Genomic DNA, 69,173 nt, shown 5'->3' on the forward strand with positions numbered 1-69,173 from the left:
CTTCCTTGGATCCTGACAAAACCATACAGTTAGAACCCTGGAAGTTTGTGGTGTGAACTCGGTGGAGAGTGGGAATTCCTATTGTATACAGCAACATCTCCCTCCACACTAGTAAAGTGTCTGCTGGAATTTTCCATGGCAGTTAACATTGCAAGGAGCAGTTTTAAGCTTCTGCATTTACTAGGTGCTTGCCTTACATTATCTTTGGGAAGCAAAAGGTGGAAGAATGGTGGAAGAGAAGTAGAGGTCTAAGGACCATGCTACGAGGTCTAAGGGGACTCAGGGAACTAAAGAGTCTTCTGTGACAGTGCTTAGTGAATAATGAACTGTCTCCATGTCTAGACCCATGCCTCCAGCGAGGGAGAATCAGTGCCCCCTTTTGGAATAACCCTTAATTTATTTTGCTTCCTTGTCTCCTGCTCCCTCCTACCCACTTACACACCTTTAGCAATCCTCTCCTTACTAAATTAGAACTGGTTGTTAGAATCATAGAAATGTAGGGCTGGAAGGGACCTTGAGAGGTCATCTAGTCCAGCCTCCTGCACTGAGGCAGGACCAGGTAAACGTGGATCATCCCTGACAGGTGTTTGTCTAACCTATTCTGAAAAACCTGCAATGAAAGGGATTCCACAACCTCCCTGGAAGCCTATATTCTAGTGCTTAACTATGGAAGTTATTCCTAGTATCTACCTAAATCTCTCTTGCTGCAAATTAAGCCCATTACTTCTTTTCTTCCCTTCAGTGGACATAGAGAACAATTGATCACCAGCCTTTTTATAACAGCCTTAACATATTTGAAGACTTATCAAGACCCTACTCAGTCTTCTTTTATAAAGACTAAGCATGCCCAGAGTCTTTCTTCATAGGTCAGGTTTTGTAAACCTTTTGTCATTTTTGTTGCTCTAGTCTGCACTCTCTCCAATTTGTCATCTTTCTTAAAGCATGGCTTCCAAAACTGGACACAATGTTCCAGCTGAGGCCTCACCAGTGTGGAGTGAAGCAGGACAATTACCTCCCATACCTACCTCTGACATACAACATTCCTACGAATGGGCCCCAGAATATTAGCTTTTTTCACAACTATATGACACTGTTGGCTCATATTCAATTTGTAATCCATTATAACCCTGAGATCCTTTTCAGCAGTACTATTGCCTAGCCAATTATTCCCCATTTTGTAGTTGTGCATTTGATTTTTCCTTCCTAAGTGTAGCTTACACTTTATTGAATTTCATCTTGTTGATTTCAGACCAATTCTCTCATTTGTCAGGGAAGAATTGTTGTTCCCTTTGAAGCTTGTGAGTGTTGCCCCAAGTCCTGGACAGGGATGGGGATAGCTTGAGAACAACATGAAACACTTCACAACTCTCTGCTGGCCCAAGTAGTGAGAACCAATCCCTGCAGAGAGACACATCCCAGAAAGGGCTTGTCTTCACTGCTAAAAAAGCAGTTTTTTACCTCGGGGTAAGTGAAGACAAGGCGCTTTCATTTTACCATGAGGTAAACTCACCATGGTCAGTCCTATTCCCCCACCTGGAGTTTCTCTTGGCAAGTTTACCTCATGAAACTAAAATGCTTTGTCTTCTCTGTGTTTTTACTGAAGGATAGCTCACACATGTTAACTATGATTAGGTTCAGGGGCATTATCTCATACATAATTGGAGATAGTTTATACATAAAAGCAACAAAACCACAAGAAAATTCATCAAAAACCAAATGGGAACTAAAAAGACGTGTGCCTAGCGTAATGCTGGTCCCTTTGCCTTTCTGTTGCCATATGTTTGTACTGTATCATGTCTGGCATATTTTGGGCACTGCTGCAAAATAAGGGCAATACCCTTCAAAGACAATTAGTGATTTACTCTTCTTGGTCATTAGATTTTCTTTTCTAACACACTGAGGCTTTCATTTAAATAGCTGACCAACATCACATTAATCTACATATTCAGACATGTAATTAGCTAAATACGAGCCGAATGACATAAGTGAAGTGAATTAGTAAATGATAATGAAGTAATCCAACAGAGTAACATAAAATATACATATTATGCACAACTATTCTGAGCTGCTTTTCAACAATTGTTTGACGGAAGCTTGGAAAATAAATTACTGATGGGTTTATAGAAGGCTGAAATTCCTTAATTAGGTCTGCCTGTGTTGCATTCCATTCAGAATCTTAAATATAGGATAACCTTACAGTTACAGTTCCTCAGGGTTCAACTATAGCATCTGGAGAGTCCTTTACAGAATTGAGCTCAGAAATGCCAGGAAATTTGCACACACACATAATCAGACAGTATTCCTCAAATGTATTTCAAGATCTTGCAAGAGAAGGCTTCACCTGAGCTGGAAACAGAATTATCCACCTGCATTATATTACTAGTGAGAGGAATGCTGCTGCCACGTTCATTTCTATGGAACCGATGCAGCCTCTTCAGAAAAGAAAAGAAAAAGAAAAAAAGCCCATCCTTCCCTGCTTCACCACAAAACTCTCTCTCCCAGAGTTAAAAGAAACACTAAACATTTCCATCCACCTGAGCAACACACATTGTTGTAAACATTGTGTCAAGCAAATAAAAATTCTGAGCCCCACAGACTTATTCATTACACACAAACGACACTCTAATAAGATAAAAAATAGCTGAAGGAAGATTAAATCTTCTTTTGCATGTTTAGAAAACAGGCTGGATTTTGTTAGCTTTGAGCAGCTGAACAATTCCCATGTTCCCTGCCAGAAAGCCCTACGAGTGGCTACTTGCTGTTACTATATCCTTACATTATAATCAGATATCTTTAAAAAATGAAGTAAGCTGCTTTTTAATGCTAGTTTCCTTACAGTTCCTTGACACACTGGCATATTCAGTGTATCTACTGTGTAAGAACTTGGAGCACAGCTAGAAAAATCCAAGACACATTTTTATCTAAGCTAGGACAATCCTTATATGTAATAAGATATCACCAGTTTGGTTTTAAGAATGTCTGTAAATTAAAATGCTAGTGGAGTTATGCTTAGCTCAGGGAAAATGTCATGATTCTGCAGGAAACACTGATTTGTTGAAAATGATGAAGTGACTGTATTAATGGTTGTAACTGGATAAACATAGGAGGATGGGTTTCTGATTTAGTGGTCTAGATTTAATATCCTAAATTAAATGTTACCAACTTAAATTAGAACATAAGAACGGCCATACTGGGTCAGACCAAAGGTCCATCTAGCCCAGTATCTTATCTTCCGACAGTGACCAATGCTAGGTGCCCCAGAGGGAATGAACAGAACAGATAATAATCAAGTGATCCATCCCATTGCCCATTCCCAGCTTCTGGCAAACAGAGAATAGGGACAACATCCCTGCCCATTCTGGCTAATAGCCATTGATGGACCTGTTCTCCATGAATGTATCTAGTTCTTTTTTGAACCCTGTTATGGTCTGAACAAGTAGGGCCATTCTTATGTTCTTAAGAGAGTCTCACAGCCTCTTCAACACAATCCACTTCCTGCTTTCAGTCCATGCTTGTGACTTCACAATGTCTTGTAGCTGGAAACCTTGGGACATGCTCAAGGAAAGTAGAAGCTGGTTGCTGAAGACATATGAATAAATCAAATTGTCTTTCGTGATTTAGTGGGCATGACCAAGCAGACTAAGCAAGCAAATCTATGAATGTACTAGTGCAGTGGTTCACAACTTGTGGTCTGCTAAGCCCTCGGGATCCACGGACTATGTCTATGGGGTCTGTGAAAGACAGACTGAAAACGGACTGAACAGAATTCAACTATATATATAGACAACAGATTTCCAAAGGGGTTCATATCTCCATTTGAAATTTCCAAAAGGGGCTGCACCTCCATTCAATATATTCTCAGAGTCTGCAAATGGAAAAAGGCCGAGAACCACTATACTAGTGTATCTTACTCAGTCTTAGGATGGCAGAGGAAAAAGGTTGTGAATGTTAAAACTGGAATAATTGGTGAACTGATAATTGCAAGAGGAGGGAATTCTGTATAGGTAGATGACTAAAGAAGAGAAAAACCAAGGTGCTGGGTGGCTGATTAGGCCACACTGAAGAGAACCCAGTAGCATTCTGGTGAACTCTGAAATTACCATATTAGATCACACCATCTAAGCCAGTATTCTATAACCAGACTAGACAATAGCAGATAATTCATGACATGCTCATAGAAGTGTTTAAATTGCTAGGCTAGAAACAGGAGTCAGAGGAAGTACAACCCAGCAAATCAGTTCCTTTCAAAAGCGTTCCAAGGACAAAAATACACTATTCAAAATGTTTGTAAAATCAACATTAGTGAAAAGGGACTGCCCAAGATTAAACCAAATCCAAGGGATAACAGTGATGCCAACTATTACAGAAAGTGCCAAGCAAATCTGCCCTGAATCAATTTAGGTCAGTAGGGAATACCCAGGTAATGTCATGTATTGTTTGACTAGTTGCAGCTTGAGAAGAGGCTCTGAACATTAGATATTGATGCATCAGGAGCCATGGGAGCTGATGGAACAGACTCTCGCATATGTGGCAAGCATATGATATGTCTGATTGTTGGGCTCTCTAATATAAATCAGCAAGCCATACACAACTAATTTAAACAAGTATTATATTACTTCTACAGCACCCAGAAGAGGGCCAAAATTTACTTAACAAATAGTGACCTCCTGAAGTCCCTTCCAACCCTGATATTCTATGATTCTATGATTCTAATGGAAGCCAGGCTGCTGGCTGAAACAGCTTCCCGATATGACACAATGAGTGACAGTAAAAAGCAAAGAGACACAACAGGAGAGAGAATGGAGGAAAAAGAACAAAGGTTAAGGAATGCGATCGTGCAGCTATGCAGCTTTAGGCATGTGAATCTCTTGAATGTAAATTATTACTATCATCATAGGAAAAGCAGAGCAGACCATCTTTTCATGGCATCAGTCTGCATTCCAGATATTAAAACATGGTGCACTTGCTGGTGAACTGAAATATACAGTGTGGTCTGTTTGTTTGGGGGATTGTGTGGGTGCTGAGCCTAGTGGCCTGCTAGGCAAGGCTGAAAGCTTCTTAATGAAGCTTTAATCCCTAAGTCTTTAGCATTCATCAACCCTTAATCAGTGGGCGGGGCTACTCAGGAAGACCAGGGCCTTAAAAAGCCCGCTCCTAAGTGCCCAGAGAAGCTAGCCAACAGGAACGGCTAACAGGGGAGTTTTGCAAGGGAGTTCTCCAGGAGGAGGGGAGGTGTTACATACACTTAACGTTCCTTAAACTTCTTTAAACTTAAAGCCAAAAACCACATCCTGAGAAAAAACAAAACATCAACAAAGGAACGAGCTACAGGAGTAAAAAGATAATGCAGGCAGAAGCCCAGCAACAGAATGGGGGCTACCCAGTTTATTGCACCTAATGCAGCATGCATGATTACCTGCCCTATGGGTAGGTGGTGTACGTGTGCATTTGGTGCAAGGAGCTCCTGGCCCTCTGAGACCATGTATGGGCTTTGGAGACCAGAGTGTCTGAACTGAAGGAGCTAAGGGAAACAGAGAGGTACATAGATGAGACTTTCTGGGACACAGTAGAATGGTCCCACCCTCAGTCTGACAGCCTCTGTGCTATTGAGGAGGATGAAAGTCTCAGGGAAGGAGAACATCCAACTGGAGCAGAGGGAAATGATCCCATAGTTAGGACTTTCCTTCCAGATGATGATGTGGTATCCTCTCGCACTGAGGGTACCTCTCCAGGAGAGGGAACTCCAGTTACTAGGAAGAGACAAGTATTAGTAATGGGCAATTTGATCATTAGAAACATGGATAGTTGGGTTTGCAATGACTAAGAGAACTACATGGTGACTTGCCTGCCTGGTGCAAAGGTTGCAGATCTCTTGAGACATCTAGATAGACTTCTGTGTAGTGCTGCTGCTGGGGAGGAGCTGGTGGTTGTGCTACATGTAGGTACCATTGACATAGGGAAGGATAGGAGAGAGTTCCTGGAGGCCATATGTAGGCTGCTGGGTAAGAGATTGAAGTTCAGGTCCTCTATGGTAGCATTCTCTGAAATGCTTCCAGTTCCACATGCAAGGCCAGTTAGGCAGAACTGCAGGGTCTCAATGCATGGATGAGATGATGGAGTAAGGAGGAGTAGTATAGATTTATTAGGAATTGGGGAAACTTTTGGGAAAGGGGGAGCCTATACTGGAAGGATGGACTCCACCTAAACCAAAATGGAACCAGATTGCTGGAGCTTAAAATTAAAAAGGTCGTAGAGCAGTTTTTAAACTAAGGGCTGGTGGAAAGCTGACAGGTGCAGAGGAGCACGTGGTATGGAGATCCCTTAAGGAAGGATCTATAAATGGAGATTTCCTATGTCCTAATAAGGAGGAGAGGATGGAAGATGATAAAATACTGGTAGGATATGATGAGAAACAGTCAAATGAAAAAAAGTCTCATTCGATTACACCATGTAATGGCAGACAGCTAAAGAGTGAGTGACAAGTTTTTAAAATGCTTATATACCAATGCTAGAAGTCTAAATAATAAGATAGGTGAATTAAGAGTGCCTCGTATTAACTGAGGATGTTGATATAATAGGCATTACAGAAACTTGATGGAATGAGGATAATCAATGGGACACAGTAATACCTGGGTACAAAATATATCGGAAGGAGAGAACAGGTCGTGCTGGTGGGGGAGTGGCACTATATGTGAAAGAAAGCGTAGAATCAAATGAAGTAAAAATCTTAAATGAACCAAACTATACCATGGATAGTAATTTTATGCTTGAATAATAAGAATATAGCAGTAGGAATATATTACTGACCACCTGACCAGGATGGTGATAGTGACTGTGAAATGCTCAGGCAGATTAGAGAGGCTACTAAAATTAAAAAAAAAAAAATCAATAATGGGAATTTCAGCTATCCCCATGTTGACTGGGTACATGTCACCTCAGGACGGGATGCAGAGATAAAGTGTCTTAAATGACTGCTTCTTGGAGCAGCTAGTCTGGGAACCCACAAGAGGAAAGGCAATTCTTGATTTAGTCCTAAGTGGAGCATAGGATCAGGTCCAAGAGGTGAATATAGCTGGACCGCTTGGTAATAGTGACAATAATATAATTAAATTTAACATCTCTGTGGCAGGGAAACCACCACAGAGGCCCAACACTGTAGCATTTAATTTCAGGAAAAGGGAACTGCACAAAAATGAGGTTAGTTAAACAGAAATTACATGGTACAGCACCAAAAGTAAAATCCCTGGAAGCTGCATGGAAACTTTTTAAAGACACCATAATAGAGGCTCAACTTAAATGTATACCCCAAATTAAAAAACATAGTAAGAGAACCAAATAAGAGCCACTGTGGCTAAGCAACAAAGTAAAAGAAGCAATGAGAGGCAAAAAGGCATCCTTTAAAAAGTAGAAGTTATATTCTGGTGAGGAAAATAGAAAGGAGGCATTTAAACTCTGGCAAATGAAGTGTAAAAATATAATTAGGAAGGCCAAAAAAGAATTTGAATAAGAACAGCTAGTGAAAGACTCAAAAAGTAATAGCAAAATGTTATTTAAGTGCAACACCTGCTAAACAACCAGTGAGGTCTCTGGACAATTGAGATGCTCAAGGAGCACTCAAGGATGATAAGGCCATTGGAGAGAAACTAAATGAATTTGTTGCATTGGTCTTCACAGTTGAAGATGTGAGGAAGATTCCCAAACTTGAGACATTCTTTTTTGGTGACAAATCTGAGGAACTGTCCCAGATTGAAGTGTCATTAGAGATGATTTTGGAACAAATTGATAAGCTAAACAGTAACAAGTCCCCAGGACCAGATTGCATTCACCCAAGAGTTCTGAAGGAACATAAATATGAAACTGCAGAACTACTAACTGTAGTCTGTAACATAACATTTAAACCAGCTTCTGTACCAAGTAACTGGAGGATAGCTAATGTGATGCCAATTTTTAAAAAGGGCTCTAGAGGTGATCCCGGCAATTACAGGCCAGTAAGCTTGACTTCAGTACCGGGCAAACTGGTTGAAACTATAGCAAAGAACAAAATTGTCAGACACATAGATTAACATATCTTGTTGGGGAAGAATCAACATGGTTTTTGTAAAGGGAAATCATGCCTCACCAATCTACTAGAATTCTTTGAGGGGGAATCCAGTGGATATAGTATACTTAAATTTTCAGAAAGCCTTTGACAAGGTCCCTCAACAAAGGCTCTTAAGCAAAGTAAGCTGTCATGGGATAAGAGGGAAGGCTCTCTCATGGATTGGTAACTGGTTAAAAGATAGGAAACAAAGGGTAAGAATAAATGGTCAGTTTCAGAATGAAGAGAGGTAAATAGTGGTGTCCCCCAGGGTGTGTACTGGGACCAATCCTATTCAACATATTCGTAAACAATCTGGAAAAAGGGGTAAACAGTGAGGTGGCAAAATTTGCAGATGATACAAAACTACTCAAGATAATTAAATCCCAGGCAGACTGCCACGAGCTACAAAACTGAATGACTGGGCAACAAATTGGCAGATGAAATTCAATGTTGATAAATACCAAGAGTATGTCTACACTATGGGATTATTTACAGAATTCAATTTTGGGCAACTGATTGTATAAAGTCGAGTGCACATGGCCACACTAAGCACATTAATTCAGCGGTGTGCGTCCATGCACCGAGGCTAGCATCAACTTCCAGAGCATTGCACTGTGGGTAGCTATCCCATAGTTCCCGCTTCTCCCCCACCCATTGGGATTCTGGGTTGAGATCCGAATGCCTGATGGGGCAAAAAACATTGTCGCAGGTGGTTCTGGGTACAGCCTCACCCCTCCCTCCATGAAAGCAACGGCAGACAACTGTTTTGTGCCTTTTTCCTTGGGTGAACTGTGCAGACGCCATACCACAGCAAGCATGGAGCCCACTCAGCTCAAGACAGCAGTCATGAACATTGTAAACACCTCGTGCATTCTCGTGCAGTCTATGCTGAACCAGAACTTGAAAAACCAGGTGAGGAGGAGGCGGCTATGGCAGCGCGGCGACGAGAATGATGAGGACATGGACAAAGAATTCTCTCAAACTGCGGACCCCGGTGCTTTGGAGATCATGCTGTTAATGGGGCAGGTTCTAGCTGTGAAATGCCGATTTTGGGCCCGGGAAACAAGCACAGACTGGTGGGACCGCATAGTGTTGCAGGTGTGGGACGATTCCCAGTGGCTGTGAAACTTTCGCATGCGTAAGGGCACTTTCATGGAACTTTGTGACTTGCTTTCCCCTGCCCTGAAATACCATAATACCAAGATGAGAGCAGCCCTCACAGTTGAGAAGCGAGTGGAAATAGCCCTCTGGAAGCTTGCAATGCCAGACAGCTACCGGTCAGTCGGGAATCAATTTGGAGTGGGAAAATCTACTGTGGGGGCTGCTGTGATGCAAGTAGCCAAAGCAATCATTGAGCTGCTGCTACCTAAGGTAGTGACTCAGGGAAATGTGCAGGTCATAGTGGATGGCTTTGCTGCAATGGGATTCCCTAACTGTGGTGGGGCGATAGATGTAACCCATATTCCTATCTTGGCACCGGAGCACCAGGGCACCCAGTACATAAACCGCAAGGGGTACTTTTCAATGCTGCAAGCACTGGTGGATCACAAGGGACGTTTCACCAACATCAACATGGGATTGTTGGGAAGGGTTCATGATGCTCGTGTATTCAGGAACACTACTCTGTTTAAACGGCTGCAGCAAGGGAATTACGTCCCAGACCAGAATATAACAGTTGGGGATGTTGAAATGCCTATAGTTATCCTGGGTGACCCAGCCTACCCCTTGATGCCATGGCTTATGAAGCCATACACAGACAGCCTGGACAGTTGTCAGGAGCTGTTCAACTACAGATTGAGCAAGTGCAGAATGGTGGTAGAATGTGCATTTGGACATTTAAAGGGAAGCTGGCGCACGTTACTGACTCACTCAGACCTCAGTCAAACCAATATACCCATTGTTATTGCTGCTTGCTGTGTGCTCCACAATCTCTGTGAGAGTAAGGGGGAGACCTTTATGGCGGGGTGGGAGGCTGAGACAAATCACCTGGCCACTGATTACGCGCAGCCAGACACCAGGGTGATTAGAAGAGCACACCAGGAAGCGCTGGGCATCAGAGAAGCTTTGAAAACCAGTTTCATGACTGGCCAGGCTACAGTGTGAAAGTTTTGTTTGCTTCTCCTTGATGAAAACCTGCTCCCTTGATTGACTCATTCCCTGTAAGCAACCCACTCTCCCCCTTCAATCACAGCTTGCTTTCTAAGGAAATAAAGTCACTATTGTTTAAAAATCATGTATTCTTTATTAACTGATTATAAAAAGTGGGAGAGAACTGACAAGGTAGCCTGGGTGGGGTTTGGGAGGAGGATAGGAGGGAAGGAAAAGGCCACTTCAGAAGTTCAAAATAATGACAGCCTTTTGCTTGGGCTGTCCACTGGGGTGGAGTGGGAGGGTGCACGGAGCCTCCCCTCCCCCCCGCATTCTTACACGTGTGGGTGAGGAGGCTATGGAACTTGGAGAGGTGGGAGGGCAGTTATACAGGGGCTGAGGCGGCACTCTGTGATCCTGCTGCTGTTCCTGAAGCTCCACCAGATGCTGGAGCATGTTAGTTTGATCACGCAACAGCCTCAGCATTGCATCATGCCTCCTCTGATTTTACTGCTGACACCTTTGATCTTCCTGCCGACACCTCTCATCTCGAGCGTCCCGCCTCTCTTCACATTCGTCCCTCCTGTCCTCATGTTCACTGGCATCTTTCCTGTACTTTGATACCGCGTCCTTCCCCTCATTCAGATGAGCTCTTTCATTGTGGGTCATTTCCATGATTTCAGAGAACATTTCATCTCACATCCTTTTTTTCCACTGCCTTATTTGAGATAGTCTTCGAGACAGAACAGGGAGGCTTGAAAAATTTGCAGCTATGGGAGGGAGGGAAAAAAAGGGAGAGAAGTATTTAAAAAGATACATTTTACAGAACAATGCTTATACTCTTTCATGGTGAACAACACTATTCGCATTACATAGCACATGTGATTTCAGTACAAGGTCACATTTTGCATCTTAATATTGAGTGCCTGTGGCTTTGATGTTAGAGATCACGGATGCAGGTCCGGGCAACAGAATTCGGCTTGCATGCGGCCATGGTAAGCCATTGTCTTTCAGCTTCTGCAGCCCTCATAAAACCAGCACCCTCCTTTCCCACATACCAAGCAAAGCCCGTTGAGTGCTGCGGCTTTCCTGTTAACGTAAAGCAGCAGAAACCAAACTAAGCCTCCACCCTATCCAATTCTCTGCAATGATCACTTTACCCCTCCCCCCACCGCGTGGCTGGTATCAGGGAAGATCCCTGCTAGCCAAATGCGAAAAGCTCAGCGCCAACCCCCTCCCCTCCCCTGCTTGGCTAACTGCAGGGAAGGATTTCTTTTCAGCCACATGCAAACAGCCCCGTAGGAATGGCTACCTCTGTCCCCTTAAATTCCCATATTTCAACCAGGTTACCATGAACGATATCACTCCCCTGAGGATAACACAGTGAGATAAAGAACGGATGTTGCTTGATTGCCAGCAATCACTGGGACCATACGCTGCCAGACTTTGTCATGCAGTGATACCAGATTACTTGCTACATGCATGGCGTGGTCAAATGTCCTACCACGGAGGACAGAATAAGGCTGCCCTGCCCAGAAACCTTCTGCAATGGCTTTTGGAGTACCTCCAGGAGAGCTTCATAGAGATGTTCCTAGAGGATTTCCACTCCTTCCCCAGACATGTTAACAGACTTTTCCAGTAGCTGTACTGGCCGCGAATGCATCCCAAGTCCTCAGGGTAAATTAATCATTTTTAAAAGCTTGCTTTTAAACCATGTTTTATATTTACAAAGGTACACTCACCAGATGCCCCTTCCATGGCTTCATGGTCTGGGATAATGGCTTGGGAGGGTTGGGAGGGTATTTCAGTCAGACTGAGAAAAAGCTCCTGGCTGTTGGGGAGAAAGGAGTGCTGTGTGCTCTCCGCAAGCTCCTCCTCCTCCTCTTCCTCATCTTCCCCATTCGCAGAATCCTCAGCCATGGCTGAGATTACCTTGTCCTCTGAATCCACGGACAGGGGTGGGGTAGTGGTGGCGGCCCCCCCCTAGAATTGCATGCAGCTCAGTGTTGAAGCAGCATGTTTGCGGCTCTGCCCCGGACCTTCCATTTGCTTCTTTGGTTTTCTCGTAGGCTTGTCTGAGCTCCTTAACCTTCATGCGGCACTGTACTGAATCCCTATTGTGGCCTATCTCCATCATGCGCCTGGAAATTTTTTCAAATGTTTTGGCATTTCGTCTTTTGGAACAGAGTTCTGCTAGCACGCAATCATCTCCCCATGTAGCAATCAGATCCAGTACCTCCCGTACGGTCCATGCTGGTGCTCTTTTTCGATTCTCAGACTGCATGGTTACCTGTGCTGATGAGCTCTGTGTGGTCACCTGTGTTCTCTACGCGGGGCAAACAGGAAATGAAATTCAAAAGTTCACGGGGCTTTTTCTGTCTACCTGGCCAGTGCATCTGAGTTCAGATTGCTGTCCAGAGCGGTCACAATGGTGCACTGTGGGATAGCTCCCAGAGGCCAATACTGTCTAATTGCAGCCACACTAACCCTAATTCAAAATGGCAATACCAATTTCAGTGCTACTCCCCTCATCGGGGAGGAGTACAGATATCGATATTGAGTCCTTTATATTGAAGAAAAGGGCTTCATTGTGTGGACGGGTGCAGGGTTAATTTGGTTTAACGCTGCTAAATTCAAGATAAACTCGTAGTGTAGACCAGGCCCAAGTAGTGCACATTGGAAAACATAATCCCAACACTACATATAAAATTATGGTATCTAAATTAGCTGATGTTATCACTCAAGAAAGAGATCTTGGAGTCATTGTGAAGAGTTCTTGAAAATATCCACTCAATGTACAGTGACAGTCAAAAAAGCGAACAGAATGTAAGGAATCAATAAGAAAGGGATAAATAATAAGATATAAAATACCATATTGCCGCTATATAAATCCATGGTATGCCCACATCTTGAATACTGCATGCAGATGTGGTTGCCCCATCTCAAAAAAGGTATATTGGAATTGGAAAAAGGTTCAAAAAAGGGCAACAAAAATTATTAGGGTTATGGAACAGCTTCCATTTGAGGAGAGATTAATAAAATTGGGACTTTTCAGCTTGGAAAAGAGATTACTAAGGGGATACAATAGAGGTTTATAAAATCATGACTGGGGTGAAGTAAGTAAATAAGGAAGTGTTATTTACACCTTCTCATAACACAAGAACTAGGGGGTCACCTAATAGGCAGCAGGTTTAAAACAAAAAAAGGAAGTATTTTTTCACACAACACACAGTCTACCTGTGGAATTCTTCGCCAGAGGATGTTGTGAAGGCCAAGACTATAACAGGGTTCAAAAAAGAACTAGATAAGTTCAGGTAGGATAGGTCCATCAATGGCTATTAGCCAGGATGGGGAATGGTATCCTTAACCTCTGTTTGCCAGAAGCTGGGACTGGGCAACAGGGAATGGATCACTTGATGATTACCTGTTCTGTGTATTCCCTCTGGGGCACCTGGCATTTTCCACTGTCGGAAGACAGGACACTGGACTAGATGGAGCAGTATGGCCACTCTATGTTATTAAAAGAATTATTGGGGCAAGGGGAACCACAGAAACCCGATGTTTAGAGCAACTGTATTGTTACAATAATAAGAATAGTCCAATAGTTAGGGTGCTGGCCTGGGAGTAGAATTCAATTCCCTGCTCCATCACTGATTTTCTGTGTGTCTGGACAAGTCACTTTAAGGCTCAGGTTCTCAAAATGTCCTTGGGTTCCTAACTTCTGCTGGTTTCAGCAGAAGTTAGGAGCTGAAATACCTTTGACAACCTGGGCCTTAGCCTCTCTGCGCCTCACTCTGCCATTTGTACATTGGAGATAACACTACTGTACATCACAGGGGTGTTGTGAGAATAAATACATCAAAGATTGTGATGCGCTCAGGCCATAGACAGATAATACATGACAACGCTTATACGTTTATGCAGGGGTATAGGCGGTTAAACAGTGCTAATAAAAATCAACATTTTAAAAGGAAAGAATAGGTTAGAAATTTGGGGGATGTGGAGAGGAGGCGAAGTGATCTCATTAATGAAATTTTAGTTTGAATGTTAAAATACCTGACCCAGCTCCACATTACTGTAATAGTTTCCCCTGAACGCACGCTACAGTTGATTGCCTATATGACCTCAGTGGTTGATACTATCCCAGGCCTCCTAATACCGTTGACGGCTGTGGGGATAACAAGTAGAAACTTAACTAGTTTTCAGCCATTCAGGATGATTTTCCATGAATTTAAGTTAAAAAATAGGCAATGCATTTCTATGGAAACAACAGGCCAATCAACCAAGAAAAGCCATCTGAGAAAGGAAACAAACTAGCTGTTTCAACTTAATTCCAATGGTGTGGGTTCATATACTTGGTGAACAATGTCCTTTGGGAGAAGTGCTACACAGGATTGTTGAGTACTTAGTATATAATTGCATACTATGGACTGTTTCCTGCATTTGCGGCAGAGGATTTACTTAAGGGACAATCCAATGTCAAGCCTGGGAATTTTTATGGATTTTAACGTTTGTTCGTTATTGCAAATGCACCTATTATCAGGAAAAGGCTGATGGTAAAGGGAGTTTTATGCTTTGTTGTGTAGGAGTGCCCTCCAACAGAATTTGCTTCACTATGTAAGAAGTGAAGTCCATTACAGTGAAAAGTTGTGTCACCTCTGATGATGGTTCTTGAAGAAACTTTAAAGAGTTTAGTCTCTGGAGTATTCTATGATCTTCTACAATCGCAGTTGCTAAAAGGAATGTTACAAAAAACACCCAGCTTAGATAGTATGGACAATTTATTTTGCTTTGAATAGGTGTTAAGTCCGAGCATAAAGGTCAGAGTTTATTCAGTCTCTCCTCTGGAGAGGTTGCAATATTTTATAAAGCAAAGTTCAAAAGGACAAATACTGTATAGTGAGACCTAGTACCACAAATATGCATGACACTTGAGAAATAGAAGACATAATTTCCACCCTAAAGAGCTCACATTCTATATTAAGGCTTAACCATGAAAAGCAAAGAGCTGTTATGGGGAAAGAAACGATGAGGATTACATTGATAAGGCCTTATTGTTGCTTTTGTTAGTAATGTACACATCTTGCAGAGTTTCTTCTTTTTTAAAATGTCACTATTTCTTTGTTGGGAGGACTAGGGGTTGTGTGTCAATTTGTGGTGACCTGGCTAGTGTAGTCTAGTCTAGACGAATTGTGTGAAGGGGCAAACCAAGACGAAGGGATCATTTTAAATTTTTAGAACTTTATACAGTAAAACCCCAAAATTGTACCAGAAGCATAAATAATATAGAAATTTACCAAAAGGCTTACCATTTATAGTAATAAACTATAGGTTACAAGCTCATTAATCTTTATGAGCTTTTACATGGTGAACAGTTAGTACCAAATACATTGTTATTAACAAGAACAAAAGAAATTACTCTACAATACACTATGTCACTTCAAACAACCAAGTTTTCCTCTTCTTCGCTGTAAGTCCAACTCCATTTTTGCTATCCTGTTCTTTGCTTCTATTCAGCTTGAAGAGCTCCTTAGATTCAGTGTTCCTGTGGCTGTACCTCTTTTCACTGAGTTTATCCACAAATGGGGTTTCTTCACTTATTGGGTTCTCACTTGTCCATTAGTCACCTTTGAATTGTATTCCATCAACAGATGTTCAGTAATTCTCTGTTCATGTACTTTAGGTACTTTGTGAGGGAGGGGAGGTTCTCCTTATTGCTTCCAGGATGTTTGCATCTAACCCAATTTTTTGACCAATTACCTTTTTCACCAATTCTATTTCCTTTCAGTTTTTTCCCTTGAGGCTCACACTCTGGTAAGTCTTAAGATTTTATTTCCCTCTTCTTCTCTAACAGTGTCCGCTCATGTATCCAGGTCTTTCTTTCTTTTTTTTTTTTGTGGCTTATCCTGACCTGAAATCTTTTCTATTTACCTTCTTTCTTCCTTCTCACTTCCCAGTTCTCTACTTTTATCCTCTTGTTCTTTGTATCCCCTCACCTCCTACCAGGCTCTGGTTCATCTGCTAGCTCAACATCTCAATTCTTCACCTCCTCTAACACCTTTTTCCAACTGCCCCTTCAGGCAAATTCCAAGCCCATGGCCCCAGCTCGAGCTCCCTTCTCATTGGTCATTTCTCTAGCCAGGACAGCACTGTGTGCTGCTGCATTCCTGCTGCAGCCCAGCACAAGTGCCAGGAGGTGAGTTACTACACCTCTCTTCCTATTAGCCACTGATCCCATGACAGTTTCTTCAGGCTTATGTAGCATCTGTTTTTAGCAGACAGAAATATGACTGTTACGCTAAGAAAACAAAGGATATTTATGGAGAAACAATTATAATTGCATTATAGAATTCATGCCCTCGCATACTTCCTACAGATGCTACAGTGGTCACCGTCTCTCAAACTGGTCAATCAAAATAGAAAGCTTCAGTGAAGGCTAACAGAAAAGATTAGAGCCGTGGTTCTCCAACTTTTGAACTGGTGACCCCTTTCACATAGCAAGCCTCTGAATGTGACCCCCTCTTATAAATTAAAAACACTTATAAAAATATTTATTACCATTATACATGCTGGAGGCAAAGCGGGGTTTGGGGAGGAGGCTGACAACTCGCAACCCCCATGTAATAACCTCTCGACCCCCTGACAGGTCCTGACCCCCCAGTTTCAGAACTCCTGGATTAAAGTATTATGAGGGAGGGAAGAGAAGATATGTTCTTACATAAAGAGAGAATAAGAGGAGACATTTGACATTCAAGGCAGCAAGTTTAAGGAAGATTAAAGAGGTTTCATCATCAAAATACATGCTACAACCAGCCTGCGCAATTCAAATAATATTCAGGTGGTTAAGCAAAATAAAGCCCTGATCCTGCAAAGATTTACACCCATTTAGCTTTACTTACCGTGAGTAGTCCCATTTGTCCAAGTAAAGTTAGGCACATGTTGACCTTTGCAAGATTGGGTGCTAAAAATATTTAATGTTTTAAATGAATAGGCAAAACATTTACAACTTCACTAGCTGAATTAACAATTTAGGCCAAGATTTTAGAAAGTGACTAGTGATTTCAGTGTCTCTGATTTTGGATGGCCAGTTTGACACATCTTTAAGGGAGGGTGCTCAGCACTTTTTGAAAGTCAGGCCCCTTTACAGAATCTCAAGTCAGGCACCCCAAAATCATTATTAACCATTTTTCAAAATCTTGACCTTACAGGACATTACTGTAGGCATAAATCAATGAGGGTCAGGAAAGTTCCACACAGTCCTATAAAGTGGGCCCAATAGATTGAGGAAAGTTCACCTTCTTTGAAGATACAAGGCACTGTTGGGAAACACGCTACCAAGCTCGATGGAGCTATGGTCAGCCTTCAGGGACCATATGACAACTGAGCATCAACATCCATACTCCAGCAGAGAGCCAGAGCTGGCTCCGCAGGCTTTATTCCTGCTGAGAGATCCCCAGTGGTGGGGAAAATCTCAGCCAGCCAGTTACATCCAGACTCTGGCTTCTTCTTGCTGGCAGAGAGGTGTAGAGGTTCGATCATACTGGAGAATCTGACCCAACAGCCATTTTGTTAGTATGAGATGTGAAATACTATGGAAAGACTAGAACACATTAAGTTAAGTTGTACACATACCAAGTACTTGCCAAACCAAGCTTTCACAGTAACAGGAAATGGCACTTTATCATATACCAATGTCTCATCTCTAACCACAGATTTCTCAGTAAATATCTCTTCTATAAAGCTGATATACATACAGGATTAAAATTTAAAACAGCTAAATGGGGAGAACTCTGCTCACCTGCTAAGAAGTAATTCTTTCAAGCTTTCCACAATCATTTCTGATACTGACCAGGGTACCCGGTATTATGTATGACACTGATGTGGGATCTATAGTTCTGTATCATGTACTTGGTGAAAGTCATAAAAGCAATGCTCGACTGCATACTTACACAATCTTTCAGTACTATGAAGCAGAAACAATCTAATAAATTCCATGTTTTTCTACTAATGTGTTGTGCTAGCATAACAATGCTGAGATCTCAGATCTTCAGTAAAAGGGTACAGAAGGGCCTGCATAGTGTGCTTTAAATTTCTTAGGAACAAGCTGTGTATATTCCACATAAACCTACTCCTCTTTAATTAAAGAGTCATTAACCAAAGTTGACATTTGCAAGACAAATATGTAACTTCTTTAAATAAAATGATTACTAACCTTTCCTAAACTGTTGTTCTTTGAGATGGGTTGCTCATGTCTATTCCACATTAGGTGTCTGTGTGTTTCACATGCACTGTTGCCAGAGATTTTTCTACCAGTAGTATTCACTGGGCTGGCTCTAGCGTCCTCTGGTGCCACACACTTACGTGCTGGTACCCACCAGACCCATACCCTGTCAGTCCCTTCTTGCCAGTCAACTCCCACAGAGGGGTAGGAGGGTGGGTCATGGAACAGACATGAAGAACACATCTCATAGAACAACAGTTATGGAAAGGTTAGCAACCATTTTTTCCATGTTAAGTGACTCACAAGCAGTACCCAGAGGTGGGCTCAGAGCTCATGAACATGGGGACTGAAACCCAGCTCTCCTGAACCTGGCGTCAGTTTCACGCCTGTGGGGATAGCATAGCGGGATGACAGGTTATGCAGTGACGATCAGGTTGCGGCCCTGCAGATGTCTTGGATCAGAAGCTGGGCGAGGAACACTGCTGAAGAGGCCTGAGCTCTTGTATAGTGATCCATCACAATAGCTAAAGGTGGGACATTCACCTGCTCATAGCGTGCCTGAATACAGGATGTTATTCAGGATGAGATTCTCTGAGCTGACATCCTTTTTGCTACTGCCACAAAGAGTTCTGTAGATCTGCAAAAGGGTTTAGTTCTCACGATGTAGAAGGCGAGGGCACAACTTGCATCCAATGAGTGAAGTCACCACTTTTCTGAATTCTTGTGAGGTTTCAGGAAGTGGACTGACAGGAAAATGGCCTGGTTGCTATGGAACTGTGAAACCATCTTTGGTAGGAAGGCCTGGTGGGGGTTGGACCTTGTCCTTGAAGTAGACCCTTCTGGCTGAGGTGATTACTACCAGGAAGGTGACCTTCCAAGAAAGAAGCAGTAGAGTGCACGATGCCAACGGCTCAAAGGGAGGACCTGTGAACCTCAACACATTTCCATGGTGGGGGAGAGAGGGTGATGATTGGCTCGCTGATCTGAGGATAAAATCTCTCCACGACTTTAAGAAAGCAGACTGTAATTTCGTCAGAGAACACTGACCTGCTGTTCATCTGTGAATGAAAAGTTGAAATTGCTGCTACATGCCCCTTGATGGATACAAGGGACAGACCTTGTTGCTTAAGATGGAACAAATAGTTCATGACAGACTGAAGGGAAGACTGAGTCAGAAAGAGGTCTCGTTGGGATGCCTCGATCAAAAAACGGTTCTATTTGGTGAGGTAGGAAGCCATCCATTAGGGCCACCTACTACCCAGAAAGACCTGTCAAACTTGTTCCAAACAAGGTTGCTCCTCTGGGTTCAGCCATATAACTTCCATGCAGTTAGGTGAAGGGAGCTGAGATTTGGGTGGAGTAACTGACCGTGGTCTTGAGAGATCAAATCCGGATGGAGCAGGAGTGGAAATGGGGTTAATACTGATAGATTTAGCAGCATGCTGAACCAGTGTTGGTGTGGCCATGCCGAGGCTCTACGAATAACTCTCACCTTGCACGTCTGATTTTCAGGAGGACCTTGTGAACCAGAGGAACCGGGGGGAACACGTACAATAGGAGTTCTGTCCAAAGAAGCAGGAAGGCATTGGAGAGGAAGGCCAGGCTGTGCCCTCTCACTGAGCAAAACTGATGGCATTTCCTGTTCTGCAAAACAGGTCCACTTGGGGAGACTGTTGAACCTTTCCACCAGGCCACTGGTTTGATGGTGGTACGGGGTGGCAACCAAGTGATTCACCCCATGAGTTTCCCACAGTTTTTCCATGGTCCCTGCCAGGAAATTAGACCCTGAATCTGTAAGGATGTCAGAGGGCCAACCTACCCTGGCAAAGATGTCTGTTAGGGCCAGGCACACAGTGTTAGCCCTGGTGTTGCCTAGAGCTACTGCTTCTGGCCATCGGGTAGCAAAGTCCACTAAAGTCAGTACGTACTGCTTTCCTCTGGGCGTCTTTTTTGGAAAAGGGCCCAGAATATCCACAGCTACTCGCTGAAATGGGACCTCAATTATGGGGAGTGGCTGGAGAGGGGCCTTGACCTGGTCTTGAGGCTTACCCACTCTTTGGCATACCTCACAAGACCGGACATACTTGGCAACATCCTTGCCCATCCCCTCCCAGTGGAAGGACTTCCCCAACCGGTCCTTGGTTCTGTTCACCCCAGCATGGCCACTGGGATGATCATGGGCTAAGCTTAAGAGCTTCCCCCGGTACTTAGTTGGAACCACCAACTGTTTTTGCGGCTGCCATTCTTCCCGGTGTCCACCAGAAAGAATTTCCTTGTATAAAAGTCCTTGGTCTATAACAAACCGGGATCGATTAGAAGAGCTGAGAGGCGGTGGGGTGCTCCGTGCCGCCGCCCACGCTTTCTGAAGGCTGTCATCTGCTTCCTGCTCAGTCTGGAACTGTTCCCTTGAGGCTGGGGTCACCAGTTCTTCCTCAGACTGTGGACTTGGGCTTGGTCCCTCTGGAAGCGATGTAGGTGATGGGGTTGTTTCCGTTGCTGGTGCACCTGAGGGTATTTCAGGCTCTGGCTGAGCCTTTTGGGTATGGCTGTCTTGTGCTTCTGCCAGCTCTGGCTCGCTGGCGCCCTCTGGCGTTGAGTTTGAAGATGTGGTTGCACTCGCTGGTGCTGGTTGCTGTTCCAGTTCCGGGCCTGGGACTGGAGATGCTGTGGCTGTTTCAGTGGTAGGCATGGAATCTGGGTCCACTACCTCTGTCTGGGTCTCAGGTAACACAGACGGGGCCTCTGTGGACGGCTCAGGAACAGGAATGGGTCTGGAAGCTTGCCTGGTTTGGCTACGTGTAACCATTCCCACTCTCTTGGCCCGCCTCACCTGGTTGGCCAAGTCTTCCCCCAGTAGCATGGGGATAGGATAATTGTCATAGACTGCAAAAGTCCACATTCCTGACCAGCCTTTGTACTGGACAGGCAGTTCAGCTGTAGGCAAGTCTACAGCTTGTGACATGAAGGGGTAAATTGTAACTTTGGCCTTTGGGTTGATGAATTTGGGGTCAACGAAGGATTGGTGGATAGCTGACACTTGTGCCCCCGTGTCTCTCCACGCAGTAACCTTCTTTCCGCCCACTCTCAAATTTTCCCTTCGCTCCAAGGGTATTTGAGAGGCATCCGGGCCTGGGGATCTTTGGTGTGATGGTGGTGTAATGAATTGCACTCGCATGGTGTTCTTGGGACAGTTGGCCTTGATATGTCCCAGTTCATTACACTTAAAGCATCTTCCATCTGATGGGTCACTTGGCCGAGGTGAGTTACTGGAGACTGGTGAGGTTGAAGGGTAGGGTATCTGTGGCTTTACTTGGGTGGTATGTGGGGTCTTTGGCTGTCCTCGGTTGTAGAGTTTATGGTCTGTGTGCCCCCTGTGGTAATCGTTCCCCTTGACAGTAGCTTTCTTGCTTTCTGCCAGTTCCATCCATTTGGCTCCAATCTCCCCCGCCTCAGCGATATCTTTGGAATTTCCATCTTGTATGTACCATGTGATGTCTTCAGGAACACCATCCAAGAACTGCTCCATTTGTATGAGGAGGTTCAGTTCTTCCAAGGTTTGAATGTTGTTTCCTGTTATCCAGGCCTCATAGTTTTTTGCAATGTAGTTGGCGTGTTTGGGAAATGACACCTCTGGTTTCCACTTTTGGGTTCTGAAACGCCGACGGGCATGATCTGGGGTTATCCCCATCCTGTATCTGGCCTTGGTTTGAAAAAGTTTATAGTCATTCATTTGCTGCTTAGGCATTTCAGCTGCCACCTCTGCTAAAGGCCCACTGAGTTGTGGCCTTAATTCTACCATGTACTGGTCTTCGGGGATGCTGTACCCAAGACAGGCTCTTTCAAAATTTTCCAAGAAGGCCTCGGTGTCATCACCTGCCTTGTAGGTGGGAAATTTCCTGTGCTGTGGAGCAATAATTGGCGCCGGGTTGTTAGGGTTGGCTGGCACATGCAGCCCAGCTTTTGCCAACTCCAGTTCATGTTTTCTCTGTTTTTCCTTCTCTTCATACTCTTTTTGTTGTTTTTCCATTTCTTTTTGGTGTTTTTCCATTTCTTTTTGGTGTTTTTCCATGTCTCGACGGTGGGCCACCTCTTCTTCTTCTAGTTTTCTTTTGTGTGCTGCCTCTCTTTCTCTCTCTCTTATTTCCATCTCTGCTTGTTTTATTTCCAGTTGTCGCCTGTGTTCAGCTTCTCTGAATTGGTCTTTGGCCTCCATTTTTGCCTTAGAAGTCATGATTCCTGTTTTCTTGTGTTGGGGTGCCCTCCGATGTTTATCCTCTGAACTGCAGGTTCTCTGTTGCCTCCTGAAGTCTGCCTAGCAACAGTGCCTTTAGCTAATCTTCAATGTTAAGTAAACCTGAAAAACCACTTTATTTGCATTTATATAGTGCTGGTATGACTCTCAATGGGAGTGCTATTGTGTGACAAAAGACTGTTAATAGTCTGGTAATGGTTTCTTGCTTAACATGCAAGCCACAAACTGCCAGAGAGAGCAGAAAAAAAAATTTTTCTCTCTGGTTCCCTTTTAAAACCAAACTGTTTCTCTCTGCTAAAAAGCCCTTAGCAGAGAAAAGAAAAATATAATATTCTTACTGGCTTCTGGATTCTGTCTATCTCCCACCGGCTGCCACTCATGTTATAACCTTATTCCCAGATCTGGACCTTAGCGTCCAAAATATGGGGGTTAGCATGAAAACCTTTAAGCTTAGTTACCAGCTTGGACCTGGTACTTGCTGCCACCACCCAAAAAATTAGAGTGTTTTGGGGCACTCTGGTCCCCCTGAAAAACCTTCCCTGGGGACCCCAAGACCCAAATCCCTTGAGTCTCACAACAAAGGGAAATAATCCTTTTTCCCTCCTCCCCCCTCCAGGTGCTCCTGGAGAGATACACAGACACAAGCTCTGTGAATCCAAACAGAGTGACTCCCCATCTCCGTTCCCGGTCCTGGAACAAAAGGGACTTTCCTATTCCCCCAGAGGGAATGCAAAATCAGGCTAGCCAATTCAACACACACCGATCTCCCCTGATTTCTTCCTCCCACCAATTCCCTGGTGAGTACAGACTCAATTTCCCTGAAGTAAAGAAAAACTCCAACAGGTCTTAAAAGAAAGCTTTATATAAAAAAAGAAAGAAAAAATACAAATGGTCTCTCTGTATTAAGGTGATACAATACAGGGCTAATTGCTTAAAAGAATATTGAATAAACAGCCTTATTCAAAAAGAATACAAATCAAAGCACTCCAGCACTTATATTCATGCAAATACCAAAGAAAAGAAACCGTATAACTTACTATCTGATCTCTTTGTCCTTACACTTAGAAACAGAAGATTAGAAAACAGAACTACTTCTCCAAAGCTCAGAGAAAGCAGGCAGGCAGCCAGAAAACAAAGACCTCAGACACACAATTCCCTCCACCCAAAGTTGAAAACATCCGGTTTCCTGATTGGTTCTCTGGTCAGGTGTTTCAGGTGAAAGAGACATTAACCCTTAGCTATCTGTTTATGACAGAGACTCCCACCTTTGGAAAATAACCTTGGTGACCTCTGGGTGAAGGTGTAGGCCTCAGACCTGACCAACTGCTTCCACCCCCATATTAAGCAAAGAGGGGTAACAAAGGGACCACTCTTGGTGAGAGGAGAAGAATCTGCTGAGGTGATATGCCAATGCATTCTGGGCTCCCAGAAGGTATGAAGCCTCAAGGTGGATGGAGTGCTTCATGCACAAGTCCCATAGACGAAAAGCCTCCTGACACAGGGCGGAGGAACGAGCACCTCCCTGCTTATTGATGTAGAAGATGGTTGCGGTATTGTTCATCAGAACTTGCACGACCTTGCTTGTCATCCAGCGAAGGAACACTTGGCAAGCCAAGCAGACCACTCTGAGCTCCCTGAAGTTTGTATGCAGGGTGTTTTTTTCCTGGGACCACAGGCCTTGAGTCCTGAGGCTGTTGAGGTGCGCTCCCCAACCCAGGTCCAATGCATCTGAGATTAGGGACATTGATGGCTGGGGAGGGAGGTGAGGAGGGGGAGCAACAAAGGGGAGTCCCATCATCATCGACCATGGGTCCTTCCACCAGTTGAGGGAGATGAGAACCAGGATTGGAACAGTATGCGCAGAGTCCAAGTGGTGTCTGTTCAGAGAGTAAACTGAAGCTAGCCATGTCTGCATGGGCCTGAGGCATAGCTTTGCGTGCTGGACCACATATGTGCATGTTGTCATGTGTCCCAGTAGCTTGAGGCAAACCTGGGCTCTCGTGATTGAGTGCACCATGACCTTGCATATTAAATCCAACATAGTCTGGAACTGGGCCTCCAGAAGAAAGGATGGCTCTGCCCTGATAAACTTTATTCTCTGAATTGGAGTAAGAGTCGATTTTTACTCATTTATCAACAAGCCCAGTGCTTGAAAGGTGGCTTGGACCAGGTTAATGCTGTTCTTTACTTGAGCCTCTGAACAACCCTTGATCAGCCAGTCGTCAAGGTACGGGTAGACCTGAATGCCTCACCCTCAGAGGAAAGCAGCTGTCACTGCCATGCACATCATGAAAACCCCGGGGGCTGCAGACAGGCCGAAGGGAAGATCAGTGAATTGGTAATGAGTCTGGTTTACAATAAACCTGAGAAATCATCTGCAGCCAGGAAAGATAGAAATGTTAAAGTAAGCATCCTTCAAATTGAGGGCGGCATACCAGTCACCTGAATTCAGGGAGGGAATGATGGAAGACAGGGAGACCATGTGGCACCTCAGTTTCTTGAGATATCTGTTGAGGTAACACAGGTCCAGGAGAGGACAAAGGCACCCTTTGGCCTTTGGGATTAGGAAATAATGAGAGTAAAACCCCTTCCTTCTCAAGTTTCAAGGTACTTCCTCCACAGCCCCCAACCGTAGGGCAGTCTGCAACTCCTGAGCAAAGAGTTACTTGTGAGAAGGGTCCCTGAAGCAGGACAGGGGTGGGAGGGAGGTGTAGATGAAAATTACAGGGTATAATTGATCGCCACAGTATTTAGCATTCAGCAACCAATGCTACGCAGGACCATGCCAGGCTGAAGTGGGAGAGTCAGTTAAAGATAAAAGGGGAGGTAGGATTTGAAGCAAGTATAGTACCCTCAGGTGCACCTTCAAAAGGCCTGCTTGGGCCCACCGTAGCATCTATGTGACCACGGCTGGGAGGCTGAGGTGGACAGAAGCAGTTGATGGCTCTTGTAACCTCTCCCGTTTCTCTTATAGGGGTCCTGGCTTGGAGGCAGAGTGGAGAAGCGTGGCAGCTGTTGGGGCCTGAAGTGCTTCCTCAAAGTGGACGGAGCATAGGGGCCCAGGGACCTGAGAGTGACCCTTGAGTCCTTAAGGCTGTGTAGTCTCATGTCCATCTGCTCTGAAAATAGCAAGGATTCTTTGAAAGGGAGGTCCTGGATAGACTGCGGGACCTCCTGAGGGAATCCCAAGGACTGCAGCTAACAGCATCGTCTCATGGTGACAGGAGAGGCCACCATGTCTGTTGAGTCCAGTGCTGCCTGTAGAGAGGCGCTGGCAACATTTTTTCCTGCTATTAAGAGGGCTGAGAATTCCTGCCTTAAGTCTTGGGGCCTGGAGTCCTTCAATTTGGACAAGGAGTCTCACAAACTGTAGTTGTATCTCCCCAGTAAAGCTTGCTGATTTGAGATAAGTAGCTGTAGACCACTGTCAAATAAACTTGCCTCACAAACAGAACAAGTTTCTTTGCATCTTTCTGTTTGGGGGTGCTCGACTGACACTCTGTCCCTTTTGTTAGCTGCTGATACACGAGAGACCCTGGAGGATGGTAAGAGTACAGATACTCATACCCACTGGTTTGCACATAATATTTCTTCTCTTCCCTCTTCAAAGTAGGAGGCAGAGAAGATAGGGTCAATCAGGTGTGACGCAGTGGGACTGGTCTTAATGTTTCCTCTGAATACTGTGTGGGTGCCTCAGTTTCCCCTATGCATTTCTTAAGTCTCCAGCGTGCATAAATAGCCAATACTCTGTCTCCTGGCAACAAATGGCTGGGGCCCTTCCCCCACTGCAAGAAGATGACTAAAGGTGAACAAAGATATCAGGTGACCTCCTGGCCCAGGAAAGAAACAAAGGCCAGAAAGGAGGGGCTAGAAGGGGTTTCAGTTTGGAGCTGGCTGGGGACAGGAAGTGAGGGCAGACGAGGTTGTCTGGCTCGCTGGGCCCCAGAATGGGCCCAGCTGATGGGGTCCCGTTCTCTGTACCTACAAGCTCTGTTTTAGACCTTGTTCCTATCATCTAATAAACCTCTGTTTTACTGGCTGGCTAAGAGTCCCGTCTGACTGCAAAGTAGGGGTGCATGCAGGACCCACTGGCTTCCCAGAACCATGCCTGGGTGGACTTGCCGTGGGAAGCACATGGAGGGGCATATGCTGAATGCTCCAAGGTCAGACCCAGGAAGGTGAAGCCGTGTGAGCTTCTTGCCCTGAAGACAGTCTGCTCCAAGGGAGAGGAGGCTCCCCAAAGTTCTGACTGGCTTTCGGGGGAGCAGTTCCAGAGCATCACCCAGGGACTCCATGACACCAGGGCTCTGATCAAACCCATTACTGCCTTGTTAATGGGTCAGGCCACTTTAGATGGAGCTGTTGCAGCCAGAACGTCAATGAGGCTGTGAAATGATTCTTTGAGCTCCTCAATCTCAAGCCCCTTAACGATAGGGGAAGGGGTAGTAATCTACAGTGAAAGTATTTACAATATATACACTAAAACTAAACTATAGACTAAACTATGAAATGGAGAGAAACCACTGATAATCGCCCTGCAAAAGCAAGAGGAGAGGTTACAGCAACCGTCACAGGCGGTAAGAAGGAACTGAAAGGGTGCAGAGCTGGTGGTATCCCTTATACCAGCACACAAGCACACAGTACCAGAGGCAGCCTGCTGGATACCACTGCGTGAAAAAATGTCTGGCAACAGTCCAAGCAGCATGCACACACCTACCATGGAATGGACATGAGCAAGCACTCAGAGTACAAGTTATTTCAGATATTGTTTGAATATCAATTTACTGAAAGATCACTTTCAGAGCTTATTACACAGTGAGAGAAATACTTTAGGCTATAAAACCTCTTTTCTCAATAAAGTTCCTGGCTCTGATGGCTTTTCCATTAGTTTTATTATAAAATTACTTTCTCCCTTTTGGTAGATACCTTTATAGCGTCCAGTGTTCCAAACAACTCCTACAACTCTATCATCAGCCTGTATTTCCTCAAGAGAAAAAAATATAGGCCAGTCTGTGATACTCTTGCTCACACTGAAGAGTACATTAGGGTATGTCTACACTGCAGTTAAAAACCTGTGGCTGCCCCATGTCAGCTGACTTGGGCTAAGGGGCTGTTTAACTGCTGTGTAGACATAGGCTCCGGCAGCAGCCTGGGCTCTAGGACCTTGTGAGGTGGGAAGGTCCTAGAGCCTAGGCTGCAGCCCGAGCCCAAATAGCTAAACTGCAGTTAAACGGCCCCTTTGCCTGAGCCCTGCAAGCGTGGGTCAGCTGGCATGGGCCAGCCACAAGCATCTAATTGTAGCATCGACATACCCTTAACACAAGCAATCTCAGTGAAGTCTACAGGATTCACTGTGGGATAAAGTACTTATAATTGTTTGATTACAGATATCACAACCTGGGCCACAGAACACTGTGCCTTGTATAGGTTTCTTGCATATTTAAAACTCTTGATAAATAAACTTGTGCACGAATCCTGTAAGCCAGTATGTGTGTGAGGACATCTGAACATACACTTGTGTGGGGTTCTCTGTGGCTGTCGGGATCTGTCCATGATAATCAGTTTGCAGGAACTTATTCTGCGTTTGATTTCTAGGAAGATGCTCTTCAGGATATGGACTGTCCTTTACCATGTTTGTATAGTGTTCAACATGATGAGACCCCAATCCTAGCTAGGTACTACTATAATAAAGTTGTATTAACAAACAGTATGTGCCATTAAAACACCAATACCTTTAATTTGAGGGAGGGATAGCTCAGTGGTTTGAGCATTGGCCTGCTAAATCCAGGGTTGTGAGCTCAATCCCTGAGGGGGACCACTTAGGAATCTGGGGCAAAAATCAGTACTTGGTCCTGCTAGTGAAGGCAGGGGGCTGGAGCTGATGACCTTCTGAGGTCCCTTCCAGTTCTAGGAGATAAATAGGTATATCGCCAATTATTATTTATTTAATTTTGTCAGATTAATGAAAATCCCATTGATTTGGCCTACAATTACCCAAATTAGATAAGTGCTATATTAAGTTTGCCATTTCTAATGTTATGGTGAATCCAATGGAAAGGTTCAAATTTGGGAAGATAGGTGGGATTGTTTGTTTTTTACCCATACTGCTATATCAATATAACCACTTGTACAAGTCAGAAGAGGTGCCCATAATAAAATAGCTCATTAAAATGAAAATATTATTACATTTGGAAGAAATCCAACAGCAACCATTCAGATGACAGTTATGAAATAGCTTCAGATATTTCTGATTTAATTATGACAATTTCTGTCCCTTATTCATTTGCCTTAACCCCTGTAGTTAAGATTGCATAACAATTTATCTTCTAGCCTCCTGTACTCAGTCATTCATAACTTTCTAAAGCTTTTCAACTATTGAGCTAATTTTTTCCAGGTTTGACCTCTACCCCAAAATGAACTTCTATATAAAAATGAGGGGGAGTCTGAACAAAAATGGTATAGCAATTACGGAGTTCTAAGACAGTGTAGGAGGGGAAGGAGAAGGCAGAAGAAACCCAACTTTTCCCATTTACTTTATTTTTAGGACAAGCTCTACATGGACAAAATGGCTAAAGTGTGGAAGGTGAAATACAGCATAGGAAAAATAGCCCTGACCCTTTACTAAGAAGCAATGCCTTTCACTGTTCTGAAATAAAACTGGCTCAATTTGTCCAAAATATTTGCCATTGAAAATTTCATCGTAAATATAGAGTAGATTTTTCCCCCACAGCTCAAAAAGTACCCCCCAAAAGTTGCATAAACCTGCACAGTAAATCATAACAGGGTGAGGCATGGGGTCCAGCACTCCCCCTTCTATCCCCCAGTGGCTGCTGCTAATACTGGGGACAGAAGAACTAAGCATCTCCATGGCTTTCCTCCTCCTCAGTCTTGCTAATGAGTTCTAGTTACCGGCCTTGTCCCTTGCATTACATTTTAAGATAACTGTGCTGGCTGAAGAAAAAGGGGAAACATGACATTGACCTTAGAGAAGAGAACTTACCACAAAAAGTCTAATTCAAAGATATACTGGACCCTTATGGCAACACAATTAATACAAGTGTAAAAACAAAAATATTTAATTAGGATACATGTGTATATATGATAAAGTATTATACAAATTTTTCTACTTAATAATGTAATCATTAATTAAAAAGACTGTTGTAATGTAATACAAAACAGGACAACATTCAGGTTGCATTTATTGTACTGAGTGCTTAACCATGCAGTATGTTCGTTCTCTTAAATATTGCAAGTATCTAGCAGCTTTTTAAAAAGCTGTATCAGATACTTTAAAATAATTTTAAAAACGTATAGATATATCTACTAACTCTAATTCTTTCTGATGTCTTGCTACTTTTACAGGGAAGACATATGGACTTATAATGTGCACACTGAAAGACCTCTTTCCTTGGGGGGAAGGAGGGAGTATTAAAGGTCTGGAAATTATCTAACGTAAAGCCTACTTGGGGATCACACTTATTGTTATTTTTAAGTTAGTAATTGCTTCTTGAAACTGATCCAGTAAAGAGATTTATTTTCACCTCTATTAAAGTAATTTGGCTATTTCTGGCAACTCTGGTCTGGTATTCACAGCTACTTTTGAGTGCAATGACAACAGGACAGCTGCATCCAGAATCATTAAGTAGTTCTGGTTCTCTGTTTCTTTGCAGCCATGCTCTGGCAGCCAAACAAGAAGTGAAAGGTTTTCTAAAGTCAGTGTTAGAAAGAGGATAAAAATCTCCATGCTATTTTTCAAAGAACAGTGAATTGTAATGGGAGTTCTCTGCTGCGGTGAAGTATTTGATATGGGTATAGAAAAAGCATAAACATGGGTATATAAAAGCAGCATATTCTTAAGACAAGAATTATTGTCATTAACAGAAGTCAACCAGCTAGGCCTAGCTAAGTTAAAATCAACTAGTGAGTTAGGACATTCATCCTTTACATTTCAGTGAAAGCAGACTATTAAAATAATTATACTGAAATTGATTTAAATGGGCAGGTCATTTGATTATGCAGAAAAAAACAAACAAAAAACCAAATTCAGATTCACTTTGGAAATGCAAACTCCCCTGAAGAAGGGGAAGTCTGCAGAATTGCAAACTGCATGGATCTCACGGATCCATGAGAAACGGAGGGCACAAACCTTGTCAATTACTTTCCCCTCTACTACTATCAGCCTTATGGTGTCAGTAAAGCTCTCTTTGAAGCTATGATATCACTGGCCAATCTCATTGCAGTTGCATCTTAACTCCCCTTTTCCAGAATGTATAGAGGTGAGTTGGAAGTTATTCCTACTTCCATTAAGTTACTATGTAGATTTCCACTCAAGTCTTCCAAGATAGGAGGCCTACCACGGCAATATGCCATTCCCTCATTCCTCTACCTCTTGTCTTTTGCCATTACTGTATATAAACTCTTTCAGCGGCTCAGAGGGAGTAGGCCACTTATTTCCTCCTTCTGCTCACCAATCTTTCATCTCAGCTTGCATGCTACAATTCTTTTTTTAAGGGGCCTGTAAGTTGCTGTCTCCAGCTCACTATTGGTCATAAATTATATGGTGTTAGCAACATTCTATTAACATGAATATATATACACAGTGAATTAAAAAATATCCTACCAAAACAACTTTGCCTGATGTTGTGCATCAGGGAATTCAATAAATGTCACCAGAATTGCACTTCAGTTTGTTAGATAGCTATACTTCTACATTGAAAAATAAATGAAACAATGCTCATAAGTTTTTACCAAATAACCAAAATTAGGAATGCTCTAAAGGAAATTAAGATAAGTCAGTTTGGGGTGTTCATCCCGTGGGAAATGACCACTTTGCCCTTCCCATATTAATAAAAAAGGAGGAAGGTCAGACCAGGGATAGTCCAAGTTCAACAGGTTTTCAAAAATGTGTCATGATTTTCTGTGCAAGTTCCAATTCATAAGTAGTATCAGTGGCAAAACACACACACAAAACAACCAACCAAAAAGGCACCTGTGCCACCACTGTAAATGTGAATGGGGGCAGCTGTCCGTGATATGTCGTATGGTTTGTACCTCACCACGGTCACAATTTAGTGATTCTCTGATTTTCCTTTTGTGGAAGAGATACCTACACCTTCCATATGCTGTCCGAATGCGGTTGAGTGCAGCCCACTGCCTATGATGAAGGCAGAATCCTGGGACTTTTCGTTGGATCTTCAATCAAGTCTTTGTTTGGGACATCACAAGTGGTCCATGATTCAAGCCAGCAAGTGCTAGCATCCTATACGTTGACCTGTTGCATCAACAAAGGGAGCCAGAAAGGGTGGAGAGTGGCAATGAACTGAAGTCCTGGTGTATCAGCAGGTCCGGAACAGCCAGGATCTTCTTGTACTCCCAGATCAAAGCAGCGTCTCACCTGATGTTGGCAGGTGCAATGCCTGCCAAAACCGGGAACAATGGTATTGGCATTGATTTGAGAGATTTAACATTCCTATAACTATGATTAAGATGGGAAAAATGCTACTTTCTCCATGTTTTTCACTTTGTATGTTTTACAGCACTATATACATTGTGTCACACTTTCTCATGTATAGTTAGTTTTCCCTGTTTGTGGGAATCCTTTCCACTGCAATTTTGGAGAGAAACATTTTTACTTCTTTTTTAAAAGAAAGTAAGTGTGACCGTAAGTAAAAAAAACCTACAAAAACTGGCCAGGGGAACTTAGGTGTAGTAACTAAAGTTACATTTTAATAAATTTTTAAAGACGGCTACATGTCCCATTCAAATAAAGTATTTTTATCTTGAAGAATGCTATATTTAAAGCTATGCAACAAGAAATTTTTAAAAACTCTTAACACAATGTAAGTGTACCACATACATGAAAGGTGGGATTACATGTATCATTCCCAAACTAACGAGAAATTGAAATTTACTCCCATCTAACATTTTAATGTAATGCCACTGGATGGAATTGTATGAACAATATAAGCCAAAAATCACTTCATAAAAAACACTCTCTTCCCTCAGGAAGCACTGCTTTACTAATAAATATCAGTACTACTTAAAAAAAAAAAAAAAAAAAAGCAAATTCACATTTTATTTTAGATTGAAATAAAACTGTACAAAATTGTTTACTTTGTGCCAAAAATAACAGCAATATTTTCCAAGTCACTTCTGGACAAACAACAAACTTATTTCTAATTTTTCCAGGGTATGTTTACAAATAAAGATGGAGGCAATAGATACACTTTTGTGTAACAGTAAAGACAAAAACAAATCATTTTAGATGCTTATGGAATAATTTTTACAGTCAGTATCTTTCAGGATTTTAGATTTAATATTCAATTCATACCTGTTAAAAGCTTAAAAAGAAAAAATAGTTGTGTGGCTCACACAAAGGAATGTAAACAATACAATCAGGTGATTGAGACAGGCTAGCTCTTCCACTGAAACCTTAACGTACCTTCATACTCACTTGATGTGGACTGTGATGACTGTGATAGAAGAATTCACTCTCCACTAAGTTATTCAAATATACCATTTCTATATTTTTTAAACAGTTTCCACATAAACCAAAAATCCTAGCAGTAACTGGTAAGCAATGGATTTCATTCTACCTTGCCTTCCTGCATTTTTTTATGCATAAGTATGAAACAACTCCATAGGATCCACAGCGATCATAAATTACTTTTCCAAAATGACACAACAAAAATGAATACCTAGTCATGCCAATCAGATGAAGCATTTGAGTACTGTCTCTGTGAAGCACACTTGTTTATTTTCAAAGGTGTTTTTGTTCACATAATAGTACTTTAATGTGGATCAACAGAACATAACTTGTGTCACTGGCCACTGCTTGTTCAATCTGAGGTCGAAAATGGAAATACAATTGTAATGATTAAGTAGGTTACATACATTTTATAGTTTTTCCTCTTGATGTTAAAGTCTGAATAGAAAAACTATTGCAACAAACTGATTAAAGATTTTTTTTTAAGCATCTTCAGTTACTTCTGAATTGTTTGAGGGAAGAAAGTCTTCTTGAAATTCTACTTTGTCTGGATAGAGTTTGATGTAGGTGTCCACCATTAAATCCAAGTCATGTTTTATATCAAAGTTTATATTAAGCAAAGCTAAGTTGCTTGACCTCTGTTCTGTCAAGGTGTTCTTCAGGTACGCCTTCAAGCGCTTTCGTCCCACTTCATATTTCTCATTCTCCACTTTCATCACTGGAAGGATGCACAGAACTTTAAGCAACGCATACACATTAGGGAAAAACTTAATGTCAGGCAAATGAAGTGCTTCATAAATGGTAGCTGGAAGCTCAATATCTTTTCCTCTATGCTTCCATTTGATTCTCCAGCAATGAAGTTCTGCACAGAGTGTATCTGGATTAGGTAGGTCATTTTTGTACATATCAGCATTATGTTCCTCAGACGTATTAAATTTTAGTTGTCCCATGACTGAAGGCACTAAAGATAAACATTTAAGAGCTCTTAGGTGTTGTTCTGAGAATATATCTTTTAGTTCCTGAATAATGTGCTCTACAGTTGGAACACTAAGTGCTTCTTTGTAGTAATTTTCTGATGTTACATCAGAGTTCAAATTACCTTGCTGTGCCCTGCGAAATTTCCCAGGGAGTTTAATTTGTACATCTAGCTTTGTGGCCAAATTTGTTGCTTCTTCAAACCAAAATTCATGATAAACTTCAATATTCTCCATCACTTCATTCAGCGAATGCAACACTGCTGTTAAGCTGCTGGCTGCAAAGAACACATCTGAGGTTTGGCCTTGCAGATTTTTTCCAAAGGCTCTTGTAAAAGACAGAATGTTTTTCAGAACTACAACAGTGACGATGAAGTCAAAATCTGTTAATGCACTTGAAAGTACAAATGCTCGTCCAACAACGAAGTTACTCCACCTGACAGACACATCACTGCTTATACCATCCAAGCACAGTACCAATGCTTGCATTAGGTCCACTAAAATCTCAAAAGTATCATGTCTACCTGTCCACTGAGAATGGCAAATCTCTTTCAGTTCATTACTCTTTTCCTCACTGTTCTGAAAAAGAACAGAGATTACGTTGTCCAGTTCTACTAACAACTGTGGTGACTGATTAAAATACGAACAAACTTCTTCTATCGTCCCTAGAGCGATAGAAACGCCAACAACAGGGACTGATTTTGCCAACCATACATTTAGAGCACAAGAGGAACAGAGCGTGTATACAGCTTGTGGATACTTTTCCAAGAGTCTTGTAGCTACAATTTTCATTTTTGAAGCAAATCCACTGGAGACAATATAGGCTTGACCTCGACAGTACTCCATATTTAGACCCCATTTTTCAATAATAGTTGTATGGAACTTAACAGCTAAAATTTCAGCATCTGCCTCATAAGGCAAAAACCCTACAAATTCTTCTCTCAGATTGTGGGACTCATCAACAAACCTCACCAACACTGGTAAGTGCTCCTCACCTGCTATATCTACTACCTCATCAGTGACAATGGAAAAGAAGTGTGAGTCTCTTACTTCCCTGAGTGTCTCTTCTCTTACACAGCTCTCACAGATCTCAAGCATCTGTTTCTGTTGCGTTTTAGAACAATACTCCAGATTTACTGCAGCCATCTCAAATCGCTTTCTCAGAACCTCATCTCCAGCATTTATTCTGCATTCCAACAAAGCTTGAAAATTATCTGGGGTGAAGATACCTTCTGGAAGTTCATTAGCATTATGGCCATCCAAAGGAATATTTTGTTTGCCCATGAGGATCAAAATTTCAAATAAAGACTTAAGGTAATCTTTGTTTTCCCTCTCTTCCAGCGTTAAAGGAACAACTTCCTCTTCTTGCTCTTCTCCTCCTTCTTCTGAAACAGTGTTTTGAGTATTGCTCTCATTCAACTCTTGATTTGCCTGTTCCTGTTCAAAAGCTTCATCAACTACAGAATAAAAGACATCATAAGCCTAAGACTTCTTCATATAGAAAGTTTGCTGCATTTACTTTCCCCACTACAATTATATTTATACAATTGCTGACTAGTATTTACAATTTAATTAAACAGTGTTAGTGTGGGGCACTATTTGTAATATTGGATAGAATTAAAGTGTTTTACCTAACTTTACTGTACAAATTAACAATAATGTACTGTATATACTCGTTCATGAGCCAAATTTTTTTGGTAAAAAAGGGAAGCACCTGAGATGGGGATTGGCTTATGAATGGGTATAGAGAGGGAGAGGTGGAACACAGTCCCTCCCTCCAACAGAAGGAGCAAGGAGAGGCCACACAGCCAGTAGAACCAGAAGGGAAGAGGCGGGGCCAGAGTCTCTCTGCTTCTGGCCATGCAGCTGCCCCCTAGCCTCCGAAGCAGCTGCAGCTCTGGGGCAGGTTGGGGCTGCGCCGCCCGGCCTACTGGAGCATGCTGCGGCCGTGTTGCCCGGCCCAACCCTGCTGGAACATACTGCCGCTGCACTGCCCAGTCTGACCTGCCAGAGCAGGCTGCGGCCGTGCTGCCCAGCCTGCCGGAGCAGCTCCAGCCAGGTCAGAGACATCTTCCCCTGGCCCTCCGCAGATAAGGTGGGAAGGGATGGGATGGGGAGAGTGTGGGGGTCCCAGGCAAAGGGTGGGGTCATGTGGTGGCTGGTCACTGAGGTTACTCCTGACTCTCAGCTTCTCCCCCTCAAAAAATTTCCCCAGTTGCTGTCCCAGCCCATCAGAGTAAGCAGCTGGTGCGTCGGTACACTTTGTTTACTTAGATTTACCTCCATGCCTGTGGACACTCAAGGTAACAAAACCATCTCAGACCACGGGCAGCTTATCCTGATGGCCCGGGAGCCAAAGTTTGCTGATTCCTGAATTATAGGTTCAGCTTATGAATGGGTTATAAAAATTTTCCATTTTTACTTATCCATCTTAGGGAGGGTCGGCTTATAAATGAACCAGCTTATGATCGAGTATATATGGTATTTCATACTACCTTATTTGCCTAAACTACTGCTCTACCTAAAAGTCTATTCATCACTACAAACTCAAACTTAAATATATTGGCCACTTACTCTTTTGCTGCTTCAGAGTTCTTATTTCATCTTCACTCTTGGGGAAGAAAAAAAAGTTATGATACTGTCTGGCATATGGTCTCAAATTGCTGAAGAACTTCAAGACTAGCTATTAAAATTCCAGATAAAGCTGTTTTCAGAGTCCTAATACTTATTGGACAGGTGCTATGCATTGAGAAGAATCTGAATGTTTTCAGATATATCTCAGTGAGGGTACAGCAATAATGTCAAGTCTATCTGAAGATGTGTTGATCTATCACATAGTGGAACAGTACCCCAAAGTAAGTGGGAGGGAGCCCTGTCATTAAGAACATTGTACAGCAGAGGTCGGCAACCTTTCAGAAGTGGTGTGCCGAGTTTTCATTTATTCACCCTAATTTAAGGTCCTGTGTGCCAATAAAACATTTGAACATTTTTAGAAGGTCTCTTTCTGTAAGTCTACAATATATAACTGAACTATTGTTGTATGTAAAGTAAATAAGGTTTTTAAAACGTTTAATAAGCTTCCTTTAAAATCAAAATAAAATACAGAGCCCCCTGGAGTGGTGGCCAGGACCCAGGCAGTGTGAGTGCCACTGAGAATCAGCTCGCGTGCTGCTTTGGCACGTGTGCCATAGGTTGCTTACCAGAGGTTGCCTATCCCTGTTTTAATTTTGAAAGCACTAGATAATTAATTTTATGGAAGAATTTTGTTCTGGCAGGGAGATGTACTAAGTACATTAGCAGAACTTTTTCAGTTCTAACTGCTAGGATTTGATCATCATTACGTAGGCTTATCAAAACTATAAAGAAGTTTTTAGAAATCTGTAATGTTTTGCAAATGGCACTATAAATATGAAATGTTATAGCCCTTAATTTCCATTACACATAAACATTTAGGCCATACAAATAGAAAGTATGCTTATTAAGTTTACAGATACCACCAAACTGGGAGGGATTGCAACTGCTTTGGAGGACAGGGTCGTAATTCAAAATGATCTGGACAAATTGGAGAAATGGTCTGAGGTAAACAGGATGAAGTTTAACAAAGACAAATGCAAAGTGCTCCACTTAGGAAGGAACAATCAGTTTCACACATACAGAATGGGAAGAGACTGTCTAGGAAGGAGTACGGCAGAAAAGGATTGAGGGGTTATAGTGGACCACAAACTAAATATGAGTCAACAGCGTAATGCTGTTGCAAAAAAAGCAAACGTGATTCTGGGATGCATTAACAGGTGTGTTGTGAGAAGGTATGAGAAGTCATTCTTCCGCTCTACTCTGCACTGGAGTATTGTGTCCAATTCTAGGCACCACATTTCAAGAAAGATGTGGAGAAATTGGAGAGGGTCCAGAGAAGAGCAACAAGAATGATTAAAGGTCTTGAGAATATGACTTATGAAGGAAGGCTGAAAGAACTGAGTTTGTTTAGGTTTGGAAAAGAGAAGACAGAGGGGACATGATGGCAGTTTTCAGGTATCTAAAAGGGTGTCATCAGGAGGAGGGAGAAAACTTGTTCACCTTAGCCTCTAAGTATAGAACAAGAAGCAATGGGCTTCAACTGCAGCAAGGGAGGTTTAGGTTGGACATTAGGAAAAAGTTCCTAACTGTCAGAGTGGTTAAACATTGGAATAAATTGCCTCGGGAGGTTGTGGAATCTCCATCTCTGGAGATATTTAAGAGTAGGTTAGATAAATGTCTATCAGAGATGGTCTAGACAGTATTTGGTCCTGCCATGAGGGCAGGGGACTGGACTCATCGGATGACCTCTCGAGGTCCCTTCCAGTCCTAGAATCTATGAAAACCTGCAGACAGAGTCTCTGTGAAACATACAATAGAACCACTGGCAATCCACTATTTCAGCAGAAGCTGCTTACTTCTGATTACTATCACTATCATTCAACAATGAACTAAAAACAAAATAACACAACTCTGAAATTCTGCCTAGTTCAGAACATTAAACAGTAAAACGGTGATCATGGAAATCCACATACAGCAAGATTTTCAGTGGAAAATCTATGAAGTGCACCCAAAATCTGTATCAAGTCTCTTCTAAACCAGCTCTGAGCAACACTTTTTTGTTTTATCATTTTCATTGCCTTAGATATTCCCTAATTCTATACGTAGGTTATATTAGTTTAAGATTTTAATATTTAAATTTTCCAATAGCGCCTACTATGGCATTTTCTTCAGAAAATAACACTCAGAAGGATACACAAGTTCAAAGTATTATGGTTATTTGGGCATCTCTATACAAATTCTATTTGCACATGCTTGCTTTTACTGCTTTAGTACAAAAAGATTAAATTTAAACATACCAACTCTTTTATTCTCTTTCTGTGCCTGCTGTGTGGATTGTTCAAGTGACTTGTAAGGTCAAATATAGTTGGCACAGCATTATCTCGTAAAACTGTTCTGTAAGGACTCTGTAAAGAGAAAGATGTCAAGATCAGAAATTTCCTTTAAAAATGTTCTGTGTCTCAGTACAAAAATTATTAAAAATAACAATTTCAAAGCTTAGGCTTACATTTTACCATTTATATTTGGAAGTCTGTCATTCTGAACTTTACTTGGGCATTAAAGCTAGGCTGGTCTGTTTCCAGATAGTTTCACTTTGATTGTTTGATGCTTTAGTGGAATATTTTAATAAAGAAGTGGCACCCATAATCACCACTTATTATATAAAAGTTTCTTAAATCTATTTTTTAATCTTTAGATCACACCATCTTCCCCACTACAATGCTTTTACTTTAACTATTGCACATTTAAAAGCAATTATTCTGAAAGAAAGACCCCACGATGCATCATTAAGAAACCATTTTATAAAGAGGAAATTCTGCTTCTATCATGTTTCCTTCTTTCATTACTTATTTTCACTAGGGACAATTAAACAAATATTCTCTCTCCACGTAAAAGTTCATCTACTCCTGCATCTCAAGACAGAGTGTCCATTTGTGACATAACTACTTTAAAATATCAGGTGGATAATTATGATTTTAATTGCAGAATAAGCAGTAACAAAAGTCTTCTACATAGTGTTTTCATACAAATGTCTCTGCTAAGAAAAACTTTCTGCTCACATTTCCTATATAGAATATATTTCATAGTTTTGCATAAGGCTTCAGATGCTCTTTAAGTACAGTATTCTATATCGCTAAAACATACGCCAGCAAAGCTGATTATATTTTGCTAGCAACTGGATTCAGCTGATCATTCTCAAATATGTATTATTGCTTAAAAAAATCATCTCAAGCCAAACTAAACTGCATGAAATTCCAATTTTGATTACATATTAGTCTCTAAAATCGTTTTTTCTTGGACACTGGCTGCTTTGACTCCCAGAGCTAAAATGCTGCCCTTCATGTTTTTATATTAAGTAACATTTTGTAGTTGAAAGACCATTTAAAACATAGAATTCATGTACATAAAAATCAAGAAATAGTATTCTGCCCACAAATTTAAGTTTGCAAAACCCATGATCCTATTTCCCACTCTCATGGGAACAGTTAAGATGTCACTCCGTGAGCTAAAGATACTACATAAAAATAGGAGCGAAACAGTTATCCTCACTTTAAAAATTTCTCTTTGATAAGACATCTCTATTTAAAAGAAGTAGAAAAAGACTTCCTGATCCTAAGGTTAATGTTTTAAGCAGGAAAATGAACTTAGGTACATTTTACACAATGTGAACTAGATGTTTAATTGCCTTTACTTACGCTTCTACATATCATAGAGGTCTCAAAGTGTTTGGCACACAATCTGTAGTGCTTGTTCAGCTGATCTGGAGTTTTATCTTCTAAATCTGCCCTTCGACAGTTCTCCACCCATCTCTGACATCTGCATGTAAAACACAAACTTTAATTACTTTAATAGTTTAAGTTTAAACAAAAAAGCCTCCTATAATTTCTAAGACAGTCACCATAAACAACATTTTTTTACCTTAATGTTTGAAATAAGCCTTTTTATTTATTTTCAAGTGGGGGGTTGGGAGCTTATAGTCAAATTACAAGGAAAAAGGAGTGGAGGGGATACCCAAACATGTTCCTGTTTGAACTATTTAAAAATTTTGCTTTTCTCTTTTTACTCAATTTAACGCAACCTCAGATGCTTAAATATGTAAAACATTTCCTCTAAGCAACATTTTTCTAACTACATCTCTGAAGCACAATGGTTTGTTGTGCAGTTGTTCATGAGTGAAGACATGCTAACATTTTATTTCTGAAGAAAAACCATTCCCCTCCTCCCTTAACAAATCCAACAAGTTTTAAAAGAGTAGATTTTTTGACACAAAATACAATTTTGAGTATTCTTCTTGTTGGTGATCTCCAAGGGCAAAGCTATACATTTACAATGAATCTTTGAACACTAAAGTAAAAAAATTTGTCAAGTAGAAGACAGGCAATCCAGAGAATCATCTCAGTTTGAAATAAATCTTCAATAGACATACACTACATATATTATAAAATGTTTGGTTTTGCGCCATCTCAAGAACCTTGCTTACTTTTGAGTCACATATCATAGGGCTTGAAAGAAGTCCTAGAAAAATCTTGCCCTCCCTTATTAGAGACCCAATCATAGGGTTAGAAGGGACCTCAGGAGTTCATCTAGTCCAACCCACTGCTCAAAGCAGGACAAATCCCCAGATAGAATTTTACCCCAGTTCCCTAAATGCCCCCCTCAAGAATTGAACTGACAACCTGGGTTTAGCAGGGCAATGCTCAAACCATTGAGCTATCCCTCTCCCAAGTCTTGCTCTTAATAAGACCCCTTTTAAATCTGGAAGACAGTATTTTCTCTCATGCATAAGACATGTTAAGGAGCAAATGCTATAAACTTATTAGTTGGCTTTCCATTTATCCCAATGGATATATTTAATCAAGTCTTTGCCAAGGACTTTTTGAGCCAGCACATGCACAAGACTGCCTGCAAAATTACTATAATGAAGCTCATCTGCTATTTCATTTGTGCATGTCCCTCAGAAAAATGTCATTAATCAGTACGTTTCTGGCAGCTATTATAATATCTCATTATTTTCCAAAAATTTGACTCTACCAACAAATAGAATTCTCTGGAAGGAGTATTATCTATAGATATATGCTAATTGGTATTATAAAGCCTTCACTACATGACACCACAGAAGCCAATTATCAGTACCAGGCAAATTGGTTGAAACTATAGTAAAGAACAGAATTGTAAGGCACATAGATGAACATAATTTGTTGGGGAAGAGTCAACATAGAAGCAATGGGCTTAAACTGCAGCAAGGGAGATTTAGGTTGGACATTAGGAAAAAGTTCCTAACTGTCAGGGTAGTTAAACACTGGAATAGATTGCCTAGGGAAGTTGTGGAATCTCCATCTCTGGAGATATTTAAGAGTAGGTTAGATAAATGTCTATTAGGGATGGTCTAGACAGTATTTGCTCCTGCCATGAGGGCAGGGGACTGGACTCGATGACCTCTCGAGGTCCCTTCCAGTCTTAGAGTCTATGAGTCTATAGTTTTTGTAAAAGGAAATCATGCCTCATTGATCTACTAGAATTCTTTGAGGGGTCAACAAGCATGTGGACAAGGGTGATCCAGTGAATATAGTGTACTTAGATTTTCAAAAGGCCTTTGACAAGGTCCTTCACCAAAGGCTCTTCAGCAAAATAAGCTGTCATGGGGTAAGAGAGAAGGTCTGCTCATGGATCAGTAACTGCTTAAAATATAGGAAACAAAGGATAGGAATAAATGGTCAGTTTTCTGAATGGAGAGAGGTAAACAGCGGTGTCACCTGGGGTCTGTACCAGGATCAGTACTGTTCAACATATTCATAAGTGAACTGGAAAAAGGGGTAAACAGTGTGGTGGCAAAATTTGCAGATAATACAAAACTACTCAACGTAATTAAGTCCAAAGCAGATGACAAAGATACAAAGGGATCTCACAAAACCGGGTGACTGGACAACAAAATGGCAAATGAAATTCAATGTAAATAAATGCCAAGTAATGCACATTGAAAAGAATAACTCCAACTATACATATAAAATGATGGGGTCTAAATTAGCGGTTACCACTCAAGAAAGATCTTGGAGTCATTGTGCATAGTTCTCTGGAAACATCCACTCAATGTGTAGCAGCAGACAAAAAGCAAACAGAATGTTGGGAATCATTAGGAAAGGGCCAGACAAGACAGTAACTATCATATTGCCTCTATATCAGGGGTTCTCAACCTTTTGGTTTCTGAGGCTCCCCCAACATGCCATAAAAACTCCACAGCCCACCTGTGCCCCAACAACTAGTTTTCTGCATATAAAAGCCAGAGCGGTGTTAGGGGGTAGCAAGCTGGGCAATTGCCTGGGGCCCCATGCCACAGGGACCCCACGAAGCTACACTGCTCAGGCTTCTGCTTCAACTCGAAGTGGTGGGGCTCAGAGACCTGAGCTTCAGCCCCATGCAAAGGGACTTCAGCTTTCTGCCCTGGGCCCCAGCAAGTCTAATGCTGGCCCTGCTTGGAGGCCCTCCTGAAACCTGCTTGAGGTCCCCTAGAGGGCACCAGACCCTTGGTTGAGAACTACTGCTCTACATAAATCCATGGTACGCCCACATCTTGAATACTGCGAGCAGATTTGCTCACCCCATCTCAAAAAAGATGTACTGAAAAAAAGTACAAAGAAGGGCAATAAAGAAGGGCAACAAATATTATTTGGGATATGGAACAGCTTTCATATCAGGAGAGATTAAAAAGACTGGGACTTTTCAGCTTGGAAAAGAGATGACTAAGGGGGGACATGGTAGAGGTCTATAAAATTATGACTGGTGTGGAGAAAGTAAATAAGGAAGTTTTATTTACTCCTTCTCATAACAAAAGAACTAGGGGTCACCAAATGAAATTAATAGGCACCATGTTTAAAACAAAAAAAAGTATTTTTTCCACACAACACACAGCCAACCTGTGGAACTCTCTGCCAGAGGATCCTGTGAAGGTTAAGACTATAACAGGGTTCAAAAAAGAACTAAGTAAGTTCCTGGAGGATAGGTCCATCAATGGCTATTAGCCAGTTTAGTAAGGCATGCAAAACGATGCTCTGAAGCAGGGGTGGCCAACCTCTGGCTCTTAGGAAGTTAATATGCGGATCCTTGTATAAGCGCCAACTCCAGGGCTGGGCTGTAGATGCCAACTTTCCAACATGCCGGAGGGTGCTCGCTGCTCAACCCCTGGCTCTGCCCCAGACCCTACCCTCATTCCACCCCTTCCCCAAGGCCCCTGCCCCAAGTCTGTCAGGTCCTCGTTCGTCCCCCCTTTCTCCTCCACAGCCTCCTGCATGCCATGAAACAGCTGATCACAGTGGGCAGGAGGCGTGGGGAGGGAGGGGAGGTGCTGATCAGCGGAGCTGCTGGTGGGTGGGAGGTGCTGGGGGCGAGAAGGGGAGGTGATGGCACGCTGCTGATGTATTACTGTGGCTCTTTAGCAGTGTACACTGGTAAATTCTGGGTCCTTCTCAGGCTCAGGTTGGCCACCCTTACTCTGAAGTTCCCTGGCCTCTGTTTGCCAGAAGCTGAGAATGGATCACTTGATGATTACCTGTTCTGTTCATTCCTTCCAAAGCACCTGGCATTGGTCCCTATCAGCAGACAGGATACTGGGCTAAATGGATCATTGGTCTGACCCAGTAGGGCCATTTTTATGTTCAGTCTTTGAGATACATTATGATGCCTGAAAACCTAGACAACTCCCATACAAGAGTAATGACTGGGTCACTATAATAATCATATAATTAGCTGTTCTATATCCACCAGCTCCTCCTTGACATATGCTCCAACCTAAATAAAGTCAAAGAGGACCACAGATGACTACATAGAATTACAGCATTATGACAGACACGATGGCAGTAATTCAGAAGGAATTCTCATTATAAATCCCATTTTCAGCGACAATTTTACTTCAACTGATCCAGCTTCTAGCCACTCCCCCAAAGTTCTAAGCGGAGCTCAAACATTTCACACAGTCTAGAGTTCTTTTAAAAAGTTATTGTTTGTATTCTGGCAGGACTCCCAGTGGTCATGGGACCGCCTCTCCTACAAACATAGAAGACACATTCCCTTCTCCAAAAAGTTATAGGAAGGGTGGAGACATTTACAAACAAATTATATACCATTTTACTAAAATTCATTACATCCAACCTCAGTCTATTCACTACTGAAATCCATTCAGCTATTAAAAAAAAAAAAATCTTCAGTCCACTTTAAAAACAAAACAAAACTCCCTCAGATCCTTGTTTTGCATTTACAATTGACAATTTCAAAAAGTAGAGTGCTTGTTAAGAAAAGTGTACTTTTTGCAACATTGGGGGAAAGGAGGGGAAAATATTAACAAACGTTGCAAATAAGTGAAGATAACTAATAAAGAAAATGGTATACTGCACAAGCTAAGGATTGCTAGTTCAAAGTGCAATGAAAAATATCCTGATCTCTGCTGACTTCTCTTATCCTCAGGACCCTCCCAGATTCAATCAATTCATCCTTCCACCCTCACTCTACTTTATAAACTACAGAATGAGAGTCCCAAAAGTTTGGCTGTTTGGTGCACATGAAATCTGAAGTTTCAGTCACTGAGCCCAAAAGACTTAGGTTTATTAGGCTGAATGAGAAAGACAACTAGGTTTGCACTCTTTTTGGACAACAACGTCTGTGGGAGTTTCAAGTTTAATACATGCTGCAGGTGCAATAGACTGGTGACATGCCAGTGGAAGGGGTAAAAATTGTGAAGGGAATGTCATGTGCAATCTATGGGGTTATACACTACTTTTAATAAACTAACTTGCAGGAGGTATGGGGGTGAAGAGAAGCAGAATTTGGCAGACTGGCAGATCCTGCAGTCACTGCCCACTTCCACTTCAGAAATAATGTATCCTGTTCCGGTCCTGGATTCAGTCAGAAGAATGATATAGGCTAACTCTAAGGGACCAAAACAGGAAAGATACAGCAGCAGGAGCCTAGAACTCAAACACCCAGTAACTACACAACAGATCTGTGACAGTGTATTTTTCAAACAGCAATTACTTTAAAAAATGCTTATTTTAGAAGAATGGTGAAATTTTGTACTGATACTTTCAGTAAGCAGCTCATTTACATATCACAGTGGAAACACGGCAAACAAGTTCAAAAGAAAGCAATCAGTAACTAAGGGGATGTCTACACTATGAAATTAGGTCAATTTTATAGCAGTCGATTTTTAGAAATCGAATTTATACAGTTGATTGCATATGTTCCCACTAAACATATTAAGTCAGTGGAGTGCGTCCTCACTACCATGGCTAGCATCAACTTACAGAGCAGTGCACTGTGAGTAGCTATCCCACAGTTCCCAGTCTCCGATGACTACTGGAATTCTGGGTTAAGCTCCCAATGCCTGATGGGGCAAAAACATTGTCGCAGGTGGTTTTGGATACATGTCGTCAGTCGCCCCTCCCTCCGTGAAAGCAACGACAGACAATCATTTTGAACCATTTTTCCTGGGTTACTCATGCAGATGCCATACCACGGCAAGCATGGAACCCACTCAGTTCACCGTCACCGCTGCTATTGTGAGCATTGTAAACACCTCGTGCATGATCCTGGAGTATATGCAGAACCGAGCTAAGAGATGCCAGCACAAGGATTTTGATGAGGACATGGACACAGATGTTCCTGAAAGCACGGCCGTGGCAACTGGGACACCATGGCAGCAGGGGGCTGGTTGATACAGTGGAATGCTGATTCTGGGCCAGGCAAACAAGCACAGACTGGTGGGACCACATAGTGTTGCGGTTGTGGGATGACTCACAGCGGCTGCGAAACTTTTGCATGCGTAACGCCACTTTCATGGAACTCTGAGTTGCTTTCCCCCACCCTGAAGCGCAGGAATACCAATATGAGAGCTGCCCTCACAGTTGAGAAGCAAGTGGTGATAGCCCTGTGAAAGCTTGCAAAGCCTGACTGCTACGGGTCACTCAGGAATCAGTTTGGAGTGGGCAAGTCCACTGTGGGGGCTGCTGTGATCTAAGTAGCCAATGCAGTCATTGACGTTCTGTTATCAAGGATAGTAACTCTGGGAAATGTGCCGGTCATATTGGATGGTTTTGCTGCAATAAGATTCCCTAACAGTGGTGGGGTGATAGACGGAACGCATATCCCCATCTTGGCACCAGATCACCTTGCCAACCAGTATATGAACCATACAGGGTACTTCTTAATGGTGCTGCAAGCACTGGTGGATCATAAGAGCCTTTTCACTGACATCAATGTAGGATGGCTGGGAAAGGTGCATGACGCTCACATCTTTAGGAACTCTGGGCTGTTCGAGCAGCTGCAAGCAGGGACTTACTCTGCAGACCAGAAAATTACTGTTGGGAGATGTTGAAATGCCAATAGTTATCCTTGGGGACCCAGCCTAACCCTTGCTCCCATGGCTCATGAAGCCTTATACAGGCAGCCTAGAGAGCAGTAAGGAGCAGTTCAACTATAGGCTGAGCAAGTGCAGAATGGTGGTAGAATGCGCCTTTGGACACTTAAAAGTTCGCCGGTGTGTTTGCTGACTAGGTCAGAGCTCAGCGCAACCAACATTCCCATTGTTATCGCTGCTTGCAGTGTGCTCCATAATATCTGTGAGAGTAAGGGGGAGAAGTTTATGGCAGGGTCGGAGGTTGAGGCAAATCGACTGGTGGTCAATTTTGAACAGTCAGACACCCAGGCAATTAGAAGAGCACACCAAGGCACACTGCACATCAGAGAGGTTTTGAAAAACAGTTTCATGACTGACCAGGTTACGGTGTGACAGTTGTGTGTGTTTGTCCTTGATGCAGAGCTGCCCCCTTTGGTGAATGTACTTCCCTGCTATTCAACCACCTCTCCCCGCTTGGAAATAAAGTTAATTATTCTCTTGAAACCATGCATTCTTTCTTTATTAATTAAAAAAAATGAGATAACAGACAAGGTAGCTTGGGTGGGGTGGGGGAGGAGGGAAGGACAAGGCCACACTGTTTATTGTAGCCATAGTAAACTCAAACTGTTTGAATGACAGCCTTCTGTTGCTTGGGCCATCCTCTGGAGTGGAGTGGCTGGGTGCCTGGAGCCTCCCCCCACCAGCACGTTCTTGGGCATCTGGGTGAGGTGGATATGGAACTTGGGGACGAGGGCATGCAGTTATACAGTGGATACAGCGGGGGTCTGTGCTCTTGTTGGCTTTCCTGTAGCTCCAGCAGACGCTTCATCATGTCCATCTGCTCCCCCAACAGATGCTTCATCATGTCTGTTTGCTCCTCCATTAGCCTCAGCATCATGTCCTGCCTCCGCTCTTCACGCTCACTTAATTTTTTCCTGGCCTCTGTCACTGAATGCCTCCTAAATTCAGCTGTGCCCTATCAGTGCGGGAGGACTGCATGAGCTCGGAAAACATGTCATCGGAGGTGCATTTTTTCACTTTCTAATCTGCGACAACCTCAGGGACGGAGATGATAGAGGGAGCATCGAAACATTTGCACCTGGGGGGAGATGAAAAGGGAGAGTAAAATTTAAGATAATAAATTTCTGAGAACAAGGAGGAGACTCTTTCACAGTGAATCAAGCAATTCACAGCAGACAGCACATGTGCTTTAGGTACAAGGTCACATTTTGCCTTTTATATTGAGCACCTGCCAGTATGGTGACACATCACACACGGCTGGGCAACAGAATTCAGTTTCCAGGAAGCCCTGGTAAGCCTTTTGGTATGCAGGGTTGGCTTCTTACACCTTCATAACATGTGGGAATATTTTCAAAATGCAGCACCCTCCCTTCCCAGAGCAAGCAAGGGACTGGGTTTCACATTTAAAAGGCTGTGGTTTTCAGGTGGATGTGCAGCACACATCTACCCCCACCCCATCGCGTGGCTACTTTCTGATCCCTTTTAGCCAAACGCAAACAGCCCAGCATGAACAGGGTCCTTTTACTGTTCCCTTACAAAAATTTCCCTATTTCAGCCAGGTGACCATGAATGATATCACTCTACTAAGGCTAACACAGAAAGATATAGACTGAATGCGACCAAAACCCAGAACCATTCACTGCCAAGCTTTGTGCTGCAATGATTCCACACTACTTGCTACTGGCTTGGCGTGGTAAAGTGTCCTACCGTGTCCTTGGCACGGTAAAGTGTCCTTACGAAATAAGGCAGCCCTCCCCAGAAACCTTCTGCAAAGGCTTTCAGAGTATCTCCACGAGAGCTTCATGGAGATGTCCCCGGAGGATTCCCGCTCCAACCCCAGACACATTAACAGACTTTTCCTGTAGCTGTACTAGCCGTGAATGCGTCCCAATTCTTCAGGGCAAATCAAACATTAAACATTACTGCTTTTAAACCCTGTATTGTAGTTACAAATGTGCACTCACCAGAGCTGCCTTCTCTGGCTTCAGGGTCAGGGATTCTGCCTTGGAAGGGTATTGGGTCCAGGGTGATGAAAAGGTCCTGGCTGCTGGGGAGAACGGATTGTCCGTTTGCCTGCTGTGCATTCTCCTCTTCCTTATCCACAAAATCCTCCTCCCTGTTGCATGAGACTCCCCCTTTGCAGGTGTCCACGGACAGTGGTGGGAGAGTGGTAGGGTCCCCCTTAGAATGCCATGCAGCTGATCATAGAAGAGGCATGTATGGGGCTCTAACCCGGAGCGATCGTTTGCCTCCTTTGTCTTTTGGTAGGCTTGCCTGAGCTCCTTAACTTTCACATGGCACTGCTGTGTGTCCCCTGTCTAACATGCCCTGTGAAATTTTGGCAAATATATTTGCATTTCTTCTTTTTGATTGGAATTCGGCCTGCACAGATGCTTCTCCCCATACAGCAATCAGATCTAGTGTCTCCCTTTCGGTCCATCCTGGAGCTCCTTTGCCATTCTGGGGAGACTGCGTGGTCACCTGTGCTGCTGAGTTCGCCACACTGACCAAACAAGAAATTAAATTCAAAAGTTGCTGGTGCTTTTCCAGTGTACCTGGCTAGTGCATCAGAGTTCAATGTGCTGTCCAGAGCAGTCATAATGGAGCACTCTGGGATAGCTCCCGGAGGTCAATACCGTTGATTTGCATCCACAACACCCAAAATTCAACCCAGCAAGATCAATTTTAGCACTATTCCCCTCGCCGGGGAGGAGTACAGAAGACAATTTTAAGAGCCCTTAAGGTCGACGGAACGGGGTTGGTTGTGTGGATGCAGTCATTTTTAAATCGACCTAATGCTGCTAAATTCGACCTAACCCCGTACTGTAGACCAGGCTTAATACAGAAATCTGTTAAATCAAGTCGTATGAGACAATTCATGCAGCAAATAAATATAGATGGTCAGTGATACATCTGTAATCATGCAGCGTTTGCTTTGTAAGTGCTTCATTGGCACAGAACAAGATCAGTCTTACCACAAGAGTTTGCACCGCTGTTTTAATTACCACTCTTTTTAGCTCTAGGATTTGAGAGCCTCTTCTTCAGTCATGGATGTTTAAAAGAATTGTTTTTAAATATCTGATGACATCTCATAAAAGGGTGAAAGACCATTTTATTTAGGAAACATTCTATTGACGGATGAAGTATAAATTACTTCTCTCCAGGGTGGATAAAAATCAATGACAAAAAATCATATTTAAAACAATTTTCTTTTAAAACTGATTTAAATTTAAATTTTAAATTGTAATAACCTGTTTATGACTTAATTTACCATAATCTATTAAACAACATTATTATTTAATTGATATGGTTTAAGTTATATATATTTGCTTAAAGCACCTGGTACCAGTCTCCTCCCACACCCAAACTCCTCCTGCTGCTGTTGGGGTGGGGAGGAGGGGAGGCAGTGCCCTGAGACTACCCCAGCAACGGCCAGTGCAACTGGCCATGCGGCTGCCTGAGCTGCTTGGGCAGCCCTGAAACCAAGCACACTGGCTGCTGCAGAAGTCACAGAGGGCACAAAATCCGTGACAAACTTGCAGCATTACTCATAATTTGTGTTACGCTGCATTAGAATTGTAACTGAAATTTAAATGAACATAAAATAGCGTATCAGATTTTTATTAAAACAAAACAATCCCTTAATAGAATGCATGACCTACTGTGCCACATTTATAAAGCTCAACCTCAAAAGTTAAAAGTTTTTCCCCAGTTCTCTCTTCATATAGAAAAGCACCTGTTAACTCAAAAGTTTTTGGATAAAGGTTCATGGATTCTGCCAATTTATTTTTTATTTAAATGTTCTGAGAGAATACAAGTCTAGGCCTTAACATATTTTGTATTAAATTCAGATTTCATTTTGAACAGGTTTAAAGGAATAAATTATAAATTTAAATCATCAAAAAAATCTTTTTCTTTAAAAAAAAAATTGATTTTTAACTACCCTGCCAGAGGCCAATAAGTGTTCTAAAGCAGTGTTTTTCAAAGTTTGGGTTGTGATCCAGTATTGGGTCATGGCATCTAAGGCACTGGGTCGCCTTGCTCAGCACCCAGGGACTCTAGCAGCTCTGGTCAGCACTGCCAACCGGCATGTTAAACGCTAAAGCAGGCTAGTGCCTACCTGTTCTGACACTGCGCTACACCCCAGAAGCGGCCAGCAGCAAGCCCAGCTCCTAGGTGTTGGGGAGGGAGTGTGCACTGGCCAATAGGAGCTGGTGAGGACGGTGCCTGTGGGCGAGAGTCATGCACCTCTGTCTCAAAGTCAAACCTGCTCCTGGCCACTTCTGGGGCCTGCCTCTGCACCCCAGCTGTGTCACTGACCAGGAGCCACTGGAGGTAAGTCGGTGCCCCAATCCCCGGCCCTGAGCCCCCCCAAACCCAGAACCCTTTCCTGTACGCCAATCCTCTCATCCTCAGCCTGACCCCAGAGCCTGTACTCCCAGCCCAGAACCCTGACTCCCTCTCACACCCCAAATGGCTGCCCCAACCCAAAGCTCCCTCGCACACCCTAAACCCCTCATTCTCAGCCCCACCCCATAGCCCCCATCTCCACACCCCAACCCTCTGCCTCTCCCACACCCCAAAGCCTTCATCCCCAGCTCCGTTGGGTCGCAAGCATCAACAATTTTCTTCAACTGGGTCTCCCCTCCAAAAGTTTGGTCTTTAGAGCAGTGGTTTTCAATCTGCGAACCCCTGAACAAAGTTGTTTTAGCAATAAAAAGAGAGAGTGATAAAACAAAATTAATTTATTCTAATTACTTCATAATTATAAAAAGGACTTCCAGGGTAGGAATGGTCTGCCTATACTTGGTCCTGCCTCAGGAAGAGGGCTACAGATGGACCTCTCTAGGTCCCTTCCATCCCAACATTTCTATGATTCCATGTCTTGAAAGCACTATATAAATGTTAATATAATTAAAATGAAAATATGACCAAAGCAGAACTGTATAGGTTTCAGAAAAAATAAAAACTGTTGAGATCTACCTCTGTGTAATACTTGCATGACACACTATCTACCTCCCAGTTTTCTGAGTAGGTCACATAATTGTTGTACGCCTTTCATAAGTGTTGAGTGGAAGATAAGAGAAAAACTTGAAGCACAAAACAAATATTCTTATGAAGGGGATAATTATAGACACTCCATTAAAAATATGGTAAATTAACTGTGTCATTTTAATGTATTAGATTAAAATTCTTTTCCAGCCTGTTCCTATCACTTTTCAGTTAGTTAGACTATCAAGACTCAGCTCAAATAATTATAATCCTGATGATGCAAAAAAGTTATATATTTGCTTAATTTTACACAAAGCAAGTAGTCTTCTTGACCTCAGTGGGATTATACACAGTGTGTCAAGTTAAACACATGCCTGAGTTTTTGCAATTTTGGGGCCTATATTACTACATTTATTTCCAAAGATCACAGTTCTCTAAGGAAATGCTTCCCCATCCCATACCTCATCACTATAATATTTAGCCCCTTTTCTTATAATTGTGCACAATGGGAGGACAGCTGTCCTCATTCTTCTTTCTCCACGTATATTAAATATTCATGCTAATAAAGATTAAGAGACTGAAGGTATGGAAAATTTACCAAAAACTGTTCATGGCCAGGCCAGGCTAGGCTAGGCACAGTACAACAACCCAGATGAATAGGCATAAATCGTGAAGATCAGCTATTTTAGAATAAACAGATTTGCAATAAAATGTAGTTGGTACTGAGTTTATGGCACTAAAGACAGAATGTGCAAAAATACATGCAGTTACGTTCATATGTATAATGATTACACCACACCTGAGTACGAAAAGGCTGTAAATGCAGCAACCAAGATATACATAACACATTCAACTTAAAAGCAAACTAATGCATTTAATTTTTATACAAGTGTCTGCTTTCAGGAGCAAATATTGTGACATTACAGTTGAGATACAATATTTATTTTTCTAAGAGTACGTCTATACTACCCGCTGGATCAGCGGGTAGTGTTCGATGCATCGGGGATCGATTTATCACGTCTCGCCTGGATGCGATAAATTGATCCACTAATCGACGCCCATACTTTACCTTGGCAAGAGTAAGCACAGACGACGGGGGTGCCACAGCAGTCGACTTGCCACCATGAGGATGGCAAATAGCATAGCTGAAGTTGCATATCTTAGTTTGACACCCCCCTCCCTCCCAGTGTAGACCAGCCCTAAGGGTCTTCAAACAACTGATAACTTTCACATGGAAAGAAAACCTGAAAAGGGTAGTGTATCTGGGTGGTCCCCTGCTCCTGCCTCTTGGGGCTTAAAACAGCCTAGGAGAGGGCTGTGGCTGGGGCAAAAAGTCTGGGCTGATCGGGGAAAGCAGGCTCAGCTGGGGCCATGCCCCAATCAGGCCCAGCTGGCCCTTATAAAAGGCCAGGGAAGCCCAAAGCAGGAGTCTCTTTCTGTTTGTAGATGGAGAAGGGCCTGGCTGCAGGGAGCAGGACATAAGGTACCTGAGCGGAGCAGGGCTGGGGACAGGCTGAGGAGCTGGGGAGCTCTAGCCTGGAAAGCCCAGGCTGTAGCCTAGCATTGGGCTAATAGGTACTGGGGGTTGCAGAGGGCAGCCCAGGGGTAGGCCAAGGCAGCAGGTCCAAACCCTCCTTGCCAGTGATGAGTAGGCTGATACTGCAGTCTGCCCCAGGGTGTGGGGCTAGACAATGACTAGCAGAAGCCATATACTGAGGCAAGGTGAGGGTTCCCTGGGGAGGGGAGACTCAGAGAAAGGGGTTACTACTAGCAGGCAGCACCCCATATAAAAGGGCACTGGGTCCAGGGAGTGACATGGGGGCCAGAGGACAGGTGGATCACCAGCTTGCAGAGGGTGCTCCAGAGCTGAATCGAGCTAATTCCTGAGGATAACCAGCAGGAGGTGCAGCAGGAGTGAGTCCACTCATCTACAGAGAGTATCAGAGTGACAGCTGTGTTAGTCTGTATCAGCAAAAAACAACTAGGAGTCCTTGTGGCACTTAGAGACTAACAAATTTATTTGGGCATAATCTTTTGTGGGCTAGAACCCACTTCATCAGATGCATGGAGTGGAAAATGCAATAGCAGGTGTATATAAACATAGTACAAGAAATGATTACCAACTCCAGTCTTTTCATGTACTATGTGTATATATACCTGCTACTGCATTTTCCACTCCATGCATCTGATGAAGGAGGTTCTAGCCCACAATGCCCAAATAAATTTGTTAGTCTCTAAGGTGCCACAAGGACTCATCGTTGTTTTTGCAAAGGACAGTGTTATTAATTTGAAATATTTAAACACATTAATATATACTACTTTCCAACAGGCATACAATCCACAGCAAACTGTTCAAAAACATCTATACTACCAACACAGAGTATCTATATCAAACTGTCATTCAATAGCCAGCAGTCAAAATATGTGTATGACTTAGTGAATCTGGGGAAGATACACATGCTTTTTCAACCTGTCATCATCCAGACCTTGCAACAATGGCTCCTGACAAATTAACAGTGCAACTCAACAGACAGCACCAAATCTCCTCCATTTTGCAGAAATTGCAGCCAACTTCGTAATTTAGTAGGAAAGTGTAGTCCACAGAGATGATGGGTCTCAGCAAGCACTATTCCACCTTGATTCAAGAGGCAGACTGTAGAGATGGTGCGCTTTCAGTAGGCAGAGGACTGTTGATTCAAGGAGCCAACTCTTTCAGTATAGTAAATGGTAGATTTGCCTGAGGCCACATCCAGACTACCCGCCGTATCGGTGGGTTAAAATTGATTGCTCGGGGATCGATATATCGTGTCTAATCTAGATGCGATATATCGATCCCCGAGCGCGCTTATATCGATTCCGGAACTCCATCAACCCCAACGGAGTTCCGGAATCGACAGGGAGAGCCACGAACATCGATCCCGCGCAGTGTGGACGGGTGAGTAATCCGATCTTAGATATTCGACTTCAGCTATGTTATTCACGTAGCTGAAGTTGCGTATCTAAGATCGATTACCTTCCCCCTCCCCCCCCCGTAGTGTGGACCAGCCCTCAGATTGCATTACAGAATTCTGTAGGTGGTATACGGCAAGTGGCATGCACTTTGACCACCCTAGTTTACAGCATCATATTCAACTGGGCAAGTTTGACAACCTCCCTTACAACCACATTTTCAAAAGCAGCCATTGGCATCAAATACTTGAGTTATGAAGTGTTCAACTTGGGACAGCCTGGGACCGACTTTCAGAAGAGCTGAGCATCCGTAATTCCCACTGAAATCATCCAGAGTTGCAACTCCTCTGAAAGTGAGGCCCAAGCAAAGAACCAAGAGGAGAGACAACCCAACCCCCTGAAAACATTGGCCTTTGAGGTGCATGGCCCACTGGTATCAAGATACACTACTAGGGAGTTAAATGAATTTAAATACTTTTGTGGAGCCTGTGTCTGCCTCTTCCACACTGGAGCTCTCACGTGAGAGCTCACGACTGTCACTTTCTCACTCTCGTGCCCCCACCCGCACCCACTCCCCTAGACCGGGCCCCTCCCTCCTCTCATATCCCCGGCTCTGCCCACCCCGCCCGCGCCTCTGCCCGCCTCCCGCCCCAGCCCAGGCGCTTTCCGACACGCGCGCTCCCCCCGCGCCCGTCACTCACCCAGAGACACACCCCCGCCCGGCCTGGCCCGACCCGGCCCGGCCGCCCCCCAGCCACAGGCCGGCGCAGGGTGGCCTGGAGCCCCGCCCCGCGGGAGCAGCGCGCGAGGCCTCCCGAGTCCTCAGGCGAGCGGGGAAGGCGCCAGCCCGCCGGGCCCCCCACAGCCCCCTGGCGGGGAGGGCTCGGCGCGGCCCCAGACGGGGAGGGAGGCCGCTCCCGGGGTCTCCTCCCGGCCGGGCCGGGCCGGCGCGGGCTGCCCGCGGGTCTCACCTGACCGGGTCCCGCGGGAAGCGGAAGAAGGCCAGGTCGGACTGGGTGCTCTTGCGGGTGCAGTTGGGAGCCGCGCAGAAGTTCGGCATGGTCCCCGCGCCGGGGTCTCTGCCCCTTTAAATCCGCGCTCCCTCCGGGCGGGGGGAGGGGGGAAGCGGCTCTACACTGCTGTGAGCGGCCGGGAGGATTCACCGCCACCCTCCGCCGGGACAGAGCCGCCTCCTTCCCACGATGCACCACGCCAGACGGCGCGATAGCGCGCATGCGCCGCAAGCCGCACGGCGGCCCGGAGGTGCGCATGCGCTTATTTATTGATTTATTTTAAGGGAACGCGCGTTGGAAAAGCGTTCCTGTGTTCAGGCCACCTAGCTGACAGTGCGCGTGCGCCTGCTGCAGCGAGCAGAAGGAGACGAGCATGCGCAGAAGATACGGGAGGGTAGCAGATGATGTGGCCTAGCCTGGGCAGGCAGCTACAGTAGCGGAGCCTCTCAGGCGTTCAGCAGGTGCCTGCTCCGGAGGAGCAGGTTTATATGGGCAGGAGGTGGGCTGGGCCTGGAGAATGCAGCCAGCCCTACACTGGGGCTGAGGCCCGTGCTGCAGGCAGAGGAGCTGTAACTACGTATCGTCTGCCACAGCCGATGTCTGAGCTACCTGTGTTCTCCATGGGTCACTGGGGTGTCTAAGCTCAGCTCTGCCTTGGCCCTGCCACTCACTGTTACAAGCACCACCTGTGTGCGTTAGGAACTTGATTTCTACAAGGAACCTGCTGAGTTTAAATTTGGAGTATTCCCTTGAAAGTAACTCCTGGTGTTATAAATTTGCCACCATAACATGTAACAGGTTTTGGCTATTTTTTTCCTGTTTAAAATTTCAAAAAAGTCAAAAGAAAAATTATTCCGATGCTATGCCTTAAGTTTCACTTCTCATTTTGTTAGCCCATTAAAGGTAGTGAATTCCAAAGTAGTGAAAAAATGGCTGCTATTCCTGGAGACTTCTACTGTAAGGCTATTTGCAAGAGTGACCAAGGTGATGAAGTGAGAGAGAGGGACAGTCCTCAGCTAATAGGATTCCAGACTGTTCAGGCTATTAAAGATCATTACTGTCCCCTTGAACTGCAAAATACTGAGGGTTGAGCCTTGATGGGTAGTTGCATGCATCAACTGACTACTCCCAAGAGATCAAGTAGCCGTAACAGTGCCTAATGCCTGAGTAGGCAATGCAATACAGTGTGCACAAACAGCTGTTTAATTTTGAACTTAATAAATAGAGGCATTACATCACACAGCAAAGAGGTAAATCCCTCTATTATTCTTGAGACATGTAATACAGATTTCAGATCTGGGCTTCTTATCAGAAAAAAATGGAGAGAGTTTAGAGAAAAGTAACAACAAAGAACGGCGAAGATTTTATTATGGGGAAGGATGAGATGATATGTATAGCTCAGCTAAATAATGATCTGAAGTCAATAGACATGGTAACAGGCGGCTTTAGCTCTGTTAGGATGCTAACATGCAATGGCGCCCACGGAAATGCTGCAGTGGCAACTCCTGCCCCATGGGTCTGGGCCCAGCTCTGGGGGCACTGATCACCCGCAGTGGTACCATTTACACCACAGTCCCAAATCCAGCGTGGAGGAGAGCCCTGGGCCGAAGGGGATGCTGGAGAGCAAACCCTGCAGCAGTGGCTCTTGTCCAGTCGGGTTGGGCTTGACTCCCTGCTCTGGGCATTGCAGCCTGCTTCCTGCAGTCGCAGCACCACTCAGGTTTGGCCCAGCCAATCCTCCATCAGAGTCCCCATGCCTGGAGTGGGAGTGCCAGGCCCAGCCAGACAAGCTCCGCCGCTGTGGGAAAAGTGTGGTGAAGGCTCAATCTGCAGCCCTTCCTCCCCCAGGCCTCCTTTCAGCACGATGCTGGGATCAGGGTTGCGGTGCCAAGAGGGAAAGTGCTGCTGCAGGTGGTTGGTGCCCCATTGCTGGGGCAAGGAGGGGGCAGTGCCAATAGGACCCATTGAACTGGGAGCTTATAGTCACCTCTGCATGGTGATCATAGCATTTGACAGGTGTAAATTCCAATGAAGGACATGGCTTGTTCAGGGTGCTGTAGGTGTAATGAACTGAAGTTAAGAAGAGTTATTTAGACTGACTACCGGACAAATGTCCGGACTTGAAAATCATTTAGTCTGTGGAAGAATCTTCCAAGAAGTATGAGAAAAGCTTAATTGTTTGAGGCATTTTAAAGTGTGTTTTTTTCTCTAGAAATAAAGAATTAATTAAGCTTCCTTTAGACTGGTTTCCAATAAACAACCAAAAAACCAAAATGTGAGTGGATCAAAAAGTTGTTTCTTCATAGTAACATTCCTTACGAAGAAGTGTTGACTTCTAGGCCCAGATCCTTAAAGATATTTAGGAGCCTACGGGATCTGATGGAAGTTAAGAGCCTAAATACCTTTGAAGATCTGGGCCTACTGCCCTCTAAATCATATTCCTTAGAGCGGAGGTTCTCAACCAGGGGCTGCAAGCAGGTTTCAGGGGGACTGCAAAGCAGGACCAGTGTTAGCCTTGCTTGGGCCCAGGGCAGAAAGTAGAAGCCCCACCATATGAGAATGAAGTCCAGGGCCCTGAGCCCCACCATCCAGGACTGAAGCGGAAGTCTGAGCAACTTAGCTTCACAGGGGCCCCTATGGTGTTGGGCTCCAGGCAGTTGCCCAGCTTGCTACCCCCTAATGCTGGCCCTGGCTTTTATATGCAGAAAACCAGTTGTGGCACAGGTGAGCCCTGGAGTTTTTACAGCATGTTGGGGGAGCCTCAGAAAGAAAAAGGTCGAAAACCCCTGCCTTAGAGCATGTGCCTCTTACAGTGTGCTGACCATGGGAATTATTTAGTTCATCACAGTTGTTTCAGCCTTGCTTTCCTGCCAATCCCTTCACTCAGAATATGCAGCTGTGTTCTTTGCTATACTGAGGGAAATTACTATCTGAAGGATTTACATTCTTTTGTTGTTACTGCTGCCTAAGAATTTGATCTTAGCTTCAGAGACAAAGGGTCATGCATTGCCATGTAACTTGCAAAATTAACTACTGTGTTCATGTAACAGACACTTTTATAAGATGTTGCTATGTATATCTGAGATCAGTGCCAAAACTTAACTATACTACCTTCCCTACCTCTTTCTCTTGTGGATTTTCTAGTGTGATATGTGTTCAGTTCCAATAGCGAGGGTAAGTCAATGAAATAACAAAAGGGATCTGGGACACACCCCTGAGTATTGTGTGTGTGTGTGTGTGAGAGAGAGAGAGAAAGAGAAAAAAAGGGGAAAGTTAGGGAGCTAAATTAGGAAAACGGAAGTAAATTTTGACTTTAAGAGGTACAGTTTTCAGAAAGCATAAGATGCTTAATTACATATCTGATCTTGCAAGTATTGGCTGCAGTGGGAGTTGAAGGAGTTGAGCTCACAGAGTCAGGCTCATAATAAAAATCCCCACAAAACTCGTTTTCTGGTATTTTGGAAAGGTAAAACTATTATGTAAAATCTAGCCTTGCTTGTCTGTACTATTGTAGGATAGGTATAAGAATGAGCTTCAGTTATACATTATGTTGTTTTACACTAAAAATGTGTAATAGCTGTTTGGGCCAAAGGACAACACTATAATACCTGGGACGTTGCAGGGCTGTTTCTGTTAGGAGGGGGGAAATCAACAATATGAGCCAGGTTATAATCTTTGTGTTCATTTTTGTAAATAAGATTACATCAAAAAGTCCCATTTCCATGAACATAGTAGACATAAATAATAGGCAGTTTTCTTGCTCAGAAATCTTCATTGCTATCACACTGGCAAGCTAGATGTCCAAGAAACTCTCTCTCTGCTTCTTCTTAGGATCCTGCTCATAACTGCTTCTCCAGGCTTTTTGCCTGTAGCGCGCACACAGGCTGCAAAACCAATATCCTAGCCCCTCTGTTTGCAGTCAGGGAAAGTCAGCTTCATACAGCTCCACTCTGACTTGCCCTGTGCCTTGACAGTCCCTTCATTATTTGTAACAGTCTCTAGTGGAGTTGCTTCTTCCATAGAGTCTGGAGTGATGTCTTCACATCCAAAAAATTTAGGTTTTTATAGAGATAACAGACACCTACTAGCTATTTCCCTGTAAAATCCTAGTGGAGCCAAGGCACAGGCAGTTTTTACTGCAGTGTAGCTCGCAGAGATCAACACTATACCCCACATTTGGATTTGACCTTGCTTAGTTTCATTGTGGTAAAAATTGTAGAGCCATGTCTCCACTAGAATTTAACTATGAGAATAGCTACACAGATTGTCTTACTGTAAAAACACACTCTTCAAGAATGCCTGGCACACACACTGATTTTTAACAACTCTTTGATAGTCTTTGGTTCAGGCTGTGTCTACACGACAGAAACACAGCCATGGTGCTGCAGCTAATGTTTCATACATCCATGGAAGAGAGGTGGTAGCTAGGTCAACAGAAGAATTCTTCCTTCAATCTACCATCTACAGTCTTGGTTAGATCAACCTAACTATGGCACTCTGCAAAATTTTTCATAGCCCTGAGCAACACAGCTAGGTCAATCTAATGTTTGAGGCGTGGTCTATGCTTAGACTCATTTGATGGCATCCAGTAGCACCTTTCAGCATAATGATAGTATATGATGCTAGAGTCTATCCAGAAGACTTTCAATCATAATAAATCTTAATATAATGAATGCAAAGAAATTCCATTTTAATAGGCTAGAGCCTACAAGTGAATTAATGGGGTGCTCAAGAGTTGTTGTTTATGCACAAAACTTACTCTTAAAACTGCTGTAATTTGATGGAGGATGTCTTCTGGATCATCTAGCTAGCTATCGTCTATTATAAATCAACTATCATGTTGCCAAGAAATTAAGGGGGAAAAAACAGCAGCCATGTTTTATGCATGACCAAGCGCCCGTTGGATTTGATTCTGTACTGCCTTGTAACTGGTGCATTTATTTACACTTGCTCAGAGTGAATGCATATTGTGTATAAAATGATTGATAGCATTTTCCATCCAGTTTGCACTCACATTGCACAGGTATAAATGACTACATAAAGTTCAGGACAGTGAAAAATCAAGGCTGATCTTCACTATGGAGAGATCTTCACTGCTGCAGTTGATGCAGCAGGAGTTGATATATTGGGTCTGCTGAAAACCCGCTAAATCGATGGCAGAGCGCTCTCCCATCAACCCCTCAGAAGAGTAAGGTACGTTCACTGGCGAGCATCTCCCATCGGCACAGTGCAGTGATGACTTAGTTGAGCTACGCTATGTCGACTCCAGCTACATTATTTGTGTAGCTGGAGTGAGCATAATTTAGGTCAACTTACCCCTGTAGTGAAGACAAGCCCTCAGACCCAGTATGTAGTGTAGTCAATGAAAGTTTTGACCATCTAGCATCTGCAAGATTTTTCCCCATATGTGCAATGTGGATTAAGGTTACTATGAAAATCATAACTTGTGGATATCTAAATGTATTTAAAATTCTAACAAATGTGATTTAATGTCATATTAATGTAAGTTTTTGTATTAAATTATACTGTGTTAAGTGAAAATATTTAAATCTTGTAATCTCTCTGCTTAGCTCATTATGTACTTCCACCCTCGTACAATCATTAAAAAAAGACATGCATCTATGGAACTCAAACTTGCACCTATGTCATAACATTGATATGCATTTATTTTATTTCATAGTCCCAAAGCTGTATTATAAAGCCACCTTTTATTGAAAATCTTTACTGGGTATATGCAACACCTTTTTTTTGTTAGCAATGGTTTATTTATAATTTAATAGTAGTTTTACAAACTGGCTCAAATGCTAGAGACCGTAACCTTGGCTCTGCTCCAGCTGGTTTGTACTGCACTCATGGCACAAAGTAGCCAGAAAAACTGTGAATCAGGTGGTTCTGTATTCCCCACCCATGGGACAATTTCCAGGTGATGCAAAGCTGCTATAATGCTTCTTGTGCCAGTCCTCCTTGCCAGTGCATGACTGGCATTCTTACAGTCGAGTGATCATTGGCAGAGAGAAGCCCAGACTTGTGGGGGCAAAAGCCACCTTTGCTTCCTTCTGTACATTCTGAGCTACAAAGCTAAGCTTGGACACAGTCCAGGAATTGAATTTAGGTTTCAGTGAGGAGTAACCATCCCGAAGCTTTAATCTTGTGAAGTTCTATCACTTTTAACTACCAGATAGAGATTCAAAAAAAGCCTTTAAACCACCCCCTCAAAATAACTCAAACTGGGTAGATATATTTTTGCTGAAAATTAAGAACATGTGTATTTCCCTTTAGGCCAATTCTGAATGACATTGTCCTTGTTTGATGTAAGTACTTTTCAGTACATGTGGACATGTAAAAACAGATGTTTACAAGGAACTTTCAAAGGCCTATATCCAATGGGATGTAAGCATTGCAATGATCGGTGCCACTGCACCTAACTTTTAGGCACTTAGAAAGGAACAAAACTGCAACCCACAAAGCCTGAGTTAGGTGCTAGGTTCTCTGCATGGTAAAGAGGGAAGACAGGCGCGCTACAATGCAATTCACAAAAGTCAGCATGTTAGGTGGGGAGCTGCCTAAACTAACCAATGGGACTGCCAGTGAATGTGCTGAGCCTTACCCCTCTCCTGAAGCAAGGCACCTAATTCGGGGATGCAGGGAAGTGCCTATCTCTGCTAAGTGATCCATGAATGGGAGCCTGTCTCCTGAGTCAGCAGCTTATGCATCTAAACTCCTTTTTGCAGGAATTAGGCAACTGCCTTGCTCTGCACAAAATTGTCAAAAAAAAAATACAAAAAGTGGAAACTAGGTCAAAATACAAAGAATGAAAATAAACAAACAAGTATGTAGGAAAAAAATTATACAGGCCAAGGCACAAAATGAGATTAAATTAGAAAAAGAGTAATAAGAAAACAGCTACAACTTTTAGATAATGCATTAGAAGCAAGAGGAAGACCATGGGCAGGGTAGGCCCATTACTCAATGTGGAAATGGCAAAAGTGCTAAATGATGTTTTTGTTTCAGTTTTCACCAAAAAGGTTAATAGCAATTTAATGTCTAATATAGTGAATGCCAGTGAAAATGAGGTAGGATCAGAGGCTAAAACAGAGAAAGAACAAGTTAAAAATTACTTAGACAAGTTAAATGTCTTCAAGTCACCAGGGCCTGATAAAATACCTCCTAGAATACACAAGTTGCTGACTGAGGAGATATCTGAGCCATTAGAGATTATCTTCAAAAAGTCATGGAAGAGATTCCAGAGCACTGGAATTATATTTGCCTTCTTCCAATCACTGAAAAGGGGAATAAGGACAACCTGGGGAATTACGGACCAATCTTCTTAACTTCAGTAGCTGGAAGGATAATAAAGCAAATAATTAAGCAATCAATTTGGAAACAAGATAATAAGGTGATAACAGCATGGGTACGTCAAGAACAACTTATGTCAAACCAACCTAATAGCTTTCTTTGACAGGACAACAAGCCTTGTGCATGAGGATGGTGGTGGTGGTGGTGGTGGTGATGGGTTCCCCCCCGCCCAGGAACTGAGGTACAGCTGAGCCCTTTTTCACCAATCTCGGTTCCCTCTTGCACTGTGACAAGCTGCAAAGCCCTGCAAGTTTGCACTCACACCAACATCCACAGGCAGGGATCACACCCAGCTGTGTTCATGAATGCTCTGGCCAGCCACTCATGAATGAACCCACAATAGTGAGGCTACAGCCAAAATACCCCCAGCTCCCCAGCCTAGGACCCCAGACCTGGGAATCAGAGGAATCTCTGGAGCTGAGTTCAATCAGCAAGAATTAGAGTCAGAGTCAGGGATAGTATCACCCTGGATTTAGGAGGCAAGAGTTAGGTTGGGATCAGAGACTGGAGATCATGAGGCATGGTATGGTCTGGAGCTACCACAGGCCTGAAATGTGTGGGGTTGTCCAAACAAGTTCCTGGGGCAACTCTCCAAGATTAAATAGGGCGCCTGGCCAATCAGAGGGCTGCAAGGCACTGTCACTCTGGTTTTCTTGGGAGAGACTGCCTGTGGGGCCTGCTCTCTACAGAGCTTCCTGGAGGGAGCTTTGTATTGCCTTCTGGTGGCACTATGGGACCATTAACTGTTCCAGGCTCTGTAAACCTGGGTTCTAGTCCCTGGATCTTTACAGCAGTTTTGGTTGCCCTGTTTAAAAAAAAGATAGATTAGAATCAGCAAAGGTACAGAGATAGGCAACCAAAAATGATTAGGAGTATGGAATAACTTCCATATGAGACAAGATTGAAAAGATAGACTGTGCCGCTTAGAAAAATGACAACTTATGTGGGATGTAATAGAGATTTATAAAATCGTGAATGATATGGAAAAAGTGAACAAGGATGCATTATTTACCCTTTCACAAAACACAAGTAGGGTCGCCTGATGAAATTAATAGGCAGCAGGTTTAAAACAATCGTAAGGAAGTACTTCACACACAACGCACAGTCAATCTCTGGAACTTGTTGCTTGGGGACACTGTGAAGGCCTAAAGTATAGATAAAAGATTGAGATAAGTTCATGGAGGATAGGTCCATCGATGGCTATTAGCCAAGATGGTCAGGGACGCAACCTATGCTCTTGGTGTCCCAAAACCTTCAACTGTGAGAAACTGGGACTGGATTACGGGATTGATCAGTCAAAATTTCCCAGTTCCGTTCGTTCCTCTGAAGCATCTGGCACTGGCTGCTGTTGGAAGACAGGCTACTGGGTTAGATGGACTATTGGTCTGATCCAATAGGGTCATTTTTATCCTAGGTGAATACGCTAATCACAGGGCTCAAAGTTATAAGGTGGCCACAAACATCTTCCTCCTCCTCCAGCTGGATTTTGAATGGAACCTGATCCAGTAGCGGGCTCTGAGCATGCCTAACTGTTTGGGCCCTGCACACAGGCCCGGTGCAACTATTCAGGCAAACTAGGTGGCCGCCTAGGGTGCCTAGTGGTTGGGGGTGCCTAAAAACCCCCTTAGGCGAGGAGGTGGAGGTGAGCTGGGTGGGGGGGGGCTCGGAGAGGGTTGCCCACAATAATGAGGGGGGGGCGCACAGGGGAACCGTTCCCTGACCCAGCTCACCTCCACTCTGCCTCCTCCACTGAGCACACAGCCCAGCTCTAAGTCTCCTCCAATCAGCGCCGCAAGCCGGGCAGGGAGGAGAATTAGAGCAGCGCCCATGTGCTCAGTGGAGAAAGCGGAGCCGAGGTGAGCTGGGGCAGCCTACTCAGGCAGGCTTAGTTTCTGAAGGAGGTTTCCCCAGGCAGGGTTAGCTGCCAGGGGAGGGGAAGGTGACAAGTATCCCCAGGCAGGGTTAGCTGCCGAGGGGTGGGGGGAAGTCTTCCCAGGCAGGGTTAGTTGTCATGGGGGGATGGGGGGCAGAGGGGTTAGCTGTCGCGGTGTGGGGGTAGCTGCTGCGAGGGGGGCTCCACAGGTGGGGGGCTGAGTTAGCTGCCGTGGGGTGGGAGGTTAGCTGGGGGGGTGCAAGGTGGACGTTTCGCCTAGGGCGCGAAAATTCCTTGCACCGGTCCTGCCTGCACACGAGATAGGTATTTGCTGCCTATCTTCCTTTAGTTCATGGATCGTTCTGGGGCTCAGGTGGGAGATAGGCGTTTGGATACCTAGAGTGATGCTGCAGAGCAAATGCCCAGAGGCAGAAACTTTTACCCTGAAAACTTAGACGCTGAGTGAGTTTAGGCACCTACAGCGTTCAGTGGGAGTTTTGGGGATCACAGTGAAGGCTAAAACTAGGATCTTAGGCATCTAAACCCAAGACTGGCACCTAAGTCTGGGCTTTAGGCACCAAATACTTTTGTGGATGAGAACTAAAGTAACTAACAGTAGCATTTACTTTTAAGGCTACATCTACGCTACATGACACTTTTGGCTGCTCAGAGGGTATGTCACAGTGAAAATCAAGCTGTGTCCAGACTGCATGGACTGGTACTGCGTGTAGCTGCAAGTGTCAGTGAAAGGCTCTGGGAAGGGGAAACTCTGAGCCTTTCCCTATTGCCTCAGTCCTTATCTATGGCAGGGAGGCCTGCAGCAGCAGGGAGCTGGTGGAGCCTTTCCCAGCTGCCAGAGCCATGGAGTGTCCGGCTGTCTCCCAGATGATGGAACCTTTTGATGCAGCAGGGAAAGGTTCCATCAGCTGGGAGACACCAGGACACTCAACAGTTAAAAAAAGCACTACAGACGAGAAGGCATTGCTTAGGTGAGAAGAAAGCCGAGTAGGGTATGTGCTTGCATATATACTTATACCCATCAGGCCTGTCTGTAGTAAACCGTGCCTCACCATATAGATTGCTACTTAAACCCATGCCGGGGTGCTAAACAAGTACATGCCCCACCGAAAGACATGTTGTCATAACATATTCCCAGATTTGGACCTTAGCGTCCAAAATATGGGTGTTAGCATGAAAACCTCCAAGCTTAGTTACCAGTTTGGACCTGGTAAAGCTGCCACCACCCAAAAAATTAGAGTGTTTTGGGGCAGTCTGGTCCCCCAAAAAACCTTCTCTGGGGACCCCAAGACCCAAATTCCTTGAGTCTCACAACAAAGGGGAATAAACCATTTCCCTTCCCCCCTCCAGGTGTTCCCTCCCTGGGTTCCTGGAGAGATACACAGAAGCAAGCTCCATGAATCTAAATAGAGGGACTCCACCCTCTCCTATTTCCAGTCCTGGAAACACAAGCACTTCCCTCTTCACCCAGAGGGTATGCAAAGTCAGGCTAGTAAATCTAACACACACAGATTTCCCCCTGACTTCTTCCTCCCACCAATTCCCTGGTGAGCTACAGACACAATTCCCTGGAGTTCCCTACTAAAGAAAAACTCCAACAGGTCTTAAAAAGAAAGCTTTATGTAAAAAGAAAGAAAAATACATAAAAATGGTCTCTGTATTAAGGTGACAAATACAGGGTCAATTGCTTAAAAGAATATTAAATAAACAGCCTTATTCAAAAAGAATACAATTCAAAGCACTCCAGCAACTACACACATGTAAATACAAAAAACCCCAAACCTATCTTTGTACTTACAACTTTGAAACAGAAGATTAGAAAGCAGGAGATAGAAAAATCCTTCCCATAGCCGAGAGGGACAGACAGAACACAAAGGACTCAGACACAAACTTCCCTCCACCCAGATCTGAAAAAAGTCTTGTTTCCTGATTGGTCCTCTGGTCAGGTGTTTCAGGTTACTCCTTGCACGTGAAAGAGACATTAACCCTTAGCTATCTGTTTATGACACGCCCTCCAAATTGCAGACAGTGGGGAATCTCACTGACGGCAATTTCCTCCTAGAACTTTAAAATAAACAGATTAATACAACACATGCACCTTTACATATACCACTAAGTATATAACTAACAGACTTGTACATTTTAAGAACACTTGGCAACATCCTTGCCCATCCCTTCCCCAACCGGTCCTTGGTTCTGTTCACCGCAGCATGGCCACTGGGATGATCATGGGCTAAGCTCAAGAGCTTTTCCCGGTACTTAGTTGGAACCACCAACTGTTTTTGCGGCTGCAATTCTTCCCGGTGTCCACCAGAAAGAATCTCCTTGTATAAAAGTCCTTGGTCTATAACAAACCAGGATCAGTTAGAAGAGCTGAGAGGCGGTGGGGTGCTCCGTGCCACCGCCCAAGCTTTCTGAAGGCTGTCATCTGCTTCCTGCTCAGTCTGGAACTGTTCCCTTGAGGCTGGGATCACCAGTTCTTCCTCAGACTGGGGATTTGGGCTTGGTCCCTCTGGAAGCGATGTAGGTGATGGGATTGTTTCCTTTGCTGGTGAACCGCTCTCCGCTGGCGCACCTGAGGGTATTTCAGGCTCTGGCTGAGCCTTTTGGGTATGGCTGTCTGTTGCTTCTGCCAGTTTTGGCTCGCTGGCGCCCTCTGGCATTGAGTTTGAAGATGTGGTTTCACTTGCTGGTGCTGGTTGCTGTTCCAGTTCCGGGCCTGGGACTGGAGGTGCTGTGGCTGTTTCAGTGGTTGGCATGGAATCTGGGTCCACTACCTCTGTCTGGGTCTCTGGTAACACAGACGGGGCACCTGTGGACGGCTCAGGAACAGGAATGGGTCTGGAAGCTTGCCTGGTTTGGCTACATGTAACCATTCCCACTCGCTTGGCCCGCTTCACCTGGTTGGCCAAGTCTTCCCCCAGTAGCATGGGGATAGGATAATTGTCATAGATTGCAAAAGTCCACATTCCTGACCAGCCTTTGTACTGGACAGGCAGTTCAGCGGTAGGCAAGTCTACAGCTTGTGACATGAAGGGGTAAATTGTCACTTTGGCCTTTGGGTTGATGAATTTGGGGTCTACGAAGGATTGGTGGACAGCTGACACTTGTGCCCCCGTGTCTCTGCACGCAGTAACCTTCTTTCCGCCCACTCTCAAATTTTCCCTTCGCTCCAAGGGTATTTGAGAGGCATCTGGGCCTGGGGAGCTTTGGTGTGATGGTGGTGTAATGAACTGCACTCGATTGGTGGTCTTTGGGCAGTTGGCCTTGATATGTCCCAGTTCATTACACTTAAAGCATCTTCCATCTGACTGGTCACTGGGTCGAGGTGAGTTACTGGAGACTGGTGAGGTGGAAGAATAGGGCATCTGTGGCTTTACTTGGGTTGTATGTGGGGTCTTTGGCTGTCCCCGGTTGTAGGGTTTATGGTCGGTGTGCCCCCTGGGGTATTCGTTCCCCTTGACAGTAGCTTTCTTGCTTTCTGCTACTTCCATCCATCTGGCTCCAATCTCCCGTGCCTCGGTGAGATTTTTGGGTTTTCCATCTTGTATGTACCGTGTTATGTCCTCAGGAACACCATCCAAGAACTGCTCCATTTGTATGAGGAGGTGCAGTTCTTCCAAGGATTTAACATTGTGTCCTGATATCCAGGCCTCATAATTTTTCCCAACATAGTAGGCGTGTTTGGGAAATGACACATCTGGTTTCCACTTTTGGGTTCTGAAATGCCGACGGGCATGATCTGGGGTTATCCCCATTCTGTATCTGGCCTTGATTTGAAAAAGTTTATAGTTGTTCATGTTCTCCTTAGGCATTTCAGCTGCCACCTCTGCTAAAGGTCCACTGAGCTGTGGCCTCAATTCTACCATGTACTGGTTTTCAGGGATGCTGTACC

General features: G+C 43.7%; 1 protein-coding gene and 1 long non-coding RNA gene across 2 annotated transcripts; both read right to left on the reverse strand.

Moving 5' to 3' along the window:
* Positions 1-13,607: 13,607 nt before the first annotated feature.
* Positions 13,608-26,337, reverse strand: LOC115649092. Its single transcript, XR_003999754.1, has 3 exons — positions 26,323-26,337; positions 22,147-22,151; positions 13,608-15,854 (listed from the first exon to the last, which is right to left on the reverse strand). It is a non-coding gene; the product is annotated as an uncharacterized LOC115649092 (long non-coding RNA).
* A 6,005-nt stretch (positions 26,338-32,342) lies between these two features.
* On the reverse strand, positions 32,343-60,644 carry THAP12 (THAP domain containing 12). Its single transcript, XM_030557681.1, has 5 exons — positions 55,990-60,644; positions 40,371-40,491; positions 38,973-39,080; positions 36,676-36,712; positions 32,343-35,558 (listed from the first exon to the last, which is right to left on the reverse strand). The coding sequence occupies exons 1-5, from the start codon at positions 56,076-56,078 to the stop codon at positions 33,610-33,612; spliced, it is 2,304 nt and encodes a 767-aa protein (XP_030413541.1). The 5' UTR covers positions 56,079-60,644; the 3' UTR covers positions 32,343-33,609.
* Positions 60,645-69,173: the final 8,529 nt, after the last annotated feature.

Source organism: Gopherus evgoodei, chromosome 1 (genome assembly GCF_007399415.2).
Source record: "Gopherus evgoodei ecotype Sinaloan lineage chromosome 1, rGopEvg1_v1.p, whole genome shotgun sequence".
Classification (NCBI taxonomy): Eukaryota; Metazoa; Chordata; order Testudines; family Testudinidae; genus Gopherus; species Gopherus evgoodei.

Coding starts and splice junctions, on each gene's coding strand:
- THAP12 (XM_030557681.1), bottom strand. CDS start 56,078: ATGCCGAACTTCTGCGCGGCTCCCAACTGCACCCGCAAGAGCACCCAG. Junction 36,713..38,972: donor GAAAGAGAATAAAAGAGTTG/GTATGTTTAAAT, acceptor TTCTTCCCCAAG/AGTGAAGATGAAATAAGAAC. Junction 35,559..36,675: donor AACTCTGAAGCAGCAAAAGA/GTAAGTGGCCAA, acceptor TTTATTCTGTAG/TTGATGAAGCTTTTGAACAG.